This window comes from Pteropus medius, unplaced genomic scaffold, assembly GCF_902729225.1.
Source record: "Pteropus medius unplaced genomic scaffold, Ma_sr-lr_union100, whole genome shotgun sequence".
Classification (NCBI taxonomy): domain Eukaryota; kingdom Metazoa; phylum Chordata; class Mammalia; order Chiroptera; family Pteropodidae; genus Pteropus; species Pteropus medius.
Window position 1 is genome coordinate 10,606,012 of NW_024352783.1, and position 70,669 is coordinate 10,676,680.

Below are 70,669 nucleotides of genomic sequence, written 5' to 3' on the forward strand. Positions count from 1 at the left end.
CTCCTGATTGTGTCCAAGTGCAGACTGGAGGAACCAAGTTCCAGGAGTCAGACCAGGCAGGACTCTATCCCAGTTCTGCCTCAACTCACTGTCTGACATCAGGCAAGCCTCTTCCTATTCTGGACCCCTGCCGTCCCTTCTCAGAAATGGACACAGTGGCCTCTAAGGGTCTTCCCAGTTTGGACACTGCCACAGGGAGCCCAGCTGGGAAGGAAGAAAAAATTAATACTGAAGGGGTGGGATGCAGGGAATTCATGGTTCTTAATTTTATAATTCTATTTTCTTTCTTCCAGACCTCTTAGGAGGAGGGGTGTAGGCTAGTGAGTGGAAGAACCTTTCTTTACAGGGAATCAAGACTTGACTTCGCTTTTAAAAATAATGGTTTAAAAAATAATGATCAGTACATGTTTATTAGCACTTCCTATGTGCCGCAGGAGCTGTTCTAAGCCTTTACTCTTATTACAGCATTTCATCCTTACAACCAGCCCAGAGGTGTACGCTGCTGTTATTCCTGTAGTAGGGATGGAGAAACTGGTGCACACAGAGATGAGGCAATTTGGTCAAAGTCTCAGAGCCGCTGGGGTAGGACGATAACACTATACCCCTCCACACACCCCCTCGCCGGGAGAAGCCCCTCTCTCCATCAGTCCCAAGTCTGCCCAAAGGATTCTGCACTGCCGCTTCCGTGCAGAAAAGCTAAGGTTCCCAAGGGCAGCAGGACGCCATTTAACACCAGGGGAAGGGGTAGGTCATGGCTGACCCGCTCTCAGGCTCTCTCAAACGGCAGCCGTCAGCGGCTGTCTAACACGAGAAAACAGCCGGGGCTAAGCAGGTGCGTGTCCCCAGTGGTTAAGGTAGGGAGCTGGCGGTAGGGGGCCAGAGCTTCTTCGCTTCTGCCTCCGCCCTGCCCGGGGTCCTGCTGCCCGCCCTCCCAGGATGTCCCACGTGGGCCCGCCCCTCCGCGGCCCGTGAGTCGGCCGCGCCCCCACCCAGCTGGCGAGCTCAGCCCCCTGCCCGCGCCAGGAGTGCTGGGCCAAACCACTGCCATCCGAGGCCACCTCGCAGCGCGCGCTTGCGACGCCCCTCCTGGGCTGCGGGCCAGGGGGGCGCGCGCCCCAGCTAGGGGGCGGCCTCGGCGGGCCCCGCTCGCTGGAAGACAAAAGGCGGGGGAGGGCCGGTCACCGCGTTACCATTGAGCCGGACAGTGAACTGGCGGCGCCGACGGTCGTGCTCCACGCGGATAGGGCAGCCCTGCTCCAGCGCGCCCACCGGCACGGCGGCCGTCGAGTGCGCCATCTGCGCGCGGGGAGGAGGCCGCTTGGACCCCGGGCTAACGCCGACGCGGCGAGGCCGGGAGTATGGAGAGGGGCGCGGGCCCGCTGCGGCGGGCGCGCGGAGGTGCGGGGGTGACAGCCGGGGCTCTGGGAGGGCGGGGGCGCGGGGCGGCCGGCAGCCCGCGCCTGAAAGACCGCAGGCGACGGCGTTGAAACTGACACTCGGCGGCGGCTGTAACAAAAAAGAGGGGGGGCAGGAAATCAGCTGTGAGGTCACGTGCAGAGCGCAGCCAGTGGGCGCGGGGCCTTTTTGTTTTGATACATTCCATCCCACTCTTAAAGGGGCCGCGCGCCTCGCCGGCTGCGTTCCAATTGAAGTTCCAAACAAAACAACGCACGCCACATCCTTCCCGAGGCCACTTTTCCGTCTTGCGTTTGACCCACAGCCAACTTTGGGGCTCCCACAGGGATCCCTTCTTAAAAAGATGTAATGATCTCTAGGGAAATTCTAATCATCCCCTCTCAAACACCATTTAAGTACTTGCTGTGTGCGTGGCCTGTGCATAGCAAAGCGCTAGTGAGTATAGATAGAAAGCGCTCAGTAAGGAAGGACTCACTGCGCTCAGTGAAAATTTTCATTACAAGCCTGAGAAATAGATATGCTCGATTCTATTTTACAGATGAGGAAATAGATACCCAGTGCAGTGAGAGACCTTTGTGAGGTCACACGGCTGGAGACCTGGGAGGATTGGTGCTGCGGAATTAGCCTAAGAAACCTTTTTTGGGATAGGGGTGAAGTGCTACCGCTCCTCAAGAGGCAAAACTACAGGAAGTGACCTTGGAGATCCCCAGATCCGCTCCTCAGATGGGGAAACTGGGTCCTAAGAGAGCCAAGGACTTACTTGCTTGAGGACAGGCTGGACTCTCCAGGATCCAGACTTTCGTGCAAGGGAACTTCACCAGGCCCCTGCTCCTCACCCCCGCCCTCTTCCCCTCCCCGTTCCGACTTGCTCACAGCTGAAGCTACCTGCCTTCCCACTCACAGCTGCAACACTGAATCACATGACTATAGGTTACTTTTTACTAGTTTGTTTATTAAGGTGTAAGCTTGATGTTCACACATGACCATCACCCAAATCAAGGTACAGAACAGTGTTTCCCTCGTCTCCTTCCAATCAGTGCCCCACCCCTTAAGGTAACTACTACCTTGACTAATTTGCTTTTCCCAGAACTTCATACAAATGGAATCACATAGTATTTTTAGTGTCTAGTTTCTTTTGTTCATTTTATCTATGAGATTTATCCATGTTGGTGCGAGTATCTTTTTCATCACTGAATAGTATTCCATTGTGTGCAGTTACATTTATTTATCCACCCACCTTTTGACGGTCATTTGGATTGTTTTTGGGTTTTGACTATTGTGAACAAACTTACCATATACATTCTTGACCAAATCTTTTGGGATCCGTATTGTAGCACTCCAATTGGGTGGCCACCAGGAATGGACTGCTGGATCTTATAGTAGGTGCATCTTTCATTAGAAGTTGGCCAACTTTTTTCCAAAGTAGTCATACCATTTTACAGTCCTACTGACAATTTTGAGAGATTGTGGTGTCAATCTTTTCCGTGTTTTTAATTTTAGCCATTCTGATGAGTGTGAAGTGGTCTCACTGGCTTTAATTTGCATTTGCCTAGTGACTCATGGTGTGGAGCCTTTTTCATATGTTCCTTGGTCATTAGGAAATCTACTTTGTAAAGTGCCTATATAAGTATTTTGCCTATTCATTTTTTTTTGAGTTCTTTTTATAGTTTGGTTACATGTCCTTTGTCAGTTATATTTATTGAGAATACCCTAGCAATTAAAAAATTTTTTAAAAAGTATATGTATTATCACGGAGTTTGGAAACAAAACAAAGCTGTGAATTATTATATACAAGTAGACAGAAAGGGATGCTGGAATCAGAGAGGGCCCTGACCTCAACTGAGTCAGGGCTAGCTGCAATCCTGAGCACAAGATGTGATCTTGTGTGTGTCTTGGGTGACTTCTTTGTCTCCAAAGAACTTGAGTGAGGTGGGAAGGCCAGAACAAGTTTCTGGAAATTCTATGAACAGGCTATGCTGTTTCCCACTCTGGGCCTTCACATACGCTGTTGTCTAAACATCACTTCCTTTGGGAAGCCTTCATTGATGCTCCCCAGTCAGCCTGGATCCGGAGGAGAGTCCTCTTCTCTTCAGTCCCTGCCAGGTCCCAGTGCAAATTAGGTCCAGCATAAGAACCAGGGTCCTCCCTGTTTTTTGATTCCCTTATTTCTCTCCTACTTTTAAATGTCTATTAGCTTGTTGGGGTCTTTGAAGCTTGCAGAAATCCTTTGAGGAACAAAGCGGTGTAGTAATAAAAGAATAAAGCAAACAATTAATGGATGATTGGATTTGCTCTATCTTTCAATGCCAAAGCATGCCAGTCATGGAGTAGACCTTGGGTGGAGTGATTGCTGAATGAATGTGTGACTCCTGAAGTTAAAAAGCAAATCTGAGTCCCAACAGTCTTGGGGCAAATGGACCCTGAGCACCCCATGGCTGGGACCTGGCATTGCCACATGGAGACCAGGTCATATGTATGTAAGATATCATTTAGTCAATCATTAATTCATTTTGCAACTATTTATTAAGTACCTACTATGTGCCAGTCCCCCACTATTCTAGGGGGACACAACAATGAACAGACCCACCTCCTTGTCCTTCAGGAGCTATATTCTAGGAGAGAGAGAGACAAGGAGTAAAGAAGAAAATAGAAATATGGTTCATTTCAACTTCCCCAGAGACAGATTCAGCTGGAAGAGGTGTGTGATGTGATTTTGGAGGTTTGAGACAGGGTAGCTAGGACTGACCTCAACTGAGCTGGGCTTTTTTTCTTAATGAAAGGCGTGAAGGAGGTGAGGGATTGAGTCAGGAGCTGCTGGGGGAAAAGCAGTTCAGGTAGAACAGCCAGTGCAAAGGCCCTGAGGTGTGTTTAAGGAACACACTGAGAGCAGTGTGGCAGGGGCAGAGTGAGCCAGGGAATGGGGGTGAGGCCAAGAGAGCTGAGGGCCGATTGAGAGCCTTTGCTGGCCACAGTGAGGCCTTCAGCTTTTACTCTGAGCCTGGAGGGAGCCATGAGATGATTTTGAGCAGATCAGGGACACAAATTTAGTTTTTTTTATTCTTCATATTGGAAAATTTCAAACATATATATAAATAGAAGAATAAAATGAAGCCCAGTATATACATCATGGTTTGGTTTTTGTTTGTGGCTTTTTCTTATTTGTTTGTTTAAAACATTTAAGGTAGTATTTATATATAGTAAAAATTATACTTTTCAGAGTGTAGTTTTGACAAATGTATACCCTCATTTAGCTACTACCACAACCAAGTTAGAAAACAATTTTTACATCCCCATTGCCCCCATGTCCCTTTAACCCTCCCCTACCCCATCCCCCACTTGTTTTCTGTCCCTATCATTTTGCCTTTCCCAGCATGTCATATAAACTGTATTACACAGCACGTGGCCTCCTGCGTCTGCTTCCTTTAGTCGGCGTGATGCCTTTGCAATTGGCCCAGGGAGCTGTGCATGTCAGCAATCTGTTCCATGGAATGGTACATCAGCCTATGCTTTGAGGACCCTCTGCCTGCCACATGGGGGATGGACCATGGAGGGGAAAGATGAGAGGCAGGGAACCCCTGCACTAGTCCAGATAAGCAGTGACAACAACCAGTGCTTGTTGTCCTGAGCTCTTTAGTTCTCACAAAAATGCTTCATGGATGGTGTTATTATCAGCCTTATTTTACAGATGAGGTTATGTGACTTCCTTGAGTCATACAGCTGGCAAGTGGTAGAGTCAGATTCAAACCCAGCACCTCCCTACTCTGTCTTCAAGAGTGGGATGGTCTCTGTAGGGCACCCCAAGGAAGATGTTCTGATTCACTGTGGTGGGGCCAGGGGCCACCAACTCCAGGGAAGCAGCTGAACTTGACCTCAGAATCCTAAAGGTCAACCTCAACTGCCACCACTACCGTGAACCCCACCATGTGTAGGTAGCTCATGGGCTTGGCACCCACTGACATTACTACTCCATTGTAGGAGAGGGGAATTGAAGCTCCATGAGGAGGAGGCTCCAGGATGGATAAGTGAAAGATTTAGAAATTGAATTTCTAAATTGCAGGCCAGTTGCAGGCCCTCTCTGGCCCTCGCCTTTCTTCCCATAGCTCTACCCTCCCTGGGACCTCAGCTTTTCTAGGCTTGGGTGGAATGAGTATGGATGGGTTGGGTATCTGCCCTGGTCACCAACCCAACATTCTTCCCAGTGAGCCCCCACCTCCTTATCCCATCTGGATCCTGGCTGCCCTATGCCCACAGACTGAGCCTTCACTTCTTTTAATGCCTTCACTGTTCTTCCTTTCTGATGGGATGCACAAGGGGTGCTCATTTAAAATTTTCAGCATATATAGAAAATGATCAAGAAGATAAAAGTCCTTCATAAACCCACCTCTGAAGTCCACCACCATTCACAGTTTGGCTATGTGTTCTTCTTTACATCTTTTTGTTCTTGTAGCCATTCCTTCATTCATTCACTTATTCATTTGCTTGCCTGGTCAATGTTAATTGAGGAACTACTATGTATTCTAGATTCCAGGAAAACAGTGGTGAGTAAAACACAAAATTGTTCACATGGAGCTCTGTACATACTGAGTGTTTTCTTCCAATGAAAATGTAAGCATATTCACTGTTTTGTAATCTTCTTTTTTCCCCATTTAACAATATACTGTAAACAATTTTCATTGTTAACATATGAAAAACCACAGAATAATTATTTAAGGACATTTTAAATTTAATTTTGATTAGGTAATGTAGTTACCTGTTTCAAAAACAAAAGCAAAACATAGACAGGCAACCAGGAACAATCTGCCTCATGTGCCTATCTTCCATTTTCCCCCTTCTCCCCACCACACAGAGGGAAGTATTTTTACTTGTTTCTTATGAATTTTTCCATTTTCCTACACATGAACCCAAGTAAATAGAAAGATATAGTTTTTCTTACTATTTTAACCCCAAAGTTAAGCATGTCACTTACCAGTATATTCTGGAGCTCTGTCTCTGTCAGCACATTGACAGTGTTCTCACCCTTCTCTACAGCTGTACAGGCTTCTGCTGGATGAATATCACGATGTCATAATAGAAGATGAGACCTTAACCATTCTGTTTGATACAGTCCTTTATGGATGGCTGTTTGGGTCATTTCTAAATATAGCATCTTTGTCTCAGCTGCTGTTTGGGTCATTTCTAAATATAGCATCTTTGTCTCAGCTTGCATCTGAAGGATACAATAGTTATCTTAATATCCTGTTGTTGGGCATTTACATTAATTTCCAATTCTTCACTGCACTGAGATGAATATGTTCATATTTGCCCACCTGCCAGGTGATGTGCAGAGTGCTCCATGTGCATGACCTCATTAATCCTCACACCCACCCTGAGGAGCACGGATCATACAAATGAGGGGAGTGGGGTTTTGAGAGGCTGAGAACTGTCCATAGTTTTCCTTGGTGGTAGATACTGGAGCCAGGATTCAAACCTGGGTGAGGCTAAGTCCAAAGTCTGATATCCAGACAGAGGACAAGCCCCCAGGATGGGCCTGACTAACAGGAGCCTCGGGAAGGGATGGGATAACATCCTCCCTAGAAGACCTGGAGGCCCTCAGAGATCATCTAGAATGGATTGAGGGTTGAAAATCAGTGGGTACAGGGCCAAGGCAAGTTATATGACTGAGGGATACAGGCAGGGTGCCAGACAAAAGGGAGCAGTGTGGCATGTGGCAAAGTGGGGACTACCTGCCTGTCTAAAGGGGCAGCTACTGCTCATTTCAGCTGACCATTCATATGGAAGACCTGTTCTGGGTTCTCTGGTTTTTTCAATAGGAGCTGGAAATCAAAGAATGAGATGAGGTCTCTTATTGTTTAAGTGATGACAACTGATTAAAAACACAATTATGTATGTCTGCCACTAACTCTTCAATGATTGGGGTTGGTGGGAGAGATGGTCTGGCAAATCGTTAACAATTGCTGGATCAAGATGAAGTCTATATGCAGGATTCTGGCCATTTTTCTGGAGAAGTAAAAATTTTTTCAAAATAAATTGAAGGAAAAGAGATAAAAACAAATAGAATATGTGAATCTTGGTTAGATCCTGGTTCAAAAAAATTCAACCATATAAGACATTTTTGAGCTAATAGAGTATTTGAATATGGACCATGTATTGTATGTCTTTAGAATTACAGCTTTTTCTTAGGTGAGATAATCATATTTTAGGTGCTTACATGCAGAATGTCTTTGTGCTGAAGGGTTAGAAGCAAAGGTTATGATGTTAGTAACTTACCCTCAAACAATTCAGAAAGCAATACATACCTATATGGGGACAAAGAGAGAGAGAGAGAAAGAGCACAGTGGCCAAGTGTGAACAATGAGCATCAGGTGTGCTTGAAATTTTTCATAATAAAAATTTGGGGAGAAAGGTGGAGAAAGTAACCATGGAGGTACAACCAAACATATGTGGGTGCTAGAAGTGGTCCCAGTTTGCCAAATGTCATTTAGTCCAATTCACTCCCACTGCAAGATGGGGAAACTGAGGCCCAAAGAGAAGGAAGAAGTGTCTTTTCTTTCCTCCAATGATTTACCTTCCTAATTCATTTTCCTCACCCAGTGTAAGAGTGGGTGTTTGGGTTGGTTGGGATGAGGCCAGAGTCAGCACTTCTCAACCCTTTCTCTTCCCTCTCTCCTCCCAGAGCTCTATAAGGGCGGCTCTATTATAGTTTCACTTTACAAAGGTGGAAACTGAGGCCCAGAGAAGAAAAATGGATTGACCAAGTTGCACATCAAGTTGGGGGGTGACGCTGGTCCTCAGGGCCTCACATCTTCCCTCTGTCCCCAGAGCAAGAACACTGGCTTTGGAGTCAATAGGCCTGCTCTGTGCTAGCTTTGCTGTGTGACCTAGGAGACTCGCCTAACTTCTCTGAAACACAACTTTGGGTGGTAAATGTTGACATAAGGAATGGCCAAACTTGTAGAGAATTTTATTGAGTTTAATGAACCAAACTGATGACAATTGCCAGGAAGCCAAATCTCAATGAATTAAGAAAATGCTCTGTTTCAGAGGCTTCTATTATCCAATTAAAGAAAGCCTCCCATTCATTCAGTTTGATTTCAGAGCCAGCTTTTTCTAATTGTGCACAAAAAATTAATTTAGGTGTCAAAATAACTCCATTTTGGTCATCTTAAGTTGATATCACTTCTAGTTAAATCTTCCCATTTCTGTAAGTACTTACAAGTAAATATTCCCTAGGAATTGTACATATGCAGGGAATTAATGGGGGCTTGGGTCTGGGAGCTTGTTGGCTTTAAGAGGCATGATTTCCCATGTTAATTTTAGTTTGCTTTTGAGATCTGCAGAGTCTGAACAAATTTCTAGGAATATTGTGTAGTGAGTTGACGCGTGCTGCTTATGGGTTGAGCTCCAGAGGCTGTCACCTCCCGAGTAGCTTCAACATTCTTATGTGTCTGGGTTTCTCTCCCCAGCTGTCTAATACAACTGTGAGGACTTGGAGCAGTAGGTAACCAGCCTTCATGTGCGCGTCCCCAGATGAGTCAATTATTTAATTACAGTTGTGTTGAAATTCCCTATGGGGCCACTGCTTGTTTTGAGGGGTACCTTCAAACACCTCCACATAGATCCTTAGTCAACTAATACCCAAAATTCGAGCTGGAGGGAGCAAATGCCCCTTAACTTCGGAGCTGAACGAGTTCAGACTTTCATTTATTTAGCAAAGGTTTTGTTCAGACTTGAAATAAACAATTCCAATTGAAAAGCCAAAATCAAAAACCAGCCACCCAATTTTTTCTCCTGTCCCTAAGTTATCTCAACACTTAACCTTTAATGCCACCTTGAGGATTTTTAAAAACAGCTTAAATAAAGTCAGGGCCTCCTACCTTAAATTCTAAGAACTCTCCCAAGTTCACCTGATGCAAAGCAGGAAGTTGGTGGAGCTCAACGGGCCCCTGCTGGTACCTAGCACTTGGGTCTGAGTCTGCAGGGTGGTCCTGGGTGGGTTTCTTTGGAATTCTGCTGACTATGCCGAGTAAGCATCGTGTAACAAACGTACAAACCTGGAGATAATTTTTAATGAGTTTATTTGAGCCAAACTGATGACAATTGCCGGGAAGCAAAATCTCAATGGGTTAAGAAAATGCTCTGGAGAGTGGCAGTTTTGCAGCTAATTTTATTTCGTAGAGTTAAAAGAGGAGACATAAGGAGGGTTCACTGGTGATAGATTAAGGGGGCAGGAGAGAGCAAAGAGGGGAAATACCTGGGACTGGATAAAAAGTAAAATGGAGGGACATATAATTCTTTTACATTGGTAGGTACAGGAAAATTACTAGTTAAAATTTACAGCACTATAGAGATAGTATGAGGGGACAGGATAACTATGAGGGATTTTGTAGTCTCATGCTCTGGTGCAGTGGGTTGTGCCCCGAGGGGTATGGGAAAAAAAGAGATTATTCTGACATTCCAAGGGTTTGTTATCTTAGATGCAGAAAGATAATAAACACACTCACTTAAGGTAAAGATTGACCTTTGTCAAGAAAGCTACAGGCCCAGGATGTGACTACCTGCTTTTAGTTAGGAATTTTTGCCATCCTATGTGGTTAATTTCAGCCTCTGCATTTGTAAGGCCCACCATGCTGGTCTCCCCTGAGCTTGTTGGGTTTAGAATTTGGCCCTTTTTCGTCCATAGGAGTTAATGAGGTAATGTGTGAGAAGGCTTCTGACCCCCTGCCCTGTGTATAGTCAGTACTGTCACATGTCCGTAAGCCCCTGAAATCTCAGCATCTCTAGCCATCATGTATACCCAGGCTGCCCTCAGGGCCATATTCCTTGCCACCAACCTTTCTTTTTCCACAGCCCCAGACCTACCTAGCTGCTCTTCTTCCCAAGCCTCACTGCAGGTCTCTTTGTGTCCCCTTCTGTCATAGTTTGCCACCAGCCTTAGAGCAGCCACTTTATCCTTCTGAGACTCAGTTTCCTTATCTACAACACAACAATAATGGTCCCAAGTGCTTTGGGCTTTTTTTTTTTCCCTTCAAACAGGCTTCCCTCCTCCTCCTCCAGCTTCTCTGGGAAGCCACCTCTGATACTACTTTCTGAGGTGTCTCACCCATGGTGTGTTTTGAGTAATTGAGATGTCCTGCCCTTTTCTAAATCTGGCTGCCCCAGAGGTTTTGGGGGAGGTGCCTACGTTCCCTTGTATGTCTTTGGGTCAGACTGAACACCCCAGAGGGAAGGGCCAGGCTGAGGCTTGTCCTTCAGGGGAGCCCACACATCCAGCACGAGACCCTAGGTGGCCATTGATCTGGCCCAGATCCTGAGGCCTTCTCCTGCTCCCAGGCCTCAGGAGTGGGCTGATTTCACAGCCAAGTATCACTGAGTTCTAACTATGTGCCAGGCACATTCTAATCCTCATCCTCTTTAAAGTGAGTACTACTCAAATCCCCACTTCACAGAGGAGGATACTGAGGCTCATAGCAGTTACAAAATCCCGTAACTCATGTGGGATCACATGAGTTAACGGAGGAGCCAGAATTCAACCCCAGAGGTACTTGGTAGTCTGTTGTGGGATAATGATTCCACTGGGAGGCCCCTCAGCCTGGAGGTGCCTTGCTTTTGCCATGGATGAGGCTGGGGACCCAGAGATGCATCATGCCTGGGCTTTTGGGCTCCCATCCAGTATGATGAGGGCAGCACAGGGTTCTGGGAGAGCCCAGAGAAGGGAACAGTAATTCCACCTGGAGCAGCAGGGAAGGCTTCCTAGGGGAGGTGGTGCTGGCTCTCAGCCTAGGAACATGAAGTGGCTTCAAACCCTTCAACTCAACACGTTCCCTACCATGCTCACTATCTTCTCTTCCCACATGTACTGCCCCACCTGGTTTTATCTTTATGATTGGCACCCTCCTCCTGAGCTGGCAGGAAACTTCGAGCCTCTCCATTACCCTGGCCCACTCCCTTGACCTCTGCCCCCTTCCGCCAGCCACTAAGGCCTCTGAATCTTTCTCAGATCCCATACTCACCTTCCATGCCCCCACCTATCCCGTCTGGACTTGCTCTAGCCTCCTCACTGGAGGAAGGAGTCCCTGCCAGCATCCCTGCCCTAGGAGACATGCTGACACACTGGAAATTGTGGTAGGTGTCTCCGTGAATGGTCATTGTCCATGATACATTGCAGAAGTGGAGTAGAGGTTTTAAAAAATGGCTTCAAGTTCTCTGTCATTTCTTCAATTTTGAGGCAGGGTCTATGTCTTCTCCCCTTAAAACTGGGTGGGCTGCTTCAACCAACAGAGTAAGGCAGAAGTGATACGGTGTGACTTCTGATGCTCTATCTGAAAGGTGTAGGCAGCTTCCACCTGGTTCTCTTAGGCCGCTCATGCTTGGTGCCCATTTGCTATGCTGTGAGGAAGCCTTGGCCAGACACAGAGGCTACGTGTAGGTGCTCCAGTCCACAGTCCCAGCTGGGCCCAGGTTCCTGACATGTAAGTGAAGAGGCCTCCAGATGAATCTGACTGGGGCCGCAGATGTCTCTGGGATAGAGGTAGACCACCCTTGCTGTGCCGTGAGCATCATAAAATAGTTGTTTTGTATCACTGAGTTTAGGGAGGTTTGTAACTCACCAGAAGATAAGAAGAGGGAATATTTTGTGACTTTCTCCATCTCTGATCATCATTCCTTTCTCAACACATATTTGCTGGGAGCTGCAGAGGGGCTAGGGGCTGCAGAGGCAGTGCTGGCTTGGAACTGGGCCCAGGGTCAAACCCTAGAGGCACTGTTTACTCCTCCCCTGTGAAACAATGGGGCTGGATTAGAATCAGAGAAGATTGGCTGTAACCCAAGATATCACTGGAGTCTGGAGCCTTGGGTCACTAGATGGTGTCAAGTCCCAAGAGGATCTCAGTTTTAGTAATCCAAGAAGGCTGCATGTAAGAGGCAGAATTTGAGTTGTAAAGATCAGGCAGAGTTAAAAATAATTATGGCATGTTTACATTGAAATATTAAATTAACATTAATTATAATAATGGAGTTCATCAACATATTAAAATACTATTTAGTTAATATAGGTTAAAAATAACACATGGGTCTTGCAGAAATGTTTGACCGAAAAAGAATAAAGAAGACACATTCCTTGTAATCTCAATGCCCAGAAGTCACATGGCTGACCTGTTGGAGTATTTCTTACATTCCCACTCTGCAACTTGGACTAGGCTGCAACTTTAAAAAACTTTTCCGAAGGCTCAAAGTGGAGATCAGAAGGCAGAATGAAGAGTTCTCACTAGCCAAGCTGCAGAAGAGGTTGCATTTGGGACATGTGGCCCTGAGAAGGGTGCTGGCTTGGTACTCTCCTTCTGGGTCTCTGCACAGTCCCCAAGGACAAGATCATCACAGAAGCTCCTCCTGCAGTGGCCAAAGCTTTAAGTCATTAACAGAACAACCCTGCTGGGGGACACCTCTAAGTGTGCAAGACTGACCATCCTTCCTGTCACTTCTTGGTTCACTAAGTCCCAAGCACAAACAAGAACCTCTGCTAACCTAAAAATAAAAGGGCCTTTCTAAGTGAGAGGCAACAAGCATTTATTGAGATCAATAAAAATAGCTATTGCAGAAGCACTGATTCAGGCAGAAGGCCAAATAATGTTCTGATTAGGAGACAAAGGCAATGAGTATTTATGAGAAAGGGAAACAATTACAACAATAGAAGGAAGGCCTTTCTATTGGTGCAGAAAACAACATAGTAATGTTAATTCTAACAATGTTTTTAATCTTCAGTCCTGTAGTCATCATAAGTGCTTTCTTGTCATCCCTGCAAACAGTTCTTTGGAACAATGTTGCCCTAGGCCCAGTAAAAAGGTTATTTTGCTCTGTTTTAACATTCTGAGGTTTGAGGCATAAGACATGTAAGGCAGTTCCTCTGGCATGGCAGCTCTGTCTCCATTTTAAAATGGTTTCATTTATATTATTGTTTACATTTCCAGACCCAGGGCAGTGGAAATGTATGCTTAGGAGGGCAAAGGAAGCCACTTGTTTAAGCAAGCCTGGGACACCCTGACCACCAACCGACAGATGTCTGAATCAGTCTGAATGCTGGGCACCATGGGAAGAAATAAATTCCTTCACTGGTGGCCTCAAGTTCTCCCCAGCAGACTGCCTTTCCCCAGGGGACAAATTCTTTCCACCCAAGAATGTTTACAGTTTCCCAAGATCAATCTCTTGAACACCCTTTCTCCCCTTATATGAGGAAGACCTGCTGATTGCTGGAAAGGGTCTGGAAACAGAACATTTGGGAGGTTGGGATGGCTGAGCCTTTGTGGAGCAGGCTGGGGGTGGAAGTCAAGGGCATTTCATAAGGTGGAGCTTTTATAGAACAGGGCTGCAAACAGCGCTTTTGCCCAGCTGGTCAGGAGTTTTTTCCTGAGGAGACGCGGCCTCTTTTCTGTGCAGAGAGGTTGGAAACACTCGTGAAAAAAAAGAAAAACCAGTATTATTTCTGCTCCTGTGAGGTACCGTTCTGGACCAGGGGCTTGACTTTGAGTCTGCATTCAGGGCTGCGCAGTCCCTGCGCTATCTCTGGGCCAGGCCCCTCAGACAGGCCCTTGGCCCCGAGGTAGGTCACATACCAGCCAAGGCCTGCATCAGCAGCCGGACACTGAACAGCAGCCTCTCCCAGCCCAGGCCTTCTAGAGCACCCTTCACCTGCTTGGCTGCATACTCTGCCCTAGGGTCCGTCCAGCAGCTCTCCTTCCCAGGAGCAGCCGCCTCCACTGTAGACGTGGGGAACGCCGGACTCATGCGTCCCAGGGCGCTGTAAGCACGTGACAGGGCATAGCCAATAGGGCCGCGCGAGGCTCTGCCTGGAAACCAGGCTGAGGGGTGGGGGCGGAGGACAGCACCCGGTCTTTCAGCGGTGGGCATAGTCACAGCGCCAGGTCTGGCAGTGGCAGCCTTGGTGTCTTCATCCATATGGCTCTGGGGAGTGACTTGTGCCTTTTTTCCTGAACGTTTGGCTTGCAGGCTGGAGAGTCCCCGAATGACTCAAGGTCCTCTGAAAATACTCCATTTTTGGTCTTCCACGACTTGGGCCTACTCGCCTCCTAAACTCATGTTCTACTACTCATTTACTCCTGCTTGTGCTGTACTCTAGACACTGGCTTTTTAATTTTTCTTTAATGTTTACTTTTACTTTTTACTAAAGCAATGCATGCACATAGTGTTAAAAGTCAAACAGTTCTACAAGGCTTATAAGAACATCAAAACACAGCAGTTGCCTTCTCACACCCATGGGAAACAGAAATTGAGCATTTACTGTATACCAGACTCAGTACTAGGCATTCGGAATATAGCGGTGACCCAAGCAGACCAAGTCCCTACCCTCCCACAGCCAATATTCTAGTGTAAGTGCCTCCAGTTTTTAGTTCTTCCCCTTCTTATTTCTCCGTTACATGCCGACATTGCTATTTCTTTTCTTTCTTTTCAATTTTAGACAGTATCTGATGGTTTCCTCCTATAGAAGATAAGGATTTAGTTCTCTTACACATGGACCCCTGTGCTTCTCCCTCAAAGGCCTACTCTCATTTCATCACAATTTTTGGATACATCACTATTTGGTGTTTATAATATTATAATTATGTAAATATTGTTCCCTGCTGAGCTATGCAGTACTTTAGGACTACATTTTCTATTTTGTGTTATTTGTTTTTCTAGGAGTCAATAATTGCCTTCTCTTCTTCTCTCATCAAGCTGGGTACTCAGGATCCTTTCAACCTGGAGACTTATGACCTTTGGTTCTGGGAAGTTGTAAGGCATAACTCCTCCTTTTATGAACTCTTAACTCATTTTGTTTCCATCCCCACTTGCTCCTCCACCTCCAGAGGAACTTGATGCCTCCCAGGCTGAGTGTTTCTAGGGGGCTGTCATGTCACTGGTCTGGCCTTAGATGAGCTCCCTCCCCCTGCACGCTTTGATTTCACCTTCTTCCATTTGGTTAAGTTGGTTACCATTTTTCTATTTTCCAGCTTTAAAAATTTTGTAGGTTCCTCTTGTCCCTGTCATTGACTTTTTTGTTCTCTTTGCCCTTCTAAGTTTATGCCTTAAAGTTTTTAAATTTTACTGTCATTTTAGCGTGTTTTGGGAGGGAAGGGAGAAAAACATCCCAGTTCAGTTCATATTTAACTAGAAGTCCCCCTCACCTTCTCCCCTTCTATGTGCCATGGACTATTTTAAGTCAGTTCCTACCCCCAGTTTCACATGGGTCTTTTTGTCACCTAAGTCTGAGCTCAGAGGACATTTCTTCCAGGAAGCCCTCCTTAACCACTTTATCTTATGAAGCTACCCCAGTGCCTCTCTGCTACATCACCCTGCTTGGCTTTTGTTCATAGCCCTTATCACTATTTGAAATTATTTTATATATTTACTTTCATTCATGTATTTGCCTTCTTTCTCAGCCTCCTCCAGGTTTGCTCCATGAAGGCAGGGACCTTGTATCTGATGGTTTCCTACTACAGAAGATGAGGATTGATTTCTCTTGTTCTTCACTGTCTCCTCAGCACTTAACACAGTATCAGGTAAAAATAGATGCTCGAGAATTTATGTGGGATGGATGGATGGATGGATAGATAGATGGATAGATGGATTTGAGCTTGGGATCTCCAGGAGACAACTTCAGCATCATTTAAGGAAGAAGGTGGTTACGGTCAGAGTTTCCTGGGGGATAGAAAACACTGCCAATGAGAGGGTGAATCCCCTCATCATGGGAGGGCTATAAGCCCAGGCTTGAGGATGGCTGAAAGGGGATGGAAACACTGAAAAGAATGGATGTGATGATCTCCAAAGCATGGCTGAGACAAGTGATTGGCTCGTGTGATGATTTCCAAGACCTGGCTAAGACAAGTGATTGGCTCAAGGTCACTCAGCTACTTCCTGGGGGAGCTAGGATATCCCTCAGATTCAAAAACAGCCCTTTGCAAGCAGATATTGAGATGCACCCAGGTCATGGAGTCAGCCTGATCCACATGCAGTTCTGCTTTTCTTCTCCCTGGTTGTATGATCTTGGGCAAGTTGCTTGTCTCTGTGTTTGCTGTACTTCTCTCCTGTACCATGGTGATAAGAACAACTCTGAGGTCCTGGGTACAGGATAACAAGCATGAGCCTTCTAGTAAAATGCCTAATACATAGTAGGCTGTTCTGATGATCTGAGTTAAAAGCCTGGTTTCATCCTGCCTGGCAGTGGGATGTGGATAAGCTGCTTAAAGCCTTGGGCCTCAGTTTCCTCATCTGTGAGATGAGGGTCTAGCCCCATTGGCCTCATCGGGTCATGTTAAGTCTCAGGCTTGGAGTGCAACAAGTATCAATAAATGCTTGTCCCCACCTCCAGGGCAGGAAGTGTCACATGTGAGGACCAGGGACAGACAGGCTCTGGGCCGAGACTCCTGGGGTACTTAGAGGCCCAAGGAGCCTGGACAGGCTACTGAGACTGTCTCGGGGTTTCTTTGCAACCCTTCAGGCCTGAGCCTCCATCAGAAGCAAAAGAGCTTGGAATCTTAACAGAAAGCAGTGGAGGGAGCTAAAGGGTGACTTGTTTTGCTCAGAAGAAGGGTGTTGCAAAATATTTTAATGGAAGCATGTGCAGGAAAAGGCAGGGAAAACTGTATCTGACAGTTCCAACAATAGCTCTGCCATTACCAGTGACCTCTGGCACCTCTCCAAGCCTCAGTTTCCCCATGTTTCTTACCTTGCTGGGGTGAGGTGATTCCACAGCTGTTCACTGAGTGCCAGAATACCTCACTGACCAAAGCAAAGTCACTGCTCTCATACATCTTTCATTGGAGCGAGTCCATGAGATGATGTGCTTCAAGGATTAGCATATAGTAAGTGCTCTAAAAATGGTACTTTCTATTTTGCTAGTGGAGCTATCTAATATGTATGAATTCACCTTTTGATACTTGTGAGTGGTGACAATTTAAATCGAGCCATTGAGTCTCGTCCTCCCTCACAGTTTTCTCCTTTGTACGCTGCAACTTCCGAACCTGATCCTGAGTTAGGGCTCCTGCCTCCCTACAAATCTCCTCAAGGATAGCTTCTTACTGCCCGAAAGCACCACTTCCAGCTAGCCCGATGCTGGGCCAGAAGAAACCAGCCCCAGGCCCTGCTTTGGAGCAGCACAAGTTTGATGGAGAGGCAGATGGGGATGTGGCCACTGGCAGAGTGGGAGTCCCTGATGAGAGGGGCCGGGTGGGGGCACTGGGGGTGATGGTGCCAGGGAGAACCTCTTCTCCTGTTGTCAGAACTGGTTCTCCTTGAAGGGGAGTAGGAATGATTCAGGTATAGAAGGCAGGGAAGAGCATTCTTCGCTGCAGGAACAGCTTTTGCAAATAAAGATCCAGGGAGGAGAGCTTAGGCTGGGAGTAGCTGGACTAGGGAGATGTTTGGGGCAGTTCCTCACTTAGGAGGAGCCTTAGCAGGGTTTGGAGCTTGTCAAGCCCTGTGTTTTAGGACTCTCTCTGGCTGCAGTGTGGAGTAACTGGGGGCAGGAAGCACAGAGGGAAAGGAGGGGCAGAGAGGGTCACTGATACTGCTCAGGGCTCCAAAGAGTGGCCTGCTGACGTTCAGCGCCATACCAGAATTGGCCACCAGAGGACACTGTGAATCAGCAAGCTGTGGAGGCCTCTGCGGATATCAGGCATTGCAGCTGGCACAGCTGTGCATGTGGATAGTGTCTGCGAATGTACTTGAGCCTGTGTGGCTACTCAACGTGCATGTACACTCTCGTGCACCCTGCTGTGTTTATGCTTGTTGTGTGCACGTGTATTTTGGGTGTGTGGACTTACACGGGTGTGAAAGAGGGGTTGGGACTGTGCAAAGGCCTGTGAATGAGCATATGCAAGAATGCATGTAGCTGAGAACAGGGGCCCCATCATCTCCCACTACTCCAGCTGTACTGTTATTCCCCTATAAGCCATTCACTTCAGGGCCTCTGCACATGATGTTCCCTCTGCCTGGAATGTCTACCCCAGACATCCTCATGACTCCTCCCTCATGTCTGTGCTTACATGTTATCATCCAGTGAGGCTTTTCCTGACCTTCCTCTCTAAAATTACAGCCCCCATCCCTAGACACGGTCCATGTCCCCATCCCTCGTTTCCCCAGGAGAACTTATCATCCTGTAACAGACTATAATTTCACTTAGGCATTTTGCTTGTCTTGCTTGCCCACCAAGCTGTCACCTCCTGAAGGCAGGGAGTTGTATCTTGTTTAGTGCTGTGCCCTCCATGCTAGGCACAGTAAGTGTTCAATAAATAGTTGTTGAATGAATGAATGAGCTTCCCAGATCCTTCAGACCATTCTATCTCCAGCCCTCTGTCACCTCAGGTCCTGCCCACCTCAGCTCACACCCACATCATGACTTCAGTCATACCCCTTTTCACCTGTGACTCAGTTTCCCTGAGTTTACAGAGAGGGGTGTTTGGGATCTTTCTTCTAGGAGTCAGGGTAAGAGGTAGCCTGTTGTGACCCTGTCAAATGTACCTTCTAGTTTCTGAGTGGTTATGGAGTTCCCCAGTCTCACCGTGCTACTTAGAGGCAGAGAGAGGCCAACAGATGTTGCTGCAAACAGCTAGGAAGAGAAAAAGAAGCTCTCCAGTAGTACTCCCTACCCCAGCAGCAATGCAGCTCTGCACCCCAGCATGGCTCTCATGTGTGGCCTCTTTCATACCTCCAAACCTTTCCAGGGAGACTTTCTTGCTTCTCTACCTGACAAGCTCCTACTGATCCTTAAAGGTCCAGTATCAAAGTCACCTCCTCTGAGGAGCCTTCCGTAACCTCACCCAGGTGGAGTCTGGAACTCTTGCTCATGCATCTATTTATAGCACCCCACACAAGTTTTGTGATTCTTGGATCTGTCTGTCAGACTCTCCAACTAACCCTGTCAACTCCTCCAACTGGAGGGCCTTGTCTGAGTCATATGGGCACCTAGGAGACTGGCATGGGACTAGAGTCATTTCATTAATGTTTATGGCATGTGTTTCATCCTTCCTTTGTTCATTCTTCAAATATTTATTAGGCACCTACTATGCGGGAGGACCTGAGCTATGCATCAGGAATGCAGCAGAGAATGAGTTTGCAAGATTTCTGCCCAGGAGGGACCAACAATCTAGAGGGTAAAAACAGTAAATAAGAAAGGCATTGGAGGGATGAGTGCTGTACAGAGAATTAAAACCTGAGGCATGACTAGGAAGGACTCTTAGGGGAGTTCATTTAAGAGGTAGCCTGTAGGATGAAAGGGAACCAGCCCCAGGAATCATGGAGGGAGGGTAGCGGGGAAAGATGTTCTAGGCAGAGGGAATAGCAAGGGCAAAGGCCCTGAGGCAGGACCAGTATAGGTATGTTCAAGGGGCAGCACTAAGACCCCTGAACAGAGCAAGGAGCAGAAAAGGTGAGAAAGAACATGGGAAGAACAGAAGTCTGAGTGGTCAGCAGGGCCTGAACCCTGAAAACCCACTGGGCCAGGCTTGCAGTCTTGGTAGGGAGGTAGCTGCTGCTGGGTGCCCATTTTATAGATGGATAGCCTCAGGTCTTGAAGGGAAATGACTGGCCCAAGGTCACATGGCCCATTTGGGACAGAATGCTCTGGGCCACTCCAGATACCTAGGAGTGGTAAAGAGAGTGTGGCTTCCTGTAGGAGGTGGCCCACAGTGTGTGTACAAATATTTCCTGGGCATCTAGTGAGTGCTAGGCCTTGAGCCAGGCACTTCCAACCCTGAGCTCATAGACTGATTTCAAAGAGACCTCATTGTCTCCATGGAAAACACATAGAACTGTTCAGTGATTTCTAGTAAGTGGCAGAGTTGACATTCAAATCTATACCTGAGCCCATAGCTCATGACTTTCTACCTACTGCTTAGAAAGGGTGAACAAGAGATGCAGGAAGAGAATAATGATAATTATAAGCTCTCCCCATCCCCCCTTTATCTCATCTGGCCCTCCCCGTCACTGTGTAGGTGGGGCCCTGCAGGGATCACCCCTGTTTTACTAATGCGCAAGCAGATGTCAGCTCCCTGCTCCAAGAGTTTCTAGCAGGTGGTGGAATCTGCCTCCATAACAAGAGGTCCCTGCCAAACCACACCATCATGCTTGCCTGGAGGCAAGGGGCTGCCCCTTGACTTTTGTCAGGTACTTCCTGGCCTTGCGAGCCCATGGCTTCCAACCGACTCTCCTGATCCCAGCACCAGATTAGTCAGTGGCTCTTGAAATCCACCAAGGCTCCATGTGGGAGCAGAAGGGAAGACTGACTGATCTGGCCATTATACAGATGAGCAGATTGAGGCCCCAGGGGGAGAGGAGAGCTTGCTGACTGGAGTAAAATGCATTGAAATGCTATCTTACTCCTTCCAAGACTCAGTTTCATCATATGCAGAACGGGGGACAGTAACGACAAAACCATTAAAGCTCATTTGCGGGCTTCACATTCACCACTGTATCTCCAGAGTTGATTGGGCCTGATGCACCGTGGACGCTCAGTGGATGTTAGGTGAAGCAGGGAATATGCGCATGCTGAGTATTGTGCTAAACCTTTTCCAACGTTCAGTCAACAAACACTGTCCACGAAAACCCGGGTCTGTTCTCATCAGCAGAGCCAGGAGACAGGGCTTTTACAGTCCCTCTTTTACAGAAGCAAAAACTCAGGCTCGGGGGTTACCTGACTTGCCCAAGGTCACCGCTAGAAAGTAGCCAAGTCGGTATTTGAACCCTGATCTCACCCCGGGGCGCACTTTTAACCCCTCCGCAGCACCCTACCTTCCGGGTTCCCAGGGCCGCTGCTGGGCCACTCTAGGGTATCTGGGTTTTTCTTACAAGATTACTCACCCCGGGCGGGCCCACAAAGCGCACTGGCGGGGAATAGCGGGCTGGGCAGAGTGGGGGGTGGGGTGGGGGGAGGTGCAGGGGCCGGGCCTAAAGCCTGACAGGCGAGAGGCGGGCTCCGCAGGTCTGGAGGAGTGGGCCGGGATTGCGTCTTGACAGGCAGTGTGAAGGACACGGCTCAAGCCTAGAAAGGGGAGGAGCCTGACTGGGCTTGGGTTTCCCGGTTGGCGGGCTTGACAGACAGTGAGAGGAGCCGGATTCTGGGCCTGCAGAGGGCGAGGCTTGTGCTTGACAGGCAGGGTCAGGCAGGCGTTTGATAGGCAGGGGACGGGCCCTGGAGACTGGCAGGCCAATCGGCACGCGGGGTCGGGGCCTGCGCCAGCGCCATCCGACCCAGGCTCCCGCGGTGCTTCACAGTCTGGCTCCGGCGCCGCCCGTCGCGGTCTCGGTTCTGCTCAGCCCGCCTCTGCTCCTGCTCGGCGTCCGGGCTCCCTGTCCGCAGCCATGAACGCTCTCCTCCCGAGTCGAGCCCGCTGTCTTCTAGATTAGTCCCCGCTGCCGTCCCTGGACCGCCTGCACCATGGAGTCGCCCGCCTCGAGCCAGCCTGCCAGCATACCCCAGTCCAAAGGTAGGAGCGACCCGCCGTGACTGCGGCTCGACCCCCGCGCCCAATCTGGGCCCAGGCTGCGAATCCTGACCTTTGCGTGAACCTACCCCAGCCCGTTCCGGACCCAGGTAGCACCCTGGCCAAGAAACCCACCCTATTCGGATCCGGGTCCCAGCCTGGGACCTCACCCGGATTCCCGATTTAGGCCTTGGAACTGCACCCAGGCCTGAACTCTGGCTAGGATCTCGTTGTGATCACCCTGCGCCAGGTCAGGAACCTCACTCTGACCTTCTCATTTAGGACAGGAACTCTCCCAATATTGGGTTCCTCAGCTGGACCCAGGTGGGATTCACTCTGATCCTGCACCCTTCCACACCCGGGTCGCAGGGCTGTGACCATGCTGGGATTTGACTGACTCTCTGTTTGGGCCCCAGCGGTGCTCTGCTGCTGGGGACCTCATTGTAACCTACTCACCCTCCCCCGTGGGTTGCCCTGGTTACACTCTAGCTCAGAACTCCCTGTCCTCTCCCCCAACTCTCCCCATCCTTGTAGGCCCCACATTGCCCTATCCCTGGCTGTCCTGCGTTCCATCCTGCAGCTCTGTCCCCTGGGAACTTCTCTTGGCCTCTAACCCCACCCTAATGCACAGCCCCCTCTCCATGGGTTCCTTCTTGTCATGACTTGCATGCTTCTCTCCGCACTTGGGGACCTCACCCTGCCGCCCCTACCCCAGTGTTCCCAGAGTTGATTGCTACCAGGCCTGTCCTTGCTGTCTGTGGGTCCCGGGCCAGCTGCCAGCCCAGGGTGCTGGCTGTGTAATGGGCTTACACTTGTCTTCTCCAAGTATCTGGCCTTCCTGGAAATTTTTGTGAGGTGGCAGCTGCGGTGGCAGCAGGATTTGTCATGCGGAGGGGAAGGATGAGGCTTGGAGGGTGGAAGGGGGATTTTTTGCAGGAAGAGGAAAGGATGTTTTTGGCATGTTGGTGTCTCAGCAGGCTGGATTGTGTGAGAGATTTCCAAATCGGACATAGCTGTAACGAATGAGCTGCCTCACCCCAACAGCAGGAGTGTCACTGGTCCTCAGTTTCCTTATCTGTAAAATGGGAGTCATCACATCTATCTTCTGTGGACTCGAATATAATGTGAGACAGTGACTACTAAAGAGTTTTAAGCAAGCATAGGTGATGAGGCGAAGACCTCAGCATGGTGCCTGGTGCATAGTAGGTGCTTAGGAAGGGATGGTTGCTCTGCAGGCCTGTTATTGTTACCATTTTTCTTTCTGGAAAGGGCTCAGCCACGTGGGGTCAGGGCCTTGCCTCTGCTTGGGTTGCAGCTGCAGAGTTAGGGGGGAGGTAACAGCTGGTATTTAGTGGGTCCCTAATTAGGGGTTGTTCCTCTCTCTTTTTCTCTGGAGGGACCCAGGCAGTAGGAGGGTATGTGGGATTCTGTGGTGGCTGTGAGCCAGGGCCCAGCTAGCTGGTGGGCAGGGCAGTTACGTCTTACATAAGTGGGAGGTCGGATCCCTGACCATTGCCCAACCACTGTGAGTAACTCAGGAGGCACTTGATGGGGGGAGGTGGCTGGGGAGAACTTGTACTGCACAGACCTTGTAGAGCTTGAGAACCAGGAAATCATAAGCTCTACTCTGGAGAAGTGGGAAATCAGACACTTCTTTTCTCAAGCTTAGGGTCGAGGCCTGGCTTGGTTAGTGCAGTGGAACTTAGGGCAGATCCCTCAGTCTCTCTGGGCCACAGTGTTTTCATGGGTGGAAGGAAGAGATTGGAAGCAATCTTTGTTGTCAAAGGTCCTTTCAGCTCTTCCAGGCAGGGAATGCCTCATCAAAATAAAAGTTTAAGTTGCAGGATTGTGAAGGGAGAGGGGGCATGGATGCGAAAGGAAAAAACATTTTGAGGAGACAACTGCTTGGTCCCCCTATGCTCTGTGACTCGAATTCTGGCATTGCCCTCTCTGAGCCTCTCTGCAGAGAAAGGACCAGGATGAATTTCCAGTTTGTGAGTTCAGGTAACAGATAATGTTGGATGGGTTGGATGGAGGGTTAGGGGCCTCCCCAAGGCCCAGAGACTCTGTCAGCCTCTTTGGAGTCTGTGAAAGGATATGGTGGCAGAGCCACAATGCCCCCTCAGCAAACATTCCGAGAGCTCCTACCTACCAAGCTTTTTTTTTCCCCATGTACCATGAACTCTTTATTTATTCCTCACAGCCCCATTTACAGATGAGGAAACTGAGGCTCAGGTATTTAGTGCCTTGCCTGAGGTCACACAGCTGTGACAGATGGAGCTAGGGTTCTACCTAGGACTGTGTGTCTCCAAAGACCTCACCAGTGTACCTCTATTCCTGTGCTGGATGCTTGAGCTGAGCTGGTGGGGCACTCCCCTCCTCCCATTACACCTACATCCAGTAGGTATCTCCTCTAGTCCATGCCCAGCCTGAAGGACAGACTAAGCTAGAGGTGATGCCTCTCATGTGCACAGCCCTTTTACAGTTGGTACATTTTATACTCACTGCAGCCCCACCCATTTGACAGATGGCAAAACCAAGGTCAGACTAGGGTAGGGGGGTGGCTGGACCGAATTCACAGAGCTGGGTGCTCACCAGTGCTCTCCCCATCCTGGGCACAGGGCCCCAGAGTTGTGCTCCTCTCTGATTCCTAAGAGGAATTTGAACAAAGCAGGGTATGGTTTACATTTGACCTTAAGAGAACTTTATGTTTGAACTTCTTGCCTTGCAGTGGGTACCCTGCCTCATCCTCCATGCCACCGGCCTGAGGAGTTTTCTGTGAGTGCTCTAGGCCCCAGGCCCCAGAGCCCTACTTGCTTTCCCTGGCCTTCTTGCCTATGTGCCATCTTTGGCTAGGATCAGAGGCTAAGGGCAGCTGGCACTGGGGCCAGGAGGTTGCGGTGGGGGGCACATTTGGTCTGCATGGTCTAGGTCTGCTGCCTCAAGCCACATTTGTCTTTGGGGGCACCACATGTATCCTGTCACTGCTCCTGCTTCACTGTGACTGCTGCCCATGTGGGCACTTTATGGTTGATCTTTATGCTGCTCTCAGGAGCCAGATAGGACACTGAGGCTGAAAAGAGCACTGTCTGTGTCCTGGCTTTGCTGGCCATGGCTGATGCCCTGCCTCCATACCCCCCACCTGTCCTGTTCCTTCCCAGCTGTTGGAGGGTGGCACCTTGGGGACTTCCCCCACCCCTGGCATGACGCACAGGAAATTATCAGCCAGCCTGTAGCTTGGGGCCTGAAGGGATCAGAGTTCTCAGTTGTCTGTGTGTGGAGAGAGCCAGGGCAGCAGAAGGTTTCCGGTGGGTGACTCAGCCGGCACTGGTGCTGACTCACCTGCTGGGCATGTCAGCCAGCTGGCTCCTGCTGCTTAAAGGGGTTATGGCCTGCTGGCTGGTGGGTGAGAAAGGAACTGCGAGCTCTGGCCTCACAGGCCATCATATGGCCCTGAGTTGGGCGCTGGAAGTGGTCCCCTTCCTACACCTCAGACTGGGCTGGGACCCCCGGGTAGGCCCTCCTGTGCCTGTATCCACCTCACCCAGGAACTTCCTCTGTTAGGCAAGGGCCCTGCTTCCTCTTGCTTGAAGAGCAGGAGCAGGTGGTGGTGGCTGTTCACTGTCCTTGGCACAGGGGCTCCTCAGGCTCATATGTGCTGTTGGGGGTTCTGGGAGGCTGAGGAGCATAGGTGGTGCAGTATTGGCCTGTGCTTGGGAAGACAGGGGTGGAAAGCTGAAGACTGCATTCTCATTCCAGCTTAGTCCCTTTTGCTGTGTGACGTGGGACAAGTCATGTGTATGGTACATTCACTGCACTCTCAATGATTTCAGTCCCCTGGATGTGGCTCACCTTTTGGATGAGAGGCCTCGGTTTCCTTATCTGAAGAATTGGAATGGGGACCCCACCTGCCTGTCTTGCTGGCAGCCACAGGGATGGATGTAGACAAACTCATTCCACTCTTGCTAAGTGTCAGGTACTCGGCACAGCAAGACTGCCCTCTGCCCATGAAGAACCTGGCGAGACAGGAAGTGGGGGCAGAGCTTGAGCTTGAGGGGTGGGAGTGGATGGGCCTGCATTCAAATTCTGACTCGCTCACTGCTTTGAAACTTCCTTACATGCCCTCTCTGACCCTAAGTCTCCTCTTCTGTAAAGTGGGAGTACATACCCCTCCCTTGCAGGGTGGTAGTAAAGACCGGAGATAGTGTTTGTCAAACAAATGCATCTGTTATTATTTTCTTATTGCTATGGTCATGGCGGTTGTTCATCGGTGGATGAATAAACAGGACTGGGACCTCTGATGATGGACTTGTAAGCTCTGTGACATGAGGATTCTCTGGCTGCAGGGTCCTATAATGCTAGCCAGAATGTACCAGACTCTTTACCCACTGGTCCCCAAGCTGGAGCTAGGGGCTCCCATTGCCTCTTGGGCCTTCCTGCAGAGGGCCCATGGGGAACAAAGAGGACTGGGTGCTACAGGTCTGCATCTCCCGAAGTATGGGGAGGTGTGAAATGAGGAATCAGGAGGATGGAGCCTCCTAGGCAAGCCCCTCAGTTGGTAGAACTTCATGCATGCCAGGCCTGGTGTGGCTGCAGGGATTTAGGGGTGAATGAAGCGTACCCTGACTCAAAGAGCTCCACTTGGGGAACAGAAGGAAGCCTTGGCAATAGTGGTTCTAACAGTCCAGACCCAAGGCTAGGTGTGCCAGTGGACAGCAGGTTTGACCTGAGGGATGTAGGGCCTTAGCAACCATGGGCAAATCTCAGGAGGGGTACCTTGTCACCATCTGGTCCCAGAGGAAGAACACTGGAGAGCAGCACAGAAGATGCCACACAGAGAGCCCCATCCGGCCAGACAGGGTGATGAGACAGGCCTGTGGAGCTCCCAGTGGTGGGGCTTGTAGCCTCTTGGCATTGCCCACATAAGTCAGGCCTGCTCGCCCAGCTGCTTCTGTCAGTGCTTCCCCCCAGCAGTGGCCATGGAAACCCCAAAAAGTTTCATGTAAAGGGCACGAAGAGCAGACAGGCCTGGGCGGTGGCAGTGGCAGCCTGGTAGGCCCCTGTGCAGCTCACAGACACCAAGTTGGGGCCAGAAACCAAGTCCAGAGAGGGTCACCAGCCCCACCCTGAAGCAGCTTTCCTCCCCACCACCCTTGGTTCTGGGTACCGGTTTCTGTCACCTTCTCCCTGCCTTGAGTGTCTCTCTCTGGGCTGTCATGACTAAGCTGGCATCCCAGGGCCTGCGCTGGCTTCTCTGCCCCTTTCCCACTGGCACCTTGCCCTGTAGTGGCTCTGTACCAACCTTCCTGCCATGTCTGGATGATGCCTGCATCCTGCTGTGCTGACATCTCCTGGCTGAGCCCCACCCTGGCAGGTGGGCTTTCTATTCCTTTTTAATTTTTTAATTGTAAATATATCTCAAACACCAAAAGAATGTATAGAATGTATCTCTATATTTTAAAGAATAAAAATGAAGTGAATTCTGTGTATCCAATACTCAGTTAAAGAAATGAAACATTACTGTGTCCCTGAAGTCCCCCTGGAATCGATCGCATCTCCCTAACAACTGTCTTGACTTCTTGTATTAGTCATTTCTTTATTATTATTTTATTTATTTAATTTAAATATTTTTTGAAATTATTTTTTGAGAATTTTTATACAAGTTTATTTGAGCCAAACTGACAACATATGCCAGGGAGTAAGATCTCAAATGCTCCCTTTTTATTTTTTTAAATAAAACTTAAATAACTTACAAGTGGTATGTTTAAGCTCACTGTCCTACAGAATCCCTACCATGGCCAGCGTTCATGCCATGGTACATGGGGCTAACACTGATCTGTGGTGGTAGGGAGACTCTAGAGCCAGCCAGTTCGGTTTTGGACTGTTTCCGCTACACACAAGCTGTGTAGCCTCAGTTTCCTCATCTGTATCGTGGGGATGATACTAGCACCTAAATTGCAGGGTTGCTATGAGGATTCAGTGGGTTAATATATGGAAGTAGTAAGTACAGGGGCTGGTTCAGAGTTTGTGTATATGAGTGTTTGCAGCTGTTTTTGTTGTGGCTTTAGGTCAGGGGTTCGCAACGCCTGGGCCACAGACCAATACCGGTCCGTGGCCTGTTAGGAACTGGGCTGCGCAGCAGGAGCTGAGTGGCGGGTGAGCGAGTAAAGTTTCATCTGTATTTGCAGCCACTCTCCAGCGCTAGCATTACTACCTCAGCTCCACCTCAGATCATCAGGCATTAGATTCTCATAGGAGCACTGGTCCCTGGTGCCAAAAAGGTTGGACACTGCTGCTATAGGTGAATTTTAAATTCCCAAGGCCAAATTGCATAATGCTCTGCCAGTGCAGCTGTACTGACAGCTCTGACTTTCTTCACCTACATCACTGTGTTAATGACACCAGCTTCGGAGGTTTGTCCTAAGGATTGCCAGTAGATGTGAAGTGACAAGCAAAGGGTCTTGGATGTTAGTGGAGGTGTTTGAGCACAGTTAGTAAGTAAATAGGGAGCTGAGGAGCATTGCTATGAACCCAGTAAGTAGGTGTGCTTCATCAGTGTTGGTGGTCCGTGGCTGCTGAGGCTTGGATGAAAGGACTGCCCAAGACTTCTGTGGGTGTAGGGGCTGGAGAATGTTTCCTGCCTTCTTTATTCTTTTGCATGTCTGTGACTTAGCCTTCTGGTCTACCCTAAACCCTCCTACTATACTGGCACAGCTTGCCCACCACAAATTACCTGGGGCAGACCCTAGGATGGTGTGGTTGGACCCTTGATAGTTGAGCCTGAGAGGACTTCCAGGTGGGAGGGGCTGGTTCTAGGCCCAGCTCTGCCTCCACTTCCTTTGTGACCTCCTGAGCCTCAGTGTTCTCATCTGACCCAAGGGAGAAAAAATACCCACTTCTCAGGCTGCTGTTGAGGGTAAGAAGCAATGAGACCTGTCAAGTCTAGGGATATGATAGGTGCCCAATCAGTGCTGAATTTGCACTTGAGCTATGTATTAGTGTTTTTACCACCAAGAATAACTTTTAGGTTTTTCTCCCCCATTGACTCCATGTTTTGTAAGATTTTGTTTTGATACTAATGATAATAAAAAGAAGAATGACATTTGTTAAGGAAAGGTACCTCTGCAGTTTTGCCTGAGCAGGAGCATGGGGCGCATCAGTGCTCCTGGGTGGGCTGGGGTGGCCTGGATGATCTCATACTGGCTCCACATGGAGACCTGTGGGAACGCATTCCACAAGCCCAAGTACCAGGAGGGCCCCATTTCCCTTAGGCTCTGAGACGGTTGGGTGGCACTCACGGAACATCCCTCTTCCGTCACAACCGTTTGAAGCCTAGAACTTGGGCTCTACAGTCTAGGGACCCTTACCTTTGGTGGCTCACCGTGTCAACTGAGGGCTCATTCTGCTATTTGGGGGCTCACCCTGCCACCTGGGGACCCACCCTGTCCTCTAGGGGCTCACCTTGCAGTCTGAGGACCCACCTAACTGGAGACCTTTGGGCCAGGGCAGCCACAAATCCAACCTGCTCTGTGCCACGCATTTTATGTGCAAGATCTCATTTACCCCTCATGGTTACCCAGCAATATGCATGTGTTTCTATGAGTTTTATGAGTATGTAGGCCTAGAGTAGGGGAGTGACCTACCCGAGGTCACACAGCTCTATCCTGGGAGCTTGGCTTACTGAACCCTGACCTGTGCTCATTCTCTCCTGGAGATCAATGTCACTGTACTCCCCACAATATCAAGGGAGAAAACTGAGGCTCAGAGAGATGTGGCTTACGCATGGTCACACAGTAAGTAGTTCAAGTGTCCTGATGTGAGAGCCTGTCCTTCCTCACTTATTTTCTGTTGGCCTCTGCCGGAGTGGCTTGGGGGATGCTTTCATGGCTGCAGCTGAGGTGTGAGGAGCTAAGATCTGGTGGCCCCAAGAGAAGCACTGTCCTAGGAGCTGGGGGCCTGAGTTCGAGTCCTGGCTTTGCTGCTGCCCTGACGTGTGACCCTGGGCTTGCCCCAGGCCTCTGGTCCAGTATCTTCACTGGACAGTCTCTGAGGCACCATCCAGTTCTGAGCAGGTGCTGCTGCTAGGAGCCCCTGGGAGGGGATGCCAGTGAGCCTGGCTGCCCGCTTTAGATGGAGGAGGACACCGAGTCCCATATCCACAGCAGCCCAGGACACAGGGTTTAAATAGGGCTTCTTCCTTTATACTATTTTATTTAAATTACTTACATTTCAGTAGCTGGTACTGCATGTGATTAGGAATCTTAAAGGTAGAAAAAGGCAGTTTCTTGCTTCTCCTGATGTCCTCTGTGAAGAAACCAGTGTTTTTCCTCTGTCACAAATTTTGCTCTGCCCCTTCTGCTCTAATGTGCCCTGGGACTTGACTCCCTGTCACCACATAGAGAGTGCTTGCCCTGCTGTCCTGCCGAGGGGTTCACTAGACTCTTGCCACTTCTTCATTCTAGAGCTTTCCATAGCTGCCTCATCTCCAAGTCAGTCTCAGCTTAAATCCCACCACCGAGAAGACCCCGTGCCCTGCTTCCTTTCTCTTCAAGAGCTTTTAGCATGCTTGAAATTCTGTGTAAGCATTGCATACACTGGCTTTGTTTGTTAGTTCATTGTTTTGTGGCCAGATGTTTTTTTAGGGCTGGATTTATTTTTTTTGGACTGGATTAGGTTGTAGGGGCCGAGTGTGCATTGTGGGTTATGGAGTAGCATCTCTGGCCTCTACCCACTAGATGCCAGTAGCATCCCTCAAGTTGTGACAATCAGAATGTTCACAGACATTGCCGACATTGCCACATGTCTGTGGTTGGAGCATAGTCTGAGGAGTCTAGATCCCCTGTCTGCTCATTGCAGAAGAGTGGGTGCCATGAGGTGGACAGGCACAGAATCCTCCCTATGTGCTTTGCAGATGAGAAAGGCTCTGAGAGGTGGAGGGACAAGGAGGGAGCCAAGGGACAAGGAGGCCAGGACCTGGCCACCACACAGCTGGGAGGAAAGAGGGCAGGGCCAAGGGGTTGAGCACTCCCCATGGCCCAGCCTATTGTTCACCTGTGGGTAGGGTACAGATAGTGCCTGTGGCAGGTGCCAGGCTTGGCACGTATAGGCATTCAGTAAATGAGAGAGCCTTTCTCCTCTTCCAGGACTTTGGGAAAAGGGTGCTACAGCGCTGGGGACACAGATGACTGGGGAAGAAAAGTCTGTCCTTGCTCCTTGCCAATACTTGACTGTGGCAGCCCCTGAAAGCTCCATAGAGGCCTCTTTGAGGGAGAGATACCATGGGGCAGGGACTCTGGCTCCAGACAGGCGTGGGCCTGATTGCTTGTCCTTAATGCTCCTGCTTAATGGCTCTGAGCCTCAATGGTCCTCTCTGTGAACTAGGTGCTCTGAGTACCTCAACCTGGTGGGGCTGGTGTGACAACTGCAGTAAGTGGAGGTAATGAATGTCAAATGCTGGTCACAGGCTTTGGCTTGTCAAAGCCAATAAACATTAGCTATCCAGATGAGTCTCCTGCCCACCAAAAAGCCTGCCCCTTCCCTTCTTGGAGCCTCAGTTTATGTACCTGTTTAATGGGAGTTGATTGTCCTAGTTGATCTCTCTCTAAGGGACTCCCACAGGATAGAGGTGATCAGCTGAGTGGGGCAAAGCCTGGGAAGGGGCATGGGAAGCTTCCAGATATATGGCTTCCTACATCGCCATTGGCGATGTGTGATACTTTAACTGATGGACATGGACACTTGGGGCCCAGGACTTCTCCAGTGGAATCAGAAATCACAAGAAGCACTCTAAATACTTAAAAGTAGGGGGTGAGAATAATAAATTGGGAGTATTGCTTTTGTTTTTATCAGAAACCATAGGACTGAATGGGACATAGTGTGGGGGCTCCCTTTGTGAGAGTGGAGGGCTTCGCAGGGTGTTGTGAGGGGTTGTTCTACCCCAGCCTCTCGTTCCCCATGATAGATCCTGAGAGAGAGTGGCGCAGACCAGTCTATTACAAATCTCCCCAAAGCCCTGGGGGAGGAGTGGCAGCAGGGGTTAAGGAAGCCTCTCTCTCAGGGTCTCTGTTGATGTTTGGTCATTGGAGCCAAACAGACCTATCTTCATGTCTACTTTTTACTAGACACTCACTATATGACCTCCATCAAGTCATCTCTCCTCTCCGAACCCCTTGGTACAACAGACACAAGAAAACACTTCCCTCATGGGGCGGCTGAGAGTATTAACAGAGTGACCATCTGGGGCTGAGGGCCTGGTGTTATCTTGGGTATGTCAGGTTTCAAGATGGCTTAGTCTAATTTTCCATGTGTCAGACACTACTAAGGCATGGCACTGATAACCTCATTGTTAATGCACCTGATAACCCTGAGAAATTGGTCCATTATCCCAATTTCACAGTTGAGGCCATGATGCCCACATAGGTTAAGTCACTTGCCTGAGGGCACACAGCTAGGGAGTGGCTGAAATGCGATTTAAGCTCAGGCTGCCTGGCTCTAGAGTAAGTGTTCATAAACATTTGCTAGCTGCTTCTCAGAGTGCTGAATTGAGAAGAGACAGGGAAGAAGCCAGCTGGACACAAGGAGAGCCAGTAACAAGGGGGCTTAGCTGGAGCAATTGGGAGAGCCTCTCTCAGTAGGTAAAAGGTGAGAATCATATACAAACTGGGATGAAGTTGCAGGGAAGGCCATTCTAAACAGAGGGCACAGAATGTGCAAAAGCACTGAGGTGGGAAAGAAGATAGCTTATTCAAGGAATAATGAGTGGGAGGAGATGAAGGCAAGGATGATGCAATGGTGGGAGTTGTGTCTGAGTCTGGGGCACTGCTCTTTTACTGTCTGTGTATCTCAGGTCAGTGGTTAATTCCTTATTCCTTGCCTGTGGCACTGTTGGGAGACTAGTGCAGGACATAGAGATGCCTGGCTCTGTGCCTTCTTGTGCTGGGGGCCCTGTAATCTGAGGCTAGCGGGCTTGTTGTGGTTTGCTGGTAGTGGCCTGTGAACCTCTGTTTGTTGTGGTGACAGTTGCTGCAGTGGGCCCATACCTGGGTGCCCTTGGGCTGCCTGACTATCTGGGCCCAGTGCTGACATCTATGGCAGACAGTGGTACCAGCTAACAGGCCGTGGCCTGTTTCTGGGCTGTCTCCGTGGTGGCCTCACCCATTTTCTCCCACAGCTGGCATGGCTGTCCCACGGAGCCCATGTTACTCTAGACTGAGGTCTAGTGACTCTGAAAGGCAGGGGGGTGAAAAGGCCAGGACCACACTCCTCTCACTCACCCGGCCCATGTGCTCAACGCAGCCTCTGTCTATCCAGGCCCATGAGAAAGGCAGATGGGAGCGTACCTTCACTGAGCACCTTGGGCCTCTTCACATGGTCCTCACCCACCTGGCCTGGCTACAGTGTGGAAGCTCCCTTGACAGATGGGAAAACTGAGGCTTGGTGAGGGGGAACATATCTTATGAATGGATCACAGGGCAGGAGGTGGGTGTGCAGGCTAGAGCCAGGGGATGGTGCAAATGAGGCCAGGAGCAGAGTAGTGTGGGAAGGGTGTGGCTATGAGCCCCAGCAGAACCCTGAGTGTGTTAACTTTTCACATAAAATAGTTTACTTTCTATTTACGAAAAGCATCAAGTCAAGAATAAAAGGTACCCATAATTCTGATTACTTAAGATGAAAATTTTTACCTCTGTGGAGAGGCTGATAATAACCATGGTGGCCATTTTTGGTCCATTGCAGCAAGGGTCCCCAACCCCTGGGCTGCACAGCAGGAGGTGAGTGGTGGGCTAGTGAGTGAAGCGTCATCTATACTTGCCACTGCTCCCCAGCACTAGCATCACCGCCTCAGCTCCACTTCAGATCATCAGGCATTAAATTCTCATAGGAACACTGGTCCCTAGTGCTAAAAATGTTGGGGGCTGCTGCATTACAGGATCACATACAGTGTGCCAAACTCTGTGCTGAGTGCTCCACAGATGAGACCTTGTCTTATCAGCCAGGCAGGTGGGCATTTCTTTGAGGTCCTGTTTTGCAGATTGGGAACCTGAAGTGCAGAGAGGAAGGTACTGTGCTGGGTATCAGCTAGGGTGCATAGCTGGGCTTCCTTGGGCAGCCATATGCCAAATGCATGATAGCAACACCAGCCTGGCCAGCGGCCTCCACAAGCTTCTGGGCAACCCAGGGCCCATGTCCTTACCCCAGAGATTGGTGTAGACTTAGTCTGATTCTGAGAGAGCACAGAAGTGGCCTTGGGAATTGATGGCCCTGTATGCCTTGGCTTTTCTCTGTTTTCTTCTTGCTGTGTGGAATGTGCTGGGCCCCGGGAAACCTGGCAAAACCTCTGGGTTCCTGGTCAGCATGAGATACCACAGTGATTCCTGTGGGGTGTGTAGCAGGCCTATCCCTCCGGCCACAAAGAGAAGCTTCCTGCAGGAGGTGATGCTGTGAGCCACTTGACTTGGCTTCTTGGGGTCTCCGAGTCAACAAATCCAGGCGTGCCTTCCTGGCCAGACCCCTGACTAATTGTGCAGCAACTTCACCTCTGAGCCTCAGTTTCCCCAAGTAAAATGAGGCTAAGATCTTTTCCCTTAGGGTTGTGGAGCATCTGCCATGCGTATTGGGAAGGGCCATGCGTGTGACTGACAGGTTACTGCCTTGATGGATGAAAGCTTTGGAGTGAGACTTACCCAGCCCCTGACAACCAGCCCTATTACCTCTTCTGTAAAATGGGATGAAAATGCCTCACGTGGGAGGTCATGATTAGGTGACTGGTGCATCCCAGTGCCAGGGGAGCCGATGGTGGATACCCGATGAATACAGCTGCTTCTGCTGCTGTTATTAATACTATTTGTTGAAACTGTTGTTTCTTGAGGCCTCCGGGTCAGGCCCTGGACAGGTGCAGTAGCTTTGATGCAGGCTGAGTGCTGTTCTAAGTGCTTTACTCAATAAAGCTACAAAAATAGGTGCTGTTTTTATCCCTGTTGCAAGGATAAATATACTGAGGCTTAGAGAGGTGTGAGGAATTGCCTGAGGTCACCCAGACTGTAAGGGGCAAAGGTAGGATTTGAACTTGGGGCAGAGAGAGCCCATGCTTTTGGCCTGGCATTAGGGTGTCCCTGGGGTGACTTCTGTGGAGAAGCTGCGGGTACCTGCTGTTCTCTGCTCACTCACCTCAGTGCAGACACTGGGAACCTATCCCCACTGGGGTTGTTCTGTTTCCTGGAGGTTTATCTGTTCTGAGGACAGCCTGGACCGGGCTTCATATTCCTAGTTGGCAGTAATAGCCCCACCCCATCACTTGACAGTGGTGCCAGGCAGCCTGCCTGCTGGGCCCATGCCAAGTTCACAGATGAGGCACTGAAGTCACACAGTGAGGCATGACAGAAGTTGAATATGAACTCCGTTCAGAGGTGGCTTTAGGGCTGGGGTCTCCTCGTACTCCCTGCACACCCATAAGTGGTGGCAGAGCCTTGGGTGGTTCTTAGTTCTCTGGTGGCCAGAGTGCGTCAGCAGTGGTGGTGTGGGTTGGGTTGGGAGGGCAGAGCAGGTTGCTGGGCCATGAAAGGAAGCAGGAAAGACTCTCCTGCCGGAGCAGGGATGTGAGCTTCACCGTTTCTGCTGTGAGTGGGTTGGGAAGTCATAGTTGTGTCCCAGCTCTGCCACCCATGTGCTCAGTGACCTAGGCAACTCCCCTTCTCTGGAAAATGAAGCCCCTGAGAGCAGGGGCTGCGGACTCAATCAAGCGCATCTTGCTCCTTACTGATGGGCTCCCTGATGTCTCCAAATCTTACTTTTCTTGCTTTTCTGAGATGATGCTGTGCCTTCTTCTAAAGGTGGCCCTAATGAAAGCTCCCATTGCCATGCCAGCCTCATCTGTGTCCAGTACTCCATCATACTGAGCCTTCTTTAGCACTGGCCACATGCCGAACACCTGGCCACATGCATCTAGGTCTAGAGGTGTGGAGCTCAGCCACACTGGGGCTCTGAAGAGCCAAGCCCCTCACCCATCCTCAGGAGTGAGGGTAAAGGAGGAATTGCCTCAGGACTCGAGCCCACCTGGTACCCTAAAAGGGGAGCCAGCTTCCTGGGGTGCCTTTGAAGGGAACAGCAAAGGTAAGAACTATTGTGGTGGGAGAAAAATGGGCACCAGGTTTTAGCCAGGGATTCCCCAGCTTGTGTCCTTCCAAGCCTCTCGGCCACCCCTGAGGTGGGCATTTGTGTTCTAAGGTTACATATGTGAAAATTGAGGCTCAGAGGTGGTGTGGGCAGTAGAGCTGGGACCTGAAAGGAGCACTGTCTGCCTCAGGAACCCCCACCAAGGTTAGCATCACAGTAGGGGAGGGCGTCTGTAACAGTTTGCTAAGGCTGCCAGAACTAAGTATTACAGACCGGGAGGCTTCACAGAAACTTACTGTCTTATTGTCTCTCCCTTTTAGGAAAATCTAAGAGGAAGAAGGATTTACGAATATCCTGTGTGTCCAAGCCACCTGTGCCCAACCCTACGTGAGTCTGCCTCAGTTTCTTCCCTGGCTCAGCCTGTTGTGGCTTCCTTGAGGGGGCCCAGTGGAGCAAGTGGTGGGGGAGTGTGTCGTAGGCAATGCCTCTAGTCATGGGGCTTACAGGCATCATGCATTTGTTCTGTGCCCCTTCTTGCCCCATCTCAGAGATGGGAAATTGAGGCACCTTGTGCCTGGCATAGCAGATGCTCAGTGACTGAGCTGAGGTGCCTTGAGGAGCACCGTCTTCTGGGGACAGGACTTGCCCCATGCCAGGCTGGTTTGCTCCTTCTCTCAGGGGAAGGATGTAGGTGTCTCTGAGGCTCACAGGGTTGCTTTCTTCTGATAGGCCACCCCGGAACCTGGACTCCCGGACCTTCATCACCATTGGAGATAGGGTAGGTGCTGGCTGCAGCCTGGGGCATGGCCTTTACGTCTCTCAGCCTTGGTCTCTTCATCTGACGGTGGGCCCTAGTTGACCCCGTAGGACCACTGGGAGGTGGCTGTGGGTGTTGGACAGATCTAGGCTTTGGAAAGGAGTTTTGCTCACAGGATCCTAACTGTGTGACCCTGGGCCTCCCACTCTCTAACCCTCTCATCTGGGATGGGGACATTGGCCTCCCTCGTGGGGCCCTGGTGAGTTTCTTGACCTCAGAGTTTGGGTTGTAGGACCACCTGGGGGAATAGTGTGTGGAAAAGAAGACTCCTGGCTGTACCCTTAGGACCAGAGCCTGGGAACCTGCATTTCATATGCACCTCTGATGGCTTGGGCAGCAGGGACTGAGAATTCTAGCTTAGGGACCAGGCTAAACCCACCGGACATGCTGAGGGGCTCCAGACAGAGATCTCACTCTGAAGGCCCCTTCTTAGCTGATAGCCCCTCTAGGCTTATTTTTCATCCCTGATACTTGTCACTATTTGATGTCCAGTTCATCTACTACTTCCTTTTTTGTCTGCCTCCCACAATGGAGAGCAAGAGAGAAAGTAGGAAGCCCAGGGCCACACTGCTCACTGTGTGGGCAAGACCTTTGTTTTGTTCTCTCTGTGTCCCCAGTGCCTAAAATAGGTGCTTAGTAAATACTGGTTGAATGAATGATTCAGTCTACCCACCTGAGTAGGGGGCAAGAGGGAAAGGCCATCTCTTAAGTTCTGTGCGTCTGCCGGGGGCATTTCACAGGCTGTCTTACTTAAACCTCACAACAGCCCTTGAATATTGGTGCCGTGTCTGTTTTATAGAGGGTGATGTGAAGCTTAGAGAGAGTAAGTGACTTGTCCTAGGTCAAATGGCAGGATTTGAGGTTGGTGCAGGATTTGAGCCCATACCTAACCGACTGGCTGTCTTCTCTTTCCACTGCTCCAGCTGTCTCCAATGAATGAGGTGTGAGAGCCAGTTCTTTACTTTTGGCCACCAACTCTCTCTCTTTTCTGTCCCCCAAGAACTTTGAGGTGGAGGCTGATGACCTGGTGACCATCTCGGAACTGGGACGTGGAGCCTATGGGGTGGTAGAGAAGGTGCGGCATGCCCAGAGCGGCACCATCATGGCTGTAAAGGTAAGCAGGGTCCCACTCTGCCAGGGAGCCCTGGGCCAGGGGATACCCGGGAGGTGTGGGGGCTGAGACGGCCTATGGGTACCCCTCAGAGCTCCTGGCCCTTGTGTAAGCGATGGTAAAGTACTTGTCCCCTGCCACACGGCTCCTTAACTGTAGCCCTCTCACCTGCAGCGGATCCGGGCCACTGTCAACACACAGGAGCAGAAGCGTCTGCTCATGGACTTGGACGTCAACATGCGTACAGTCGACTGCTTCTATACCGTCACCTTCTATGGAGCCCTCTTCAGAGAGGTGCGGCCTTGGTGGGAGGGTGGGAGGTGGGTGCTAGGCTGGGGACTGTCCTGACCTTCCGTCTGCACATCTGCCCCCTTCCATTCAGCCTCAGTTTCCTCATCTTTGAAATGAGGCCAGTAATTGTACCCACCTCACACAGTTGACACGAAGATGAAATGATGTAGCCTAGGGCCTGGCACAAGGTTGTGTGCCACAAGGTTGTGTGACTACCTGCCTTACTAGCATCCTGGCCTGCAGGGTGGGGCTCCAAGCAGAGGTAGCCATGGAAGTGTTCAAGGATTCTATTCTGGGTCTACAGGAATTACTGGATGGGGGGTGAGAGAGGAATCAGTGACATCAAGGGAGCGTGGCCTGTGGAGCTAGAGGGATGGGCTGTTGCTGGGTGGTGTGAAGGGATGGTATGGGGTGTGAACAGAGACCAGGAACCTGGGTTAGATGTGCTGGGTTTACAATGGTGATTTGCCACCTAGAGTTCAGGACTGAGATCAGGGCTCCTCTTGCCCGGCCTCACTCTGAGCACTTACTGGGTCTCTGAACTTACTGGTGTGGCAGACTCAGTGCCTCACTGGATCTACTTGTCTGATTGGCTAAGCACCCACTGCATTTCAGGTTCAGGCTCTCTATCCCCTTGCCACTTAGGGGGACAGACACATACCCAGGAGTCTCACCACACATGGGTTCAGAGCTGGCAGGGAGGCCCAGGAGCCTGTGGATGCCCCCAAGGAGGTGCTGTACCCAGCCTTCCCAGAAGGCTGTGCTGAAGGATACACAGGAGTTTGCTGAGGGACCAGGGGCAGGGAAGGCAAGGCATTGCAGGTGGAGTAGGGAACCATCCACCAGGGTCAGAGCTGGGACAAGCTATGTGTGTTGGGGGCAATAAGAGCTGAAGCAGGAGGGGTCTACAGGGCTAGGTCATGGAGCTGAGCTGCAGCCAGCCTGTGAAAGTCCCCATTGGAGGGACACATCAGGTATTTTAGTCACTTCTCTTTCATAATTGCCATGGAATTAGGGATCAGATAGGAGGACCCAGTGTGTGGACCCAGCAGTATAGGCAAGCCTGGAAGGTGGAGAAGCAGGCAGGTCGAGAGATTTTGGGAGGCAGGGTGGGAGAAGCTGGGAACTCAATAAATCTCTGTGGACTGAAGGACGGGAGATGTGTCTGCTGGAGGCCTGGCTGATACTAGCACCAGGGCAGGCAGTTCAGGCACAGGTGCAGCCCTAGGCAGGCCTGGGCTGACTTCTGGGCATCTACCCACAGGGAGATGTATGGATCTGCATGGAGCTCATGGACACATCCTTGGATAAGTTCTACCGGAAGGTGCTTGATAAAAACATGACGATTCCAGAGGACATTCTTGGGGAGATTGCTGTGTCTGTAAGTGGCCTGGGTGGGGTCTGGAGTTCCAGATACATAGCCAGATGCACCAGCCCTGCCCCAGCAGGCACAAAGCCCAGTCTTTTGTATTTTGGAGAGAGCTGGGTCCCACTATGGCCCTGAACCTGGGCTACTGCCCACCAGGGGCTCAACCCTGGACCAGAGCCTTCTTGCTTGATCAAGACTTTAGAGCCTGGGGCTCTGGGAGACATACAGATTGGCAGCTTCTGGTTCTCTAGGCTTTTATGTGCAACTTCCAAGCTTCCTAGACCATTTTACAAAAGGACTTAGTAGTTACAACTTCCTCATGCTGAAAGGGCTCTCAGTCAGCTCAAAGAGGTACAAGTTAAGTTGAGGGAAAGGTTAGCATCCAAAATGTGTGCCTTTTGAGGATGAACATTACTAGAGGAGGGCAGCAATCTTGGGCTTGAACATCCCGGCAGCCAAAGCAAAAAAAAAAAATGGGTATACTGGTGGTTCTCAGTCTTGACTGCATCTGGGACCGTTTAAAATATACCGATGCATGAGTAATGACTCAGGATCTTTGGGTTAATTGCCTGGGCTCCTCCACCATGTCTCCCTTAGGGGAATAGCTCAAGCATGTAGTCTACTGACTGTTGACAGAGGGGAGAGGAGCCAGAGAGGCTGCAGAAGGGCTGGATTTTACCCAAGAACCTTGTAGGGAGTGTTGATGGTCTCCTTGCGGGGGGATGGCGGGGGGTTGTCAGAAGCCTGAGACTCTTCAGGGGTCTCCCGTACATCTTTCCCTGGTAAAGGCATGGGCCCAAGGCCCTGGCTTACTCCAGTGGGTGGGAGAAAAGCTGGAGGCCAGGTTTGTTTGCACCAAGGTTGTCAGGCCACCAGGGCAAGTATTAGGATGTGGGCAGGAGCCTGGGTTAATGAGAGGCTGGGTGTGTAAGTAGGTGAGGGAGACAGATGGACACAGACAGGGACATCTTACTGCTTTGTATTATTGATGTAACTGTAAGTAACAACAGTTCTGTTTCTCTCTTCCTCTCTATCTTGCATACAAGATTGTGAGGGCACTGGAGCATCTGCACAGCAAGCTGTCCGTGATCCACAGAGGTCAGTACCCGATGTCGACCATTAGGGAGAGTCTCACAGGCTACTCACATGCATGGTCTTGCCCAGTCCTGCAAGGCAGGTGGTTCTCTTCCCTTTTTCAAGATGAGCCAACTGAGGCTCAGAGAGGTGATAGGTAGGAATGTGCCTGCTGGGGTTGGGAGTTGAGCTTACTTCCCAGTCTAGGCCACTCTCCACTTTGCCAAGCCATTTTCCTTGGCCCCCACCCCAGAACCAGTCCCACCTTCCAGGTACCTCCCCTTAGGTTTGCTGGCACTCAGAATAAGGACTAGATGGACCTTTGCCCTGGAAAGTCTGGTTGTTTTGGGCATATCGTTTATATATTGTGAAGTGCACAGATCTGTAGTTACTGTTCGATAAATCTGTTCAGAGTTTACACCCATGTAACTTGCATCCCTCTGGCAAGATACAGTATATTTCTACTCTTTATTCCACCCCCAAAAGTTCTCTTGTCCCTTCCTGGCTGGTCCTTGCCCACCCCTATCCCCTCATACTCCTTGTCTGATTTTTCCCACAGTAGATTAGTTTTTCTTGTTCTTGAACTTCATATAAATATGCTCACATGCACATGCCCTCTGTCTAGCCTCTTTCACTTGGCCTAATGTTTCTGAGATCCACCTGGGTTGCTATAGTTTCTAAGTTAATTAGATTAAGCCCCCTTTGGCCACTCAGTGGCCATCCCAGCCCCCGCCCGTAGCTCACCACTGTTGACAGTTCAGTATGGAACCTGCCACTCCTTTTTCTGTGCATTTCTGTCCTTATGCACTTCCCCATAGAAAGCACATGCGATATATGTGTGTTGTGTATGTGCGTTTACTGGAAGATTCCTCGCTGTGCACCCTGCAGCCTTGAGTTGTGGGGTGGGCTTCATGTTCTCATGCAGACCCACCTTCTGTGTTTTAGCTGCTGCCCTGTGCTTCCTGTGTGGACACTTGGGTGGTTCCCAGGGCTCACCCGGTCAGTGATGACCCACTCATCCCGCCCTAGCCTGGGAGGACCCCAGAGCTAGAGGTTGTGCTGGGAAGTGGAAGTCGAGTTCTGGCTGTGAGGTCCATCTGGACCTTGTATCCAAAGTGCTAATGATGGGCACCAAGATGCCATCCTGACTTCCTTCCTCACTCATGGCCAGTGGCTGGGGCATGTCCATGCTTTACTGCCATCAGCCTCTCAGAGGCTCCGTCCCTCATCCGCTCCCTGGGCCCTGGCAGCAACTGCCCTTTAGGTGGTTGGGGTATGGGAAGAGCCTACTGCCCTTTAGCCATGGCTCCCAGGTCCGAAAAGGCGTGTTCTGTCCTTGGCAGATGTGAAGCCATCTAATGTCCTCATCAACAAGGAGGGCCATGTGAAGATGTGCGATTTTGGGATCAGCGGCTACTTGGTGGATTCTGTGGCCAAGACGATGGATGCTGGCTGCAAGCCCTATATGGCTGTGAGTGATCCCTTGCCACCCCAAATCCTGGGCCATGGTTGAGGGTCAGGAGAGGATGTGCCTGGGAGATAACTGTCAGGTTGCATCCTCTGTCTATCAGGGATGGTGCCTCTCCTAGACCCCGCATTTCCTGCCATAGAGGGGATGCCCTGCTGCCCAGCCTGCCAGGCAGTCCCTCTTAGCTCTGTTATTAACTGTGCCCTGAAGTGCCCATTTGGATAAGTTTCATGGACACTCACGTGTAGGTGATTCGTGGGATCTGTGCAGATCTCACCCCTCCCCTGGTGTCCTGAAGGTGCTCCTCTCAACCCCCAGGTAGAGGTACCTTTGAGGCAAAGTTTGGACCTTCACTATGAGACTCTAGCCCTTGCTGGCCTCAGTTTTCTCCTCTGTCCCATGGAGAGTGGGATAGGATGAGTACTGACCGCCTCAGTTTCAGGTTGGGGAGGCAAGACCTGAGGGGACTTGGGTGCCCCCTATCCTGGTCTTTCCCCATGGGGTGGGTGTTCATGCCTCACTGGTCCCTCTTTCAGCCTGAGAGAATCAACCCGGAGCTGAACCAGAAGGGCTACAACGTCAAGTCTGATGTCTGGAGCCTCGGAATCACCATGGTAACACATGGCTGGGGCTGGGTCCAGCCCTGGCTGATTGGGTGGAGCCGGGGTGGGGCTGTGCCCAGTCAGTGAGCTTTTGGAGGGTCCATAAAATAGTTTAGGCCCTGGAAAAAAAGTGTTGGCTTCACTATCTGAGAAGAAAATGCACCATATGGAATTACAGTGTATTGAATGAAATGTCTACAGGTGACATTAAGCCCTTCCCTAGTGGTAAGGAAAGTTCTCAACAGTGTGTGATTACTCATCTGTTGGATTTTCCCCAGAGCTTGTGGTGCTTGTCGAGAAATTACAGCTAATCCCAAATTAAGTGAGGTCCTAGTACAAAAATAATTTTAAAAGCAAAATGGTAAAAGTCTTAACAATTTTTTTATAGCAAGAAGTATGTTGCCTGTGGGGTCCTGGTGCATTTCCTTGAGTGGGGTAGGGTGGGATGGGTTGGTTCTGTCTTGGGACTGTGGGGACTTGGGTCAGGTGGGGGCAGACACCCCGCCCTTGGCTGAGCTGGAGTGGCTGCATCTGAGGTCAAGGAGTAGGCCTGGATTCATGTGGCTCTTGTTTTTCAAGAACTGCCCAGGCTCAGGTGTGGGTCAAGGGTTAGTTATTTATAGGAAGCCCACTTTGGCACCGTGTGGAGCATGGGCTGGAGGGACAGGAAAAGACTATGATGCTAATTCCCCTGCCGGGGAGGAGTTAGTTGTGCATGAGACCTGGGTATGTCAAAAACGTTACCATCATGGTAGCTGTAGCATGCATGAGTCAGTCCAGCTGACACACTGGCCTGAGTAGTTGTTACTCTCCACCCCCGATTCAAACCACTGGAACTAACGGGGTGTGTATTTGTCCTTGATGTTTATGTAGTGCCAGCACCCTCCCAGCCCAGTCCCTCTGGTTTCCTGGTATTGGGGACGGGGTTTAGTCAATAATCAAAATCAGTCAGTGCAATATATGGTGCAAAGGAGTGTGGAGAGGAGTACAGTGAGGTAGGGGGAGTGACTGCGGGGCAGCGGGAGCAGAGCAGCACAAGGCTCTTCGTGGGACGGGGAGAGGGGCCCACGGGGGCCTGGGGGCAGAGGCCCAAGTTGGAGGCATGCCTAGCGTGAGCTTGGGGTCCAGATCCATGGGGAGGTTAGAGGTCAACGGAGGTGTTTTGGATTTTACCGATGTTGCAATTATCATAGTAATCCTTGTTGTTATTGTGTGACTGTAGCTTTATAACCTACGTTTGTTCACAGTGACTGGGAAAGGATCAAAATCATTTTGCCAGAGATGCAGAGCTGAGTGATACCTTCAGTTTTCCTTAATACTGCTGACATATCATTTTCCAATTAAACTTTTCTTCTTTTTGAAGAAGAGAGGAATATTCACAGTCTAAAGATGGATATACCTGCAGATAAAAGTTGTCTAACCACTCAGTTAAAAAATAAGGCCAAGTTCTTTCTATATTTACAGGCTACACACAGCTGGTTGGATGTTAGAGACCTCATTCATGACCACTTCACACTTACTCCTGCTCCCCTCCCTCCTCTATCCCCCTCTCCCTTCCATCTGCCCATCTATCATCATTACTGGGGAACCACCACATCTCAGTGACCTGCTAATATCAGTGGTGGAACTTGGAAACATGCCAAGTGTAGGTTTTAGTTACCAAATGCCACGTTATAAACCAGAACCTAGTGACTCAAACCAATAACTGTTTATTATTTCTCATGTTTCTGCAGTCTAGGCTAGACTCAGCCGGGCAGGCCTTCCATTCTACCTGGCTCTGGCTGGGGTCAGGGTTGGGATCAGGGCTGGGCTGTGCTAGAAGTTTCAAGAAGGCTTTAGAAACGGGGTCTTGTACATGGCCTCCCGTAGGGCAGGCTGTTCACTGGGCATCCCTACAGCATGGCAGTGAGAATGGTTGAAGTCCTTCTTGCTAACTGGCTTCCACAAGGGAAGTGCTATTAAGCACTACTCCTGGGACTGGCCCAGTGTCACTCTGCCTCATTGTGGGGGTCAGAGCAAGTCCAGGCCAGCCAGGTTCAAGAGGAAATAGACTCCACTTCTGGATGGGGCCACTGGCAAGCACACCCAGGGAGGAGAAGCCCTGATGACCTTGTGGGAGACCAGCTGCCATAGTACAGGCTCGGTTGCCCCCCAGAAGTTACAAAGTAATAGAAACAATATAAAAATATAGAGGAAAAGTAAAAGGGAAAAAAAGATCACCGTGGTGGTTCTACTCCAGAAAAACAGCCTTTTGTTCTCATTGTCAACTGCCAATATCGTACATTTCCTTTTAAATGTTTTGTCTCTTTATAAAAAAATATATGTAGTTTTATTTTGCTTTTTTTCACTTAGCCTTACATCATTCATATTTCTCTGAATAGTTATAAACCCTTGTGGGCATTTGCCACTATCTACTCAGCCAGTCTCCTAATTTGGGGAATTTCACTTGTTTCTGGTTTTGTCTTTCCATTTGAAGTCCTTGGCCATCCTGGGGGAGCGACTGGTGAAACACTGCATGCTGGGCTCACCCCTCTGGGTGGTCTCCCTACCGTTCTTGCTGAACCCACCCTGGGTAGCTCTCTGAGGGCACTTGACTGTAGCTATGGAACATAAAGGGCATTTACCAGAATAAACACGGGATAATGTTTGGGAAGCCTCTCAGCCATAATGAGTGTTGACCAAGTGCTGATCATGTGAACCCTTGTCTGGGATGTCACAGGGCACACCTCACAGTCACCATGGAGACGCAACTGTCCTGTGGCAGGCTGGTCCCTAGCACTGCACTTTTGGGTGCTTCTCAGTATTTACTATTACAAATAACACCACCCCATGTATCTCTCTGCCCTGAGGCTGTTTTTGTTTTGTTTTTCATTTTTTGAGCTCTTTAGAAAAAAGTTACCAGGAAAGGGACTACCAGGTAAAGGGTTTGGACATGTTTCCACTTTCCTAATTATAAAGTCTGGTAGTCCTCCGGGTCCTTTTCTGTCAGTCCACGCAGGGTCCTCACTTCTGCTTGTTGGAATCTGAAAATTCTAGGAAAAAGAGCATCCTGAATTTATCCAATAAAAATAAATACACATAGAATCACGCCCACGCCCATTGTATTGTGTGTATCCTCCATCTGTGTGGTATGTTTATGTCTTGACTAGAAAGGGGCCGTTAGCCTAATGGAAGGTTTTCTTAGCACAATAATTAGTGATCTGTTCAGGTACCAGTTGCCAACGTGAAGCATTTGTTTGAGCTGAAGTATCTTCTGTTTATTGTGGTCATTATGCTGTCAGTGAGAAGCTTCTGTGCTGTTTCAGGCAGGGCCTGGGCTGACCTGATTTGTTTTTTTCTTTTCAGCAGTCAAAATTAGAACTCAGAGTTTGTCATAAGCTAGCCAGTTTTTTTCCATAAATGACTTCCAGTTAACTGCAGGCGAGGCACAGGGCTAGATGCAGCGTCTTGGTAGCCCTGATGTCGTTTGCAGAGAGGTCCAGGTCCAATAGGGTTGATGAGGCCCTGGTAGCCACCTGTTCTTGGAGTCAGGGAGAAACAGTGATGGGGCCAGAGAGGGGAAGGTTTCTTGGAGGAGGAAGTATTAGTGATGGGCCTTATAGGATGCCAGTGGGTGGACGGTGGGGGCTATGGAGGAGGAGGGGCTGCAAACATCAATTCCTGATGAGGGCTGGAGTGGACTGTTGCAGAGTGAAGTAGCTGATCAGATGTGGGCCTCATAACATTCCTTCTCCATCCTTGGGGGAGAGACAGGAATATGAGCATCATTTCATTTTCCATTTGCCTTCTCTGTAATAACAACAGCTGCCCAAATTAGTGGCAGCAGAGGCTAAGACATCATAGAGACGTTAGAGAGGGGAGTGGCCTGTTGTAAACAGTGGCCTCGTTGCCTGTCCAAGTTCCTTTGCTAACTGCTGCCTTTCAGGAAGGTGGCCCAGGGCTGCCAGCTCCTGATTTTTCCAAATTAGGTAAAACTTGTTTTTTTTATATAAAATCTTTTGAATTCAGATTGTTTGAAAACCTAAGGATGATCAAACCAGTCACAGCCCAGGGCAAGATCTGTTGGTTGGGTCAGAGCAGCTAATACTGTGTCCCCCTAGCTTTCATCTTTGGTCTAATATCACATGTCATCCCTTGACCTGCCTCGGCCTGCCTCGGTCCAGCTCCAAGTGCTGGGCCAGGACAGGCAGGTTCTGAAATACTCTCCTGGGTGCAGAGTGTGGATGCATCTGACCCAGTGCCTCTGTCCCCACTGCAGATCGAGATGGCCATTCTACGGTTTCCTTATGAGTCTTGGGGGACCCCGTTCCAGCAACTGAAGCAAGTGGTGGAGGAGCCGTCCCCCCAGCTCCCAGCTGACCGTTTTTCCCCTGAGTTTGTGGACTTCACCGCACAGTGGTGAGTCTATAGCTCTGACCTGGCCAGATCCCAGTTCCTCCCTTTTCTTTAAAAAATAAGCCCCCAAACAATGTAGCATCAAAATATGTGAGGCAGAAATAGTGCACAAGGAAAATATGACAAACTGTGGTCCTTGGGGAGATTTTTAATATAGTCTTAGAAGTGGACAGATCAGTTAGACTGAAAAGGAAAATGAAAAGCTTGTAGAAGATTTAATAGCATAAAGAAATTTGCTTTTATTGATGTTTAGAACTTTGTACCAAATTAAAGAATGCCTGTGGGAGCTGTATGAAAATTGTGTTTGAAGTTAAAAAGGGAACAGGGAAAAAGGAAAAAGGCAAAGTCATACAGGCTGCATTCTCTGCTCATAAGTAAATAAAACAAGAAGTCCATAACTAAAGAGGAAAAAACTACATTGAAACTCAAAGTAAATTCTTCTGACTCACTCTTGGATTATGAAAGAGATTTGAAAAATAAAATGACAAGCTATTCAGAAGTGAAAGACAGTGAGAACATAACATCAACATCTATGTGTTATGGGTAAAGAGATACTCAGAGGAAAATTTGTAGCCTTTATTTCTTTAATTAGAAAATAAAAATGACTGGAAACAAATGAGCTTTGCAAACAGTCATCGATCACCTTGACCCCTTTTAATTGGGGCTGCCCTTCTCCCAGGACCTGTGATAAGGAATTTCCCCTCCTAATTAAGGATAGCAAGTATACAATTGTTAATGGTGGCATTTCCATATCATTTTAGTATTAGGGTCATTGGAAATTTCCTAGATTGCTATGGAGACAAGAAGGCTAACACCCCAAGAGGCAAAGAACTAACACCCCAAGAGGCAAAGAACTAACCCCAAGAGGCAAAGAACTTGGTCCATGTCTTTGCACCCACAGATTCCACTCTGCCCTCAGGAGTTCCCCAGAACAGCCTCACCCCTTCTTTCCCAAGCCCCGGGAGCACATGGGTCCCCTTGCTGCCCAGTTAGGGGTGACTCCAGCTGGCTTGGCCATCTTGGAGGGGCTGGACTTGCTTCCTCTGTGCCAGTCTGGCCCCAGCCTGCTCTGTTCTCTCCTAGCCTAAGAAAGAACCCCGTGGAGCGCATGAGCTACCTGGAGCTGATGGTGAGTGTGGGTGGGAGCAGCACTGGGCCAGCTCTCTAGGGAGAGGGCTGATTCCACAAACACAGAGGTGGGTTGCCTCTCTGGCTTGCTCCTGCATTAATTCGTTCAGGTACTCAGTCATTCATTTGCTCATGCCTACTCTGGCTCTCTGCTTTCTCCTCTGTGCCAGGCCCTGTGGAGGGGTGCACAGGCAGTGCTGTGACAGATGGTGCAGAGGGATGGGGGAGGGTTGGGGTAGGGGAGGCAGGTGGATAATTTTATCTAAAGGCATAAGGGAAGGCTTCACAGATTGGGTGACATTTGAATTGGGCCTAGAAGGATGAATAAGAATTTACCCACTGATGGAAAGAGCATTCCAAGCCAAATGCCCATCATGGGTAGACGCCTGGCATGTATGGGGAAAAGTGAGTTTTGTGTGGCCAGAGGATAGCTGCAAGAGGGCCAAGAAGGAATCCTCAATGCTGCATCTAACAAGGAGGGCTTCCTGGGGGTAGAGGTCCTAAAAGATGAGTAGGAGTTTGCCAGGCAGAAGGAGCAGCAGGGAGGGGCTGGGGCTGGTTTGGGGAGGTGGGGCCACCTCTACCTCACATCTTCTGTTCTCCAATAGGAACATCCTTTCTTCACCTTGCACAAAACCAAGAAGACAGACATCACTGCTTTTGTGAAGGAAATCCTGGGAGAGGACTCATAGGGGGCAGGGCCTCGGACCCCACTCTGGCCCTCTAGTGCCCCACAGCCCCCTCTGCTGGAGCAGTGCTTGCCCACACCTATAAGCTACTGCCACCCTGGCCTTGGGCATTCCAAGAGGAATCGAGGGGGCTGCTCCCAAGTGCCAAAGAACCAGACTGTCGGGGCCCCCCGCTGGGCCCATGCGGGCCCCACCAGTGCCTCTGTCCTGCTGTTCCAAGTCTCCAGCCCTGAGGCCTTGGACTTGGAGGGGCCTGGATGCCCCTGCCAGACGCTGCTGCCCCTCACAGAAGGCATCCGGTGCTTGTGCACAGGCCACTGCCTTGGCCCAGCCCTGGATGCCACCTGAGTTGTATATTTTTGTATCTTTCGACTGAATGAACTTTGCACACTTCAAGGGTGGCCACACATCTCTCCCAGCATCAGTAGAGGGGACACGGGGATGAGCCACATGAGTCCTCCTGATCCCCCTCTGAGGGAGAAGCCAGAGCCACTTGAGGCCTTCACCCAGCACTGGCAAATGGCCTCTAAGGGGCACCAAGGACACTTAGCCTCTGCCTGCCACCTCTAGGGGTGTTGTTTCACTTTTTAAAAACAAATTTGTCTTTTTTTTCTTTTGCTTTGTGGGTTTGGCTGGTTTTTCTCGCATGGTTTGGAGCCGATAACTTTTCTGCCACTCCCTAGGGGACCAGCAGGCTGAGACCCACCCTCTCCACTCAGGCTGGAGTCTAGGAGGATGAGCCCAAAGTCTCTGCTTAGAGAGGTATTCTTCTTGGGGATTGGCTTGACAGGGGCTATAGATTTGCTTTTGGTGTTAGAAAAGAAAAAAATGTTTTGAAGGACTACCTGTTCTGGGTTCTATCCCTGGTGGATTGGGGCAGTTACATGATTGCTGTTTTGATTTTAAAAAAAAAAAAAAAAAAAAGCAGGTCAAAAGGTTGTGTGAGACTGTGTCACAGCGGCGAGCCCCACTCCTTGTTGAAGGTCTATAGCCTCTAGAAGGACTCCTTCCCCTGGGAGAAGGCCAGGGCAGTGTGATCAGGGGAGTGGGGGCTTGCTGGCTTGCCAGAGTCCTGCACTTTCATCTATGAAGATAATAAAGTTTCCAGATAACTGAGATGAGGCACCAGGCCCTATGCTGGATGCTGGACAAAGCAGCAGACACAGGCCCAACCACTAGCAGGGCCACTTGCCCCACTGTCATTGAAGAATACTTTGCCAGATGCACAGAGTGATGAGCAGGTGTTGGGCCTTGATATTGTCACCTCATTGAAGGTGTTATGTTATTGTCTCAGGTTATTATGTTGTTAACCCCAGTTTACAGATGAGAGAACAGGTCCAGAGAATTGAAGTAACTTGCCCAAAGCCACATTGCTTGTAAGATGGAGAAACAGGCTTGGGGACAGGCAGTGGTCCCCTGGAAAGGGCTCTTAGGGGAGTGGGGGCAACTCAAGGAAGGCCTCTGTGCTGGAGTCCAGTCTGGCTCTGTGATCCTTGAGGCCTGGGCTGGGGCAGAAACGTCCTCCATATTTCAGCAGAGGGGAGTTTATTTGCTCATGTAAGCAGATCTGTATCACTTCAGGCACAGTTGAAGCCAGGAGCATGGTTAATATCCTATAGAACTTGTGTCCACCTTAGCTCTGTATTAGTTTCATACTCTCCACATGTGTACAAGTCAGGACTCAATGGCTCCCACCAGCTTAGCAAAGTTGTCCAGAGCTGAAGTCCCAGGGCTGGCTTATTTGATGGGAAGGGGTCACATGCTCATTCCCAAACCAATCACAAGCCAGGAGAGTCAAATATGGGAGAATTAGCCTACTCACAGCTCAAAGTCTGAGAGCAGGCCCCCCCTAGTCCTCCAAACGATATTAGGGCATGTTCCCAGAAGGAGGCACAGATCCTTTTGGGATCTATCTCCCAACCTCAGTCTACCACTCCTCCCCTCCTTTCTTAGCCTGTCTCCAAATAGCCCTCAGTCTGAGACAGCCTTCTGCCTATTGACCCTTCCCTGGCACAGCTTTTAACAAGTTCAAAGAGGTTTTTGTGCCCCTCCCACCATGATGAAGGCTTGTTCTTACCTGGGGGCCTTTGCACCGCCTGTGCCCTCTGCCTGGAACCCTCTTCCCTGCAATCCCTGGTCTCCTATGTTACTTTCTCAGGGAGGCCACCTCCCACCTGGTCCAGCCAGTGTAGCCAATCTTTATCTGCTTTATCTGGGCAGATTTGACCTGCCTCTGTTGTGTCCCCAATGCTGACACCTAGTGAACAGCTCAGTCAACCTTTGGTGAATGAAAACACTAATGAATGAATACACAAAGCATGAAAGAGTGAATGAATCTTGAGATCCTGTGTGTGGGTGTGCACATGGATGTGTGTGCCTGTGCGGATTGGCCCACATGCAAGTGCATGCGTGCACGGGTCCCACCCCAACCCCTGCTCAGGGCAGGCCAGAGCCGTGTCCTAGGGGCACGGCCACTGTTGCTCCTCCTGCAGTCACCAGGAGGCGTCAGAACTCCGACTTTGACCCCCCTCTCCCTGGAACTCTTCAGGCTTGGCCTTTGAGAGCCCTGTCTGCCAACTCTTTCCCCATCCACCTCCACTATTCCTCCATTTGAGAGGGGAACAGGGTCTCCTGGTAGACCAGGGGCCTGTGTGGGGACTCTGATCCGCTCAGCTCAGTTCTATGCCTTTGCATCATAAGTCCACTGGTCTGCCTGTGTGCAGTTCCCCCCCCTCCCCCACTTCATGCATAGGCCCTGGTGGGAGCTCTGGGTTGATGTAGGGTGACAGGGCAAGAATTCTGACATCCACAGATTCTTGACAGTTTATACAACTCATGACTTCAGTGATGACTTCAGTGAAGGCTCCCTACTATGCATCTTGCCAAGTGGCAGGGTCCTCTTCCCTGTCCCCAGGCTGTGAGGTAGAGGTCACAGGCACAGGGGCTGGACTGAGCTCTTTGTGGAGGCCAGATGCCTTTATTGCCCTCCAGGCAGCAGGGGCTGGACACTGCATGTCCCAAACCCAGAGCTAAGTAGTCTCTGGACATACAGAGGTAAGAGGCATGTGGACCTTTTGTTTCAGTTACAGTTTCAAGAGTCTCCTCATCAGGCAGCATAAAAAATTTCAGGCTTGGTATAGAGTGGGGAGGTAGCCCCTGAGGGAGGATTTGGTGAGTTCCCTTCTAGAGGCCACGGAAGGCAACCTCATTAAATATCTCAGTCTCTCCTCCCCTCAGAATTGTGCTGCGGCTCCCACTTCCCCCAGTCCAAGCCTCCCAGTAGCCCGCAATACCCACACCAGTTGGTCCACCCGGACTGCCCCTCCTGCCACTCTCCCACTTGCTCCCTGAGCTTCAGCCTCTTCATACTCAAACACGTCAAGCCCAGATCTTCCTCAGGGCTTTTGTACTAGCTGTCCTCTCTGCCCAGAATGCTCTCTCCCAAGATGTCCTGCTGGCTGGCTCAAATGTCTATGTTCAGATGCCACCTCCTCATGGAGATCTCCCTGAACACCCCATCGATTTATTCCCTCACCCTGCCATATTTTTTTTCATATTTATTTTGTAAACAATAATATTAATGGAGCCACTTTAAAATGGAGTCACTTTAAAATGGAGGCAGAGCTGCCATGCCAGAGGACCTGCCCTGCATATCTTATGCCTCAAGCTTTGGAAGGTTAAAAAGAGGGCAAAATAACCTTTGGACTGGGCCTAAGCAACCTGTTTCCCAAAGAACTGTTTGCAAAGATAACAAGAAAGCAGTTATGATGACTATTGAACTGAAAATTAAAAACACTGTTTAGAATTAACATCATTATATTATCTGCTCTAATAGAAATGCCTTTCTTCTACTGATGTAATCGTTCCCTTTCCCTTTCTCATAAATACTCATTGCCTTTGTCTCCTAATCAGAGCATTATTTGGGCTTCTGCCTGAATCAGTGCTTCCTCAATAGCTATATTCTTACTGATCTCAATAAAGGCTTGTTGCCTCTTACTTTGAAAGGCCCTTTCATTTTTAGGTTAGCAATTTATGTACATTCTTGTTCACTGACCACCACCCTTGCTAGACTGGGAGCTCTTCTAGGTCCAGGATGAGTCCATCCTGCTCAGAGCCTGGCACGAAGGGGTTCATGACAGAGGAACTAGCAAGCACAGGGAAGGTGTCCTCTAGCCCCCGAGGACAAGCCCAGAACGAGGGCAGTGGGGCCCAGGGAACCGGGCCTGCCAACTGTGCCAAGGTTTGGGCTGGGGTGGGGGTAGGGGCCGCAGTTCTATTTCCTCCGGGCGTCAGTCCTGGGACGGCTCTCCAGGGGCAAGGCAAACCCCTCATTGTACTGACTATAGACTGTGTGTTCAGAGAAGGAAAGCAAGGAAGCAACCAGTTCAAGGCCACATAGCAAGCAGTGCCAAAGCTGGGAACTGAGAGACCATGTGGTCGAGGTCCCCCAGACAGCAGGTAGCCTTGCTCTATGTCTGAGGGCAGGGCTTTCTTTGGAGCTGCAGACTTCAGCATAGCAATCCCAGGAACTAAGATAAAGAGTATTTCCCTGTTCCATTTTTTAAGCCTGTCTGGTAACTCTGGCCCAGGGAAGGAGGAAGGGGCCAGCAAGTGGCTTCCACCATCAGCTTTATCTCAGGCTGTATCCTTGGCTGCTTTGTGGGCAGGGGTGATGGCGGAGCAAGCAGGGCTGGTGTCATCTCTTCTCTTAGCAGAGTCTTAACAGTATCCGGCTAAGCCTCTATCTGATGCATGGACCCCTTCCCAGGCACACCTCCACCAGGGGCTGCAGCCTCTGCTGGCACACCTCCCCTGGTGGGGAGCTCATTCCCATTGAGAGGTGATTCCTGGAGAGATCAGAGATTCTTCTTGTCTTGGTTCTACTCCCCGAGGCCTGTGACATGAGGGCCTGATGTGTAAACTCCGGCTTGCTCTAAATACCCTTTTCTTTGCCTCTTATGAAAGCCGTTGTGTATTCTTTTGGAAACTGGGTGGGTGGGTCAACATATACATCAGCTGTGCTATGTTTATCATAGCTTGTTTATCCTCATTCCTAGGGCAGTCAGGTTCTCCTGGAAGTTGCAAAGCCTCCACCAGGTCCAGCCCTGCCCAAGGCCCCCCAGACAGTGAGGGAGAGCCTGGTGAGTCCAGAAACCCAGGAGTCCTGCCCCACTCCCCACTCCCAGCCCAGACTCTGACCACCTTGAGTGCAGTACCTGCTAAGCCCAGTTTAGCTGCATCCACTCCCTTCAGGCTTGTAGAAGCCGTGGGCTGCTCTATTCCTGTCCTGGGCCTGCCCTGTCATGGGTCTCGGGTGAGGAGGCTTGGGAGGCAGCAGCAGCTGTGATCTCTGGTTGAAAAGGCACCAGCCCAGGAAGTTCTTTCCTTTCCGGATCCCAAACCTACCGTGCTTCCCCAATGCGTCGGGATCCAGGGAAAGGAGACCCAGCATGGATTCTCTACAGCAGAACCTTGTCTGGATTGTTCTCTACAGGGCTTGGCACATGGTAGGTGGAGCTATAGCTGGACTGATAGACCCGGGCCGGCCCTGGCAGATGTGAGGACATCAGACACAACAGAAGCAAACTCACAGATGCTTTAAGAAGTGCTTCCTACTTTTCTTCATTATCATTCCCTAAGGAGAAACATCTAATTAAATGAATGAGTTAATTAAATTATTTAAATTAATTAAACTTAATTACAATTATTTAAATTTAATTTCTTCTCAACGACAGATACAATACTAAGGAATAAGATTTTGATGTGTAGTGCCAGAAATTATTGTACTATCTAACTTTTTTCACTCCCCCAAGAAGCAACTTTTTCCTCTCTTGAACATAATGGTGCAGAAAATTATAACCTGCATTCAGTGCTTTGAAAGAAAGGGGGCACATGAGAGTGAGATCTTTACTTGGAGCTAGTTATGAGAGAGACAGCCCACAGCTTCAGAAGACTCCATGTAGTGGGGAGGACAGCAGCGGGAAGAGCAAAAATTAAGTGGATGAGGAGTGAAGAGAGCATGCCAGGAATAGCCTGTGCAAAAGCCCTAAGGCAGGAGGGGATTTGGTACCCCTGAAGAGAATTAGGAGTTGAGGGGCAGATCACACGAGGCCCTACAGGCCATGGCAAAGACTCTAGACTTTATTTTCAGGGCACAAGAGAAGTCATTGGAGGGCTTTAAGGAGGGGAGAGATGTGATCTTATTTACATTAAGAACAGTGATAACAACAACAGGATCACCTTTCTGAAATGTCCTTGTCTCTGCCAGGCTGCCTTTCTGCTTCAAAGCCCTGCTCCATGCTCTGACCTGCATGAAGGTTTATCCACCCCTCATCCCAAGGTCTTGGGGCAGACAGATTTAATTTGACTTTGTCACCCCTTGAAGATGTCACAACACCTCTCTGAGACTCAGTTTTCTTGTCTGCAAATTGGGGGCACTAACACTGATTTTGCAGGACTACAGGTGGTTTCCAAAAGACTCTGGAGGGCACAAAGGCCCATCATAAACCTGGCACACTGTTGGTGCTCAGTTAATGAACCTGTCCCTCTGATCCTGTTTTCCACCCTTGGACCCACTCAGTACCAGAGAGTGAATGATGAGCACTAGGCACTGTGTTCCTCGGGCTCCAAATTCATTCTCCTTCTCATAGTTGGCTTTAAACAAAAATCTCATTCTCCATGGTCTCCCTGGGATGCACATCTGTGGCCAAGATGGGCTTGAGTTTTAAACCTTGGTCTCAGTGTCTGTTCTGGGATTGTAAGATTTCACAGGCTGCTGTGACAGTGGAGACAGACTTGCCTATCTTGAGGTCCCAGGGCCCCTGACTGGAGCAAGGGCAGAACCTGGCCAGGTATCCAATCCTCCATTGAAGTCCACTTGGTCCCATCTGTCTATGGATGACCTTCAGCAAGTCACTAATTCTTCCAGGGCTCAAAATTGTTAGCTGTGAAACTGAATGAGAGCCACCTCCTCCTGCCCAGCCATCCAGCCTACCTGCTTGATTGATCTCAGTGAGTCTCAAAGAGAAAAGCTTGAGGAAGGAGTTGGGTGGGTGGGGATTAGGGCCAGGATCACTAGAGCAGTATCTCCCTTCCATCTTGTTAACTTAAAAAGAAAAGAACATTTCAAAGTGAGAGGCAACAACATTTATTTGAGATCAATAAAAATAGCTATTCAGGAAGCACTGATCCAGGCAGAAGCCCAAATAGTGTACCTATTATGAGAAAAAGGAAATGGTATTTATGAGAAAGAGAAGCCGTTGAAATAAGGTATTTCTATTGGTGCAGATAAGATAACGGAGATATTAATTCTAAACAGTGTTTTTAATTTTCAGTCCTCTGGTCATCAGTCCAGTAGTTATCATAACTGCTTTCTTGTTATCTTTGCAAACAGTTCTTTGGGAAACATGGTTGCTTAGGCCATGTCCAAAAGTTATTTTGCCCTGTTTTTAACCTTCCAAGGCTTGTGGCATTAAAACATTCAGGGCAGTTCCTCTGGGATGGCAGCTTTGCCTCCATTTTGAAGTGGCTCAGTTTATATTGTTATTTACAATCTCTTGCTCATTCTGGTCTTTCTGCCAGGAATTCACTCCAGAATTCTTGGTTGCAAGCAACGGAAGTGACTCTGTCCACCCTAGGTAAAGGGGGGATTTCTTGACTCAATCTCAGGGCTTACAGAATGAATAGGAGAATTTTCAGGGGCTGTGGAGGCTAGAGGGGCCTGAGCATCTAAGCCAATCTGGTCAGTACTCTACTGTGGCCCTTGACCCAGATATTAAGTTTCAGAGTCCCAGGCAAGAGTAGCCTATAGACCAAACCAAAGTCTGGTTCCTTTTGCTTCTGCAGTACAAAATAGGATACTGTCTACCTGAGAGTCTACATAGAAGGTTCCCTCCCAAATAAGAAGGTGTTTGGATATTGTATAGCACCCCACCCCAAAACACATATTCATGACATCTCCCCTGTTCTACCTGTAAACTCCTGCTTATCCCTCAAAACTCACTTCTGCTGGGTCTTTTTGTGAAGTTTCTGTATTAGTTACCCCTTTCTCAGGGTTCCTACAGCCCCTTCCTTCTCTCTCTGCAGCCTTAATCACACTGGGTGGTCATGTTCATGTCCATGTCTGCTTCCTGCACCACATTGCTCCCTTGAGGCAGAGGTTGAGCCAGCATTTATAAAGTACCAGGCATGGTTCTGTGCATTTTGCACAGGTTATTGTATTGAATTTTCACAACAGCCCTAGTAGGAGGGTTCTGTTGCCTTTTCCATTTTACAAGTGATGAAAACCAGGCACAAAGATGCTAAGCAATTTGTCCACATCGTACAACTGGTGAGGGCAGACCTGAAATCTGAGCCCAGGTAGCCTGGCTCTAAGGGTTGGTGAGTGAGGGGGTGTGCAGTCCCCAGGGCTGCCCCATCCCCAGTGGGGTATGGCCACTTGGCTGCTCTTCCTTCTCAGGTATTTGAAGACAGTGAGACAGTGATCTTCTACCCCCCAGGGTGGGTTAATCAAGCCGAGTAAATAAAATGCCAATGTCTAATTTAAAAACTCTGCATCGTTCAAATCTTGAAGCTTTTGAAATAAAGAATGTGCACAGGTCCTAAAACTTTGGCGAATGCTATTTTCAGAACTAAAAGGGAGAAACAACTGCAAGGGTGGAAAGATCTTGTGCCCAGGGTCAAATAGGCCTACATGGCCATGCCTCCCAGCTACATGGCCATGGGCAGCCCCTCGCCTCTGTGTGAGAGAATAAAAGGACCTACCTGTAGTGGGTGCTGCCGTGCCTGCTTCTGCTCCAGTCACTGCAGTTGTACTCATGATCTTTCTCTGGGCTAGCACAGCTCTATCTCCCAGCTTCTCCAGCTGGATGGAGCTCCAGGCACCCCCAGGGGGAACTGTGTTGAGAATATACCATTATTGGCTCCTTCCCACCGCAGTCTCACTTCTCTGTGGATTTTTCCCACCAGAATTTCCTTGCATTCAAATCCTTCTCTCAGTATCTATTACTGGGAGAACCTAGGAAGATGGTGTCTCAGAATTATGGTGGGGAATGCAATAGCTAACGGAGGTCAAGCTTTTAGTCCGTGGAAGTGCTCAGCAAATGACCCCTGAAATTGTTACAGAGATTCACCCTGCCCCACTGGGGCCACCCCGTGCTCTTAAGCTGTCCTGGCTCCCCACAGAGCCTGGGGTCTACTTCCCCCAGTTTCTCTCACAGTTTTAGGCTTTTCTCTAACATCGTTTCTCCCTTTGCCCACCCACTTCAGACCTTCCACTTTATCTGAGTGACCTTGGGCAAATCACTGCACTTCTTTGATTCTCTACATTCTCAGCCCCATGTACTGGAAACTGTTGCCTTCTCAAGGCAACACCAGCATTGTTTACTCAGCAACATGATTCTCACAGTTCTCACAGCATCTGATAGCACTCTTGGCTTAGGGTCCCTGGGGGGATGTCTTTGGGGCTGTCACTGTTCACCTCCTCTGGGGCCACAGTGCGAGGAGGCAGCTGAGGCTGGTAGGGGAGATTAAAGGGTGGGGATCACAATGGGCCTGGAATGCCCTGCCCCTCACTACCTGGATTTGGTGTCCAAAGTTCTCCTTATGGGAACCACATACCTAATCCCCTTTCCTCTGTGTTCTTGGCTGGCAGCTCACATCTTAGACCTGTTTCAGAGAACCACCCTTGGGTCTACTTCACTCCATACAGCAGAGTTGGAGTGCCTGAGAGTTGACATCCACTTCCTTGGGCACCGCCAGCCAATCTACTACAGCAGGAAAGCCCAGCTCCTTGCTTTAAGGCAGTATGAACTTAGAGATGTAATCTACACAGTAGAGCTCCTTGGGATCAAGCCTTGGCCAGGACTAAAATGCATGCTTGCTTGGCTTTTCCTGCTCTCTCCCGTTTCCCTTGCTTCCTTATTGGTTTCTGTCAAAACTTCCTTTACATGCACTTACATCTTGATACTTGCCTCAGGCTCTGCTTCTGGGAGAACCTGGCATAAGGCAACCTGCTGGCCCTAGGCATCATGGGTACATTTTAATAGAATGAGTTTATTGATTAGGATCTAGGTTTAGCTGCTTATTAAAAACAACATAAAACCAAATTGATGATTGTTTAAACCAGACAGATGATTATTTTACTCTCTCCTGTAACAGTTTGAGGGTCAGTGGACTGTAGCAACAATGATGGCCACATGGTGCCAGCATGTTAAAAATCTAGATAATAAGGTTATTTTAACTATGTTGGTTCTTCCAATCCAAGAACACAGAATATCTTTTCATTTCTTTGTATCTTCTCCAATTTCTTTTAACAGGGTCTTATAGTTTTCATCATATAGGTCCTTCACATTTTTTGTTAAATTTATTCCTAGGTATTTTATTCTTTTTGTTCCAATTGCAAAAGGAATTATTTTTTCCAATTCTTTTTCTGACAATTCATTATTAGAGTATAGGAATGTTATGGATTTTTGAATATTAATTTTGTATCCAGAAACTTTCCTGTATTTGCTTACTGTTTCTAGTAGTGTTCCTGTGGAAGCTTTAGGGTTTTCTATATAGAGAATCATGCCATCCGCAAAAAGTGACAGTTTGACTTCTTTTCCTATTTCGGTGCCTTTTATATCTTTCTCTTGCCGATTGCACTTGCTAGGACCTCCAATGTTATATTGAATAACAGTGGTGATAGTGGACAGCCTTGTCCTGTTCCTGATCTTAGAGGAAAGATTTTTAGTTTTTCTCCATTAAGTATAATGTTGGCTGAGGGTTTGTCGTATATGGCCTTTATAATGTTAAGGTACTTTCTTTCTATACCAATTTCGTTAACTGTTTTGATCATAAATAGGCCAGCAGGTTGTATCTTGTCAAAGGCTTTTTCTGCATCTATTGACATGATCATATGATTTTTATTTTTTAATTTGTTTATGTGGTGTATCACATTAATCAATTTTCGTATGTTGAACTATCCCTGTGCCCCTGGGATGAAGCCCACTTGATCATGGTGTATAATCTTTTTAATATGTTGCTGTATTCGGTTTGCTAGTATCTTATCTAGGATTTTTGCATCTGTGTTCATGAGACATATTGGTCTGTAGTTTTCTTTTTTGTGTGTTATCTTTACCAGGTTTTGGTATCGGAGTAATTCTGGCCTCATAAGATGAGTTGGGAAGTATTGCCTCCTCTTTGATATTTTGGAAGAGTTAGAGAAGAACAGGTATTAAATCTTTGAATGTTTGGTAGAATTTAATAGTGAAGCCATCTGGTCCTGGACTTTACTTTTTGGTAGGTTTTTGATGATTGTTTCAATTTCCATAATGCTGATTGGTATTTAGATTTTCCAGTTCTTCTTGATTCAGTCAAGAAAAGTTGTATTTTTCTAAGTATTTGTCCATTTCTTCTAGGTTATTAAATTTGGTGTTATATACTTTTTCATAGATATTCTTGTATGACCCTTTGTATTTCTGCGGAGTCTGTCGTAACTTCCCCTTTTTCATCTCTGATTTTGTTTATCGGTGTCCTTTCTCTTTTTTCTTGACAATACCATTATTTAATACTTCACAGGTAACAATAATTTCTTAATATTAGCAAATATCCAGTATCTGTTCAAATTTAGAATTGTCTCAGAGATGACAGAATGAACAAAAATGGTTTTCATCATTTAGGATCTGAATAAAGTTCCGACATCACATTGGTTGATGTATCTCCCAAGTATCTTTCATCTCAAGTTTGTCCCTTCACATTTTCTTCGTTGTAATTTATTTGTTGAAGAAATTGGGTTGTTAGACATTTAGAGTTTTCCACAGTTTCTGTATTTCCTGTAAATTGGGAGCTGGGTCTAGACACTTGATTTAGTGTTGGATTTTTTTTTTTTTTGACAAGAATACTTGGTAGAGAGTCCTGTGTTCCTCTAGAGAGAGGCACAGTGTCCTACCATATCTGTGGTGTTAGTAGCTGCTGATGCTCAGTACCAGAGTTCTAATTTATTAGTAGTTGCAAACTGGTGATATCCTAAATCTATCATTCCTGCCCCATTTATTTGCTGAAATGTTTCTATGGAGAGAAACTCCCTCTCCTCTACTCTTTGGTAACTTGATGGTATGGTTTATAAAGGAAAGGCAGGATATACACTTGCCTTGGTTGCTCTAACAGTTTTGTAAATTAAATTCATCCTCCAGTGGTGATCAAATAGGGATTAAAAATAATTATGAACTCATGGATTGAGAGACATTTAATATGTTTCAATTGATTACAATAATTACCCTTACTGAGGGTCTCTCCCCTTCATGTAACCTTGGTGGCAGTTGTACAACATGGCCACAATTCTTGGACTTTCATTGAGAGGTGTGATCTATGTCCCTACCCTTGACTCTGAGGACTTATGTCTGCTTCAGCCACAAGTGGAGTGTGGCAGAAGTGATGCTCAGGGCTTTTGAAGCTGGGTTGTCTAACAGTTTATTTATGACCTTTATACTTGAAAGTTAGTTTAGCTAGATATATCATTCTTGGCTCATGCTGTTCTCCCTTAATATTGTAAATATGCCTTCTGTTGCTTCTGGAAGGAAGTGTTGATGCAGGTAAGTCTAATACCAACCTGATTTTCCTGATTATTGACTTCATCTTTTTTTTTGCCTGTATTCCCAAAGGCATCCATAGAATATGTCGTAGAATATGTCTCTCTATTGAATATTCTGGGTCAGTTTTCCCAAGAACCCAGTGTTGTTTCAAGTTATTTATTTCAGGAAAGGTTTTTTTTTTTTTTTTTAATTACAGTGTTTTGCTTTTGATTGATTCTCTAGCTTTGGTTTCTTTCTTCAGTGACTCTTATATATATGTTAGATCTTTTTGCTTGCTCTCAACATAGTTACTTTCTCTTGAATCCTATTTATATCTTCCATTTTTTTGTTTGCTTAAGGATTTCCTACCATTTTATCTTCTGATTCTCTTCAGCATTATCTGCTATGTTTATTTGCTCTTGTGTTCCTTTTAGTTTAGTTTTCATTCTTTAATGAGTTTTTCTTTTATTCCTAGTTCTTTCCTTAGTTCTAGCACATCTTCTCTGAGGACCTCTCATTATGATTTGTATCTTTTGTGTCTTTTATTACTTTCAATTTTTGTTGACTCATTTTTAAATATTAGGATACAGTTTTTAGGTTTTGAAGCATGTGTTCTGTGGATATATATTTCTGTAATGCCTTCATTATCTATAGGGACATGGCTCATTCTCTTTTTTCTTATGACAGCTTTGTATGGGATTTTGACTACAATCTTTTCCTGATGCTTATTTTTACATGAAATGAATTTTCTAAACTTTCAAGAGGAAGGGTGGGTCAGAATCGCTTTTTATGCTTCATGACTCTAGCGTTCCCTTTTATGTTATTTTACAAAATGTTACATAAAAGGTCTCGTATTACCTTTTCTCTTTCACCTAAACCTTCTCTCCCTTTCTCCCTGCCTCCTTCCCTTCCTTTCTTCCTCCCTAACTCCCTCTCTCCCTCCCTCCCTCTCTCCTTCTCTTTTTCTTACCTCTTCTCTTCCCTTTTCCCCTTCCCCCCCTCCTCTCCTCTCCTCCCTTCTCTTTTCTCTTTCATTTCTATGTTTTGGTCACCATTGTCTCTGTTCTGCCCAATTTGGATTCTACTCTCAGCAAATCCTTCTCAGTTTGGGGCTCTGCCATTGCAGGGAGTTTTCGTTTGTTATTAGTATTGAGAGTTTACAGGGCCTGCACTACTTCTGCCCCTTCAAATTGTTACTGCTGGGGTGATATGAAATCTGGTGTCAACCCCAGCAACGTCGGGGAGGACGGTGGTGCCGTGCATTGTCCCTCGGTTCTTCTCTGCTGATGTAGCATAGCAAAGAATTACAGGTCAGCAAGATTTAGAAAAAGTAAGATTTATTGAAAGTATTTTTTAGAAGGAGAGGAGCCATGCTAAGGAAGGCTGCAGCCCTGTGGAATTTGGGAAGTGAAGAGATAAGACAGAGTACGCCCCAAGGGAGGAGGAGGTTTTCAGCAGGAGAGCTATAACAATACAGAAACGGGAAGGTCTGTTTATATTTGACCTGTGATGAGAGGCCTAGATGATCTATATGTGAGGTACTTTGACTGGCAGCTGGCTGCTAGATAACACTTTGCCTACTATGTACGTGCTTACCTGGAATTCAGTCTGTTACTAGATTTATGAACTTCTAGGCACAGTCATGATATTTTAATGATAGTATAATGAGGCTGAGGTTGTAGGTGGGTAGGTTAGGGTAATATTTTCTGTGCATGTATTTGTGGCTGGTCTAGCCAGCAGCTTTTATGTCCTTAGTGCTCTAGGATTTGGGACTATTTATAACTTAAAAAAGGAGGTGTTTCTGGGAGATCCTTAAGGAAGGTCTTCAAAGGAAGTTTCTACGGTTACAGAGCTATGCCTTCTCTCCTGTCACTCATGCCTGACTATCTAACAAAACCTTTCCATAGGCCCCTTGTGATCACCCATACCTGGGAGTGTGAGTTAAGTCCTTCCAGTTTCCACAATGCATGTCACTTCCAGGCTCAAGCAGCTAAGAACTAGTGTGCTTCTTTCACCTCTTTGTTTCAAGGCTGTGGTCATCTTGAATGACATATCTGCATATGAGATGGACCCTTGAGTCCTGGACCCCCCCCCATCAGTCCATATCAGACCAAATGTGAGCAAACAGTAAACTTCTAGAATGGTACAAGTCATTGAATTTGGGGGGCTTATTAACACAGCCTGTCTTATTCTGACTCATACAGAAATTGATATGAAAGAGTAATGCTCCCATTGCACACCCCTGAAATCAGTGGCATTGGCTTAGCAGTATAGGGAGAGGTGGCAAAGACACTAATATTAGAGACTAGAAAGACAGAGATCCATGTCTTTCTAGTGGCAAACCATTTTGCAAACCTGTCTCCTATGACAATTTGGATGACATACCAAGTGACTCCTGAATTTATCATTTTAGGGGAGGAGGTTGGAAAAAAGGATGTTGGTAATGTTCCTTCATTCCTGTTGGCTGCATTTGGGAAGGATTACAAGAAAGAAATCAGCTCAAAATAATGGAAAGGAGTTGGAATAAGTCAGAAGTTCAGGACGGAGCAGGGCTGAAACACTCAACTTCTTCAATTTTAGTTTAGTTTAGTTTCAGGTGTACAGCACAATGGTTAGATATTTATATAATTTACGAAGTGATCCCTCAATTATTCTAGTACCCACCTGGCACTATACATTACAATTTTATTGACTGTATTCCCTATGCTGTACTACAGATCCCTGTGACTATTTTGTAACTACCAATTTGTACTTCTTAATCCATTTACCTTTTTCACCCAGCCTCCCAAATCTCCCCCATCTAGCAATCACCAGTTTTTTCTCAGCTGCTTCTTGATTCCTAACAGTCTGAGATGATATTTAAAAAGCTTTGGGCCAGAAACTCTGCAACATCTGTCACAAGATTAAGGTGCCTGAGGGTAAATATTAGGTTAATGATGTGGCCTTCCCACCTGTTTCAGATAGCTTCAATCATTAAATTGAGAGAAAGAGGCCCATGGGTGATAAAGCAAAGGTATTTATCTCCTGTAAAAATGTTTGGATGCAGCAACCAGCACATAGAACGGATCCGAGGCAAATAGATTGGATGCCTGCTAGGTTTTTAAAGGGAATATGATTTTAATGAAATCCATGCCTGGCCTATGAAATCCTTTGATTATTTGAGACTTCAAAAGGGATGAAATGACATTCGTGCCTTCACCTCTTCTAGGAGATAGGAAATGGGCTGAGAAATCAAGATAGCTTACTTGAGATATGGCCTAGAAGGAAAATGAAACAAAGAGGAAAAAGAATACCCTCAAAAAGCAGGATGAGGGGTCATGGAGGACACTGGACTGGAAGTTTCTCCCAGAGAGAGGACTCAGGGCCTAATCTGAGAAATTTCTCATTCTCAAGGTGGTGGCGGCACAAAGTGTACCTGGTGAGTTCTCAAGAGTGCTATGAATTTTGAAATTCTAGATGAATTTTGGAATGTATTAATGGGCTCCAAATGAGAATCTTTATTGTGGTCATCCGATCTCTGTTCCACTGCCGTATATTGGGTGTGTATGAAAAGGGGAAGATAACTAACTCGTGGTTCAGAAGGCTCCGGACAAAGAGAAGATACACACAGACAATGACTACTCTAGGTGCCTCATTTAAATGTAATTGCATAATATTTGTATTTTTGTGAATGGTTTATTTTACTTAGCATAATATTTTCAAGTTTCATCCATGTTGTAGCATGTGTCAGAATTTCTTTCTTTTAAGGCTGAATAAATATTCCATTGTATGTATATACCACATTTTGTTTATTCATTTATCCGTCTATGGACTCCACATAGAATTTAAAAAAATTAATAAAAATATCAACTTTTTGCTTCTGCATTTGACTCTTTGATTTACTAGAATGTCTTTGGATATATGGTGTGAGGTAGGAGTAGACAGCCTACTTGGAGTTTCTCCGCTTCTGAGAACTGTGAGAAATTTAATCCTCCATTTCATAGACTTTAGTGTAAACTTACACATGTGTAGGGCATGGTGGGGATGCTAAAATAAAGCATCTATGCTTTTATTCACCAAATATTAGTTGAGTACCTGCTACTTGCTGGGCGCTTTTTTAAAGCCCAGGAGTACAGCTCCAGGAAGATGGATATAGATCCTGCCCTCACTCTGCCAGTGACTGGTGCCAAGTGCTGGAGGGCAGGGACCAATTTGAGATTACAGGAGGGAGTGGTCACTTTTAGCTTTGGGCGGGGGAGCGAGGGGGTGGGGCAGGGAGGCGGAGTTAAGAGAAGGCTTCTAAGGGAAGGTGGTCTTTGATCTAGGTCCTAAAACATGAATGGAATTTCAAAAGAAATGAGAATAGAGACATTTCGCTTAGAGGGAGCACCTGACTCAGACCTCTGAAAGCTGAATGAATGCAGGTATCACTTAGAAAGCATTCAGCTGCAGATAACAGAAATCTCCAACTACGGGGGTTTGAATAATAAAGACATCGAATTAGTTTATATAAAGAAAAGCTCAGAGGCAGCTAGTTCCACAGCTCAATGGATCTCCAGGCTCCTTCCATCCTTCTGTTTTGTCCCCTTCAGTGTGTTGGCTTTTGTTCTTAGGCATTTTGCTTTACGGCTGCAAGATGGCTTCCTCAGCTCCTGCCATCATATCTTTTCACTACCATCTTTAAGTGCTGGAGGTGAGGGAGGGGGTGGTACCAATGTGTAAAGTGTATTCCTCCCATGTTTATCTCTTTACACTGGGAGGATCATCTTTCCCAGTCTTCCCTTATGTCTCAGTGTTCAGAAGTCACACTACAACAGACCAATGGGGAATGACAATGGGAAATGGAATTCCATGATCAGGATTCACCCTCTAAAGCTGAGCTGTCTAAAAGAATTTTCTATGATGATGGCAATGTCTAGATCTGTGCTGTCTGATATGGTATCCATTAGCCACATGTGGCTATTGGTACTTGAACTGTATATAGCTAGTGAGACCAAGGAACTGAATTTTTATTAAATTTAATATTAATTAATTTAAATTTAAATAGCTATGTGTGGCTAGAGGCTATTGTAATGGACAGCACAGCTCTGGAGGCTGGGCACTTTGCCTGTGTCTAAATTAGGTCTGGCTTTGGTTATCTGGGGAGAAGGGAGACAGCTGCTGAGAGGATAACCAAAGGGTCTGCCAGGGGCAGCACCTGTAAATAGATGAGGACCCAGGTGTGTGTGTGAGAGGGTGCGGTGGAAAAGAGGTGTTAAATGAGGCCTATGTGACCTTAGACACTTATGATTCTTCCCCCAGGAGGGGAGTTGGAGAGAACTCACCCCATGAGTGAACCGGTGTGCTGAATTCACCACTCTCAAGACCTTTAGCCCCACTCTGAGCACTGTGGAAAGTGCAAGCAGCTTCCTCTCCAAAATTTTCAAGGACACTCTGGCTTTGATTTCTACTTCTGATCAATGTTCCAACCCCTCTTCATGTCTCTTCAGCTGAGAACCCCCTACTCCAGAGCATGGAGGACTTGGCACAATTCTAAAGTCCTTTATCTTCTTCTGAATTACTCTTTTAATCTGCTCTTGCCCCTCAGACCACTGTTTGGATTGGAGGAGCCAATTACAGATGCTTTGTTGTGGAAATGCGCCCGCCCAGTGAGCTTCAGAGAGGGGCACTGCTAGCCCATTTCACAGGTGAGAAAGGTGAGGGCATCCTGCTGGGCTGCAAGGTGGGATGTGCATTTGGTCTGGTTCATCCAGAGCAGCACGTTCTCCTCTGAGGCCTCTGGAGTCAGAGCTGGCAGCAGCCGCAGCCATAACTCAGGGAAAGTCAATGGAAACATCATTTAGGTGTATTTTTAACCTGCTGGCTGTGAGTTGAGAGGATGGTGCTGGTTTGCACCATTAGTAAGGATAGATAGGCAAGGTGCTGGGCAGAGCATCTGGCTGGCCAGGGCTTTTGAGGGTGTTGAGGTAGGCTGAGGGCCATGACTTGAGGGTGGGAAGATACGCTCAGAGGGTGGTGACATGGCCAAAGTCATACAGCGTGTGTTTGGGTGGAGGACGACAAGCTGAGAGTTGAAGGACCACCAGACTCTAGTACCCTCCTGCCTTGGTTGGGGAAGCGCTTGGGCTCAAGAATGAGGACTTGGCTCAAATCCTGGCTTCACCTCTGACCAATCGTATGACTATCTCTGTGCTTCCTTATCTACAAAATGATATCATAGCACTACCTCATGTGGTAGATGTGAACACCACCACTGCCATGGCAAATCTCAAAAACAGTTTTAACATTTGTGTAGCCAGCTCTGTTCTAAGCATTCTCGGTACCAGCCCATGATGAATCTCCACAATGGTTGCATAGGCTACTGCTATGAGAGCAGTGAGTAACCCGGGTAAATAACACTAGAATGATGCAGAGTAAAGATCTGAGCCCAGGTAGTCTTGCTTCATAGCTGGGGTTCATAAATGTTACCTTTAGACAAGGCTGGTTCTAGAGCTGTTACTGGCAATGCTGTGTTCCTTATCTCCCAATGCTGGTTCATTCACAGCTATCACTCTCTGCTGAGGCCCCAGCCCCCGCCCCTCATCCTGGTAATCTCTGCCTCTGCTCCTTGGATACCTCCATTTATGCTGCCAATGTCAGGAGGTTCTAGTGTTGGCTATCCATTCATTTATTCACTTACTTATCCAATACATATCTATTGGCGCCGCTGTGAACAGACTGTCTGTGGGCACAGCATTAAACATGGTCTACCTCTGTGAACTCAGTCTGGTGGGGCTAACAGAAACAAATAATCCAAAAAACAAATAATTAAAATTATAATCATAAGAGGTGCTCATGGAGAGGAACGAGGGCAGAATTGGCCTTTCAAGCATTTGGCTGAGCTGACAGGAAGCTTTTCAGAGGAGGCGAAATAAAGTTGAGACTTGAATACTGAGAAGGAGCCAGACATGCAGGGAACTGGGGACAGTGATCTTGGTAGAGCACGTGCAAAGGGCCTGTGGTGAGGTACAAGCAAGATCTATTGGAGGAATGGAGAGAGACCAGGGTTGCTGGATAGAGCAGGCCACTGGGACATCCAGGTCAATAGGACTGGCATGCTTTGCTATAGGCTTGGGGAGCAGCAGCAGGGCCTTGTGTTCCTGCCAGAAGAAGACCCGATGCCCTCTTTCCAATTGCTGACTTGGCTAGACTTGGCTCTGTGTAGTCTTTGTGGAGTCAGAGGGATGCCCAGGCCTTTATGGACACCCAGATGCCACAGACTACTCACCTTTGGTAGCTTTGATCCATGTGAGCCCAGAGTGGTATAGAACTTGCCCAAGGCCACATGATTGGTGAGAAGCAAAGCTGGGATTGAGTCCAGATCTGAAAATCTTTGCGACACTAGTGGTTGTTAAATGAACTCACTTTATTAAACGTTTTTTTCCCAGGATGCAGCTTATATAAAGTACACAAACCTAAATACAGTTCCATTCATGTTTATATGTGTCCACCCAAGTGGCTACTACCCAGCTCAGGAAATAGAGCACTGCCAGCCCAGCACCTCCACAGGCAGCACTGTTCAAATCAATATCAACAATATCGTTTGGCCTGTCCTTCAACTTCATGTCAGTGGAATTGTACAGTATGTGCCCTTTTGCATATGGTTTTGCATATTATTCACTGAGAATAACATCTGCATTGTTCATCCATGTTATGGTTGTGTCTGCAGCTTGTCCTCTTTCTAGCTGTGTTGTATTCCATTGCATGAATAGACACGATATGTTTATCCTTTCTCCTCTTGATTGCTTGTTCCCATTTAGGACTGTTCTGTATAAAGCTGCCAGAACCCTCTGGTGTGTATCTTCTGGTGGACACGTGTCTTCATATCCTTTGGGTTCACACCCAGGAATGAACTTGTTTGATCACAGGCATTGTGTATCTTTACTGCCAGACTGTTTTCCAAAGTGGTTGTCCTAATTATACTCCTACCTGCACTGTATGGAAGTTAACAAGCCTATTGAAAGGAAAAAATTGCCCATGAGTCCTGATATATAGAACAGGTTGGAAGCTAGGTGCCAGATTCAAAGCAGGGAGGGAGCCTGCACCTCCCCTGACCCTCACCCGCACCCTATGCCCCTATAGATCCTAGGGTACTCGGGAACCCAGTTTGAAAACCTCTGTTCCAACCCAGCCAGTCCCAGCCCTGATCATGTACAAGAGGAATCATGGGCATGGGCAGAGGGCAAAGCTCTTTAAAATACAAATTCTGGAGCCCCATCCCCATAGAGATTGATGTGCTGTCTGAGGTGGAGCCTTGTGATATATAATTTTTTACAACTCCTACCCCCCTGGACCCCACTCAGTGACTCAGACCCAAGACTGGGTTAGAGATGGTGGAAATGGACACGGTGTCTTGGGAATGCATATTCTTGGAGAAGTGTAATCAGATGGTGACTGAGTTTGATTTCCCTATAACTTGCTTTAATTCAGGCCAAGGCAAATCCACACCTCATCAAGTACCTGTTGGGACCAAGTCCTGTGTGGGCCTGGAGGAAGAGTGTGGGGAGCATGGCTCCTGACCTTGAGATAGTCCCATACTGGTGGGAGAGATGGTACTGAACTGCTCATTTTAGGTTAGGGGCGGGGGAGAGGGAGCCATAGAGAGATAGATCCTACTTGGAATCAGGGGACAGAGAACAAGACCTAAAAAGAAATTAACTTGTCTGGGCCTTGATGGCTGCACATGAATTGGTCATGTTCTAGCAAGGAAAGAAGAACAGGTACACCGGGCAGAAGGAATAGCAGTTGCAAAGGAATGGCAGGTGCAGAAAACATCTAACTTTCCCTGGACTGCAGGAGCACAGGGGAAGCCTCTGCTTGTCAGTGGGAAGCCAAGCTGGCTCTGAGTTCTCTTCCTCACCTCCCTTTTGTTACCATTCAGAGCACAGCCAACTTTGGGATAGAAAAGCCCCCTCCTCGTGGTCCCCAAGGTTTGTAGCGAGGAGGCTGATGCTGGCCCTTTATCTGGCATGATCTGCCAGGCTGCCCTCTTGATCAATGTACAAAAATGTCAGGAGCAATTAGAAGGCACCCTTGGCATGAGCTTTATCTGCAACAATACATCTTCATTAATGATGCTTTTAATAATGCAACCAAAACTGCTGGCACCAACTGTCGTGGCCACCCTTCTCCTGGATGTGCACTTTTCATTCACTGCTGCTGC

The 70,669-nt window shown here is 48.3% G+C and overlaps 2 protein-coding genes across 3 annotated transcripts in view; one reads left to right on the forward strand and one right to left on the reverse strand.

Annotated features, from left to right (window-relative positions):
- NATD1 (N-acetyltransferase domain containing 1) overlaps positions 1-1,510 on the reverse strand; it is a 15,265-nt gene extending 13,755 nt beyond the window's left edge. The window contains exon 1 of the mRNA XM_039847626.1: positions 1,191-1,510. Within this exon, the coding sequence (XP_039703560.1) occupies positions 1,191-1,296 (106 nt within the window). The 5' untranslated portion in view covers positions 1,297-1,510. The remainder of the gene's footprint in view (positions 1-1,190) is intronic.
- A 20,122-nt stretch (positions 1,511-21,632) lies between these two features.
- On the forward strand, positions 21,633-52,933 carry MAP2K3 (mitogen-activated protein kinase kinase 3). Of its 2 annotated transcripts, XM_039847627.1 has the most exons (12): positions 21,638-21,887; positions 36,314-36,380; positions 36,723-36,771; positions 37,811-37,924; positions 38,096-38,215; positions 39,477-39,593; positions 40,628-40,679; positions 41,999-42,126; positions 42,660-42,737; positions 46,984-47,123; positions 48,204-48,249; positions 48,857-52,933. In XM_039847627.1, exons 1-12 carry the CDS (start codon positions 21,839-21,841, stop codon positions 48,938-48,940), a joined length of 1,044 nt encoding a protein of 347 aa, XP_039703561.1. In that variant the 5' UTR covers positions 21,638-21,838; the 3' UTR covers positions 48,941-52,933. The 2 variants fall into 2 exon arrangements, with proteins under 2 accessions (XP_039703562.1, XP_039703561.1); XM_039847628.1 differs by lacking the exon at positions 39,477-39,593 and having other exon boundaries at positions 21,633-21,887.
- The last annotated feature ends 17,736 nt before the right edge of the window (positions 52,934-70,669 follow it).

Bases quoted from the DNA above. Each gene is read 5' to 3' on its own strand.
- MAP2K3 (XM_039847627.1), top strand. From the start codon at position 21,839: ATGGAGTCGCCCGCCTCGAGCCAGCCTGCCAGCATACCCCAGTCCAAA. The intron at 21,888-36,313 runs GTAGGAGCGACC...TCTCCCTTTTAG, and splicing joins CAGCATACCCCAGTCCAAAG to GAAAATCTAAGAGGAAGAAG. The intron at 36,381-36,722 runs GTGAGTCTGCCT...TTCTTCTGATAG, and splicing joins CCACCTGTGCCCAACCCTAC to GCCACCCCGGAACCTGGACT.